The sequence below is a fragment of the Lithobates pipiens genome, unplaced genomic scaffold, assembly GCF_037356315.1.
Source record: "Lithobates pipiens isolate NorthernLeopardFrog02 unplaced genomic scaffold, aLitPip1_a1.2 Scaffold_19, whole genome shotgun sequence".
NCBI lineage: Eukaryota > Metazoa > Chordata > Amphibia > Anura > Ranidae > Lithobates > Lithobates pipiens.
Window position 1 is genome coordinate 23873384 of NW_027507764.1, and position 69467 is coordinate 23942850.

The 69467-nt window shown below is 46.1% G+C and overlaps 1 protein-coding gene across 1 annotated transcript; it reads right to left on the reverse strand.

The window, feature by feature from the left end:
* Positions 1–25966: 25966 nt before the first annotated feature.
* On the reverse strand, positions 25967–41108 carry LOC143997946 (POU domain, class 5, transcription factor 1.1-like). Its single transcript, XM_077493762.1, has 5 exons — positions 40515–41108; positions 39746–39857; positions 36274–36404; positions 35131–35256; positions 25967–26203 (listed from the first exon to the last, which is right to left on the reverse strand). The coding sequence occupies exons 1-5, from the start codon at positions 41100–41102 to the stop codon at positions 25967–25969; spliced, it is 1194 nt and encodes a 397-aa protein (XP_077349888.1). The 5' UTR covers positions 41103–41108.
* Positions 41109–69467: the final 28359 nt, after the last annotated feature.

Sequence of the window (69467 nt, forward strand, 5' to 3'; positions counted from 1 at the left end):
TGTGGCTCTCAGGGAATGCCACATGTGCATAAATTATCTCAGTACTGGAAGAGACACAAATGTTTATTAAACCCTTCCCAATCAATTGTCTTGTGGGGGGGGGTCAGTTCATTATAAAATATGTGCTTTTGGGGTGTAGGGTGTCTCAATGCACAATGAAATTCAGCTTTTATTAAACACTCATAATACAGTCACCACATTAGGAAGATGAGAAGGATTGGTATAATGAAATATATTACATTTGTGTTTTTGTGTTTAAAACTAAGAAAATCAAAAACCGGTCAGCTAGTTTTATGAACTCATACAAAGTGTGTATCTCTATAATATTAGAACTAGTAATTGTGTTATTAGATGGAAATAATAACATTAATTTGAACAAACTGAAGAAAGTTTTATAAAACACATCGTCGATGTACCGGCACAGGGAACCAGGAAGAGGAAGCCAGCCACCAGTGATGGCTTTCTTTTTTAAATGGCAGTGTGGGAGGAGATCCAAGGGCAGGACAGACCAGTGGCAGAGTATAAGACCATTAAAGCTTGTTATTATAAGAAAGTAAACAAATTTTAGTAAATACATTATATTAGTGTTGTGGTGTATTGGGGATCTGCTTTATATTCCCAGAGACCAACTCTAAAAAGGATATCCCCCACACAGCAAATGTTTCCCAGACACTTGTCCATCTGTGTTTTACTGCATTTGTTTCACAAGAGGATTCAGCATGTAATGCTGCAAGTGGGTGAATCTTTTTGGAATTTAAATTTGGGAGGTGAATCTTGTATGCTCATGAAATCTCTTTATTATGTTTTATGCTATTGCTGAGGACCAAATATTGATTGAAAATGATGGTGATTCACCCTACCCTATCACTTCTGTTCCCCCGTGTCTCCCTTATTTTTTTGGGTGTAGACTCAGACTATTTAGGGTACAGTGCTTTGAAAAAGTAATCATATCCCTTGAAATTTTCCACATTTTGTCATGTTACAACCAAAAATGTAAATGCCTTTTATTGGGATTTTATGTGATAGACCAAAACAAAGTGGCACATAATTGGGAAGTGGAAGTAAATATGTGAAAAGTGGGGCATGTATTCAGGGCCGGTGCAAGGATTTTTGTCTACAGAGGCAAAGGTGCATTTTGGTGCCCCCCCATCCTTCCTCCCAATCCAACCCCCATATGGCATACACTTTATGTGTGCTCTATTGCGCTATAGTGGTTCTAGTGCTTAGAGTGTTTGTTTAACTTACAGAAAAAATTAAAAGAAAAACACCAAATAACACCAATATTTGTATTTGGCACATGGGATTGTCAGAATGAGACTGCGGGCATGATGGCACATGGGATTGTCAGAGTGAGACTGCGGGCATGGTGGCACATGGGATTGTCAGAATGAGACTGTGGGCATGATGGCACATGGGATTGTCAGAATGAGACTGCAGGCATGGCACATGGGATTGTCAGAATGAGACTGCAGGCTAGGCACATAGGATTGTCAGAATGAGATTGTAGGCATGGCACATGGGATTGTCAAAATGAGACTGCAGGCATGGCACATGGCATTGTCAAAATGAGACTGCGGGCATGGCACATGGCATTGTCAAAATGAGACTGCGGGCATGGCACATGGCATTGTCAAAATGAGACTGCGGGCATGGCACATGGCATTGCCAAAATGAGACTGCAGGCTAGGCACATGGGATTGTCAGAATCAGACTGCAGGCTAGGCACATGGGATTGTCAGAATGAGACTGCAGGCATTACGGCACGCGGGATTGTCAGAATGAAACTGTGGGTATGGTACTGTTAAATACTGTTAAGTATAATAATATTCTCTTCATATTCTATAACTTATATTGACGAGAAGAGACCCAAGAAAGTCCTTTATCATTTCTTGTGTAACAACTCAAAAATGGATTTAATAATAAAATAGCAAAATATTACAAGAACAATATGAAAATGTAGAATGTAAAAAATAGCATCAATAATGTAGTTATATATATATATATATATATATATATATATATATATATATATATATACACACAATCTTCATTTCAAGAATATAATTAGATGTGTGTGTGTTTAAGTCTGTATAAGTCTGTAGCTAAAGCAGCTTCCTCCCAGTGTTTAAGTCTGCTCCAAATGTGCCTTTGTCCCTAGCTTTTACTCCACAAATCAACCCCATGAAAACAGCCCACACCCCATATATATATATATATATATATATATTTATTATATACACACACACCCATTATATTCATTGAAAATCCTTTGTTCTTATTAATATCTAAATCAACAAATATTATTGTATTAAGAACATATACTCTCATATATATATATATATCCAACAAGTGGGACACAATTGTGAAGTGGAACGAAATCTATTGGATTTTTGAAACTTTTTTAACTAATAAAAAAATGAAAAGTGGGGCGTGCAAAATTATTCGGCCCCCTTGCTTTAATACTTTGTAGAGCCACCTTTTGCTGCGATGACAGCTGCAAGTCGCTTGGGGTGTCTCTATAATTTTTGCACATCGAGAGACTGAAATTCTTGCCCATTCTTCCTTGCAAAACAGCTAGAGCTCAGTGAGGTTGGATGGAGAGCGTTTGTGAACAGCAGTTTTCAGCTCTTTCCACAGATTCTCGATTGGATTCAGGTCTGGACTTTGACTTGGCCATTCTAACACCTGGATACGTTTATTTGTGAGCCATTCCTTTGTAGATTTTGCTGTATGTTTGGGATCATTGTCTTGTTGGAAGATAAATCTCCATCCCAGTTTCAGGTCTTTTGCAGACTCCAACAGGTTTTCATCCAGAATGGTTCTGTATTTGGCTGCATCCATCTCCCCCTCAATTTTAATCATCTTCCCTGTCCCTGCTGAAGAAAAGCAGGCCCAAACCATGATGCTGCCACCACCATGTTTGACAGTGGGGATGGTGTGTTGAGGGTGATGAGCTGTGTTGCTTTTACGCCAAACATATCGTTTTGCATTGTGGGCAAAAAGTTTGATTTTGGTTTCATCTGACCAGAGAACCTTCTTCCACATTTGGTGTGTCTCCCAGGTGGCTTGTGGCAAACTTTAGACAAGACTTTTTATGGATATCTTTGAGAAATGGCTTTGTTCTTGCCACTCTTCCATAAAGGCCAGATTTGTGCCGTGTACGACTGATTGTTGTCCTATGGACAGACTCTCCCACCTCAGCTGTAGTTCTCTGCAGTTCATCCAGAGTGATCATGGGCCTCTTGGCTGCATCTCTGATCAGTCTTCTCCTTGTCTGAGCTAAAAGTGTAGAGGGACGGCCAGGTCTTGGTAGATTTGCAGTGGTCTGATACTCCTTCCATTTCAAAATGATCACTTTCACAGTGCTCCTTGAGATGTTTAAAGCTTGGGAAATCTTTTTGTATCCAAATCTGGCTTTAAACTTCTCCACAACAGTATTACGGACCTGCCTGGTGTGTTCCTTGGTCTTCATGATGCTCTCTACACTTTCAACAGAACCCTGAGACTATCACAGAGCAGGTGCATTTATACAGAGACTTGATTACACACAGGTGGATTCTATTCATCACCATCAGTCATTTAGGACAACATTGGATCATTCAGAGATCCTTGCTGAACTTCTGAGGTGAGTTTGCTGCACTGAAAGTAAAGGGGCCAAATATTATATATATATACATACATATACATATACATACACACACACACACACACACACACACACACCCCCCCCCATACACACACACACACACACACACATAATTCTATGTATCGTCAAGAAATGTCTAACCTTATCTCATTTGCGATGGGGGAGAGTGAAGGAAACCAGCTCAAGCCCAATTACTACCATATGTTAGCTCTCCAAAGAGAAGCACAGACTATTATAATAAAATTTATATTTTCACATAAGTATAAAAGTCTATATATTTCACTTTTCCGTATCTAGAAGACATAAATATACAGTGGTGTGAAAAAGTGTTTGCCCCCTTCCTCATTTCCTGTTCCTTTGCATGTTTGTCACACTTAAGTGTTTCGGAACATCAAACCAATTTAAACAATAGTCAAGGACAACACAAGTAAACACAAAATGCAATTTGTAAATGAAGGTGTTTATTATTAACCACTTAACAACCGCCCATTGCCGATTAACGGCATCAGGGCGGTTGTTTAACTCTAAGAGGCCGTTAATTAACGGCCTCCCAGAATTCTGCTCTCGCGCGCCCCCTGGGGCGCGCACACGAGAGCATCCGTGACCGCTGGGTCCAGTGGACCCGGCGCATCACGAATCACGGTAAACGGCCGCTCATCGCGGCCGTTTACCACGTGATCGCTCCGTCAAATGACGGAGTGATCACTTGTAAACAAGCCGGCGTCATGTTATGACGCCGGTTCCTCCCTCCCCCTCTCTGTACCGATCGGTACAGCGGAGGGGGAAGAGATCGGTGTCAGCAGCGATGTGGGCTGCATCTGCAGTGCCCACATCGCTGCTCACCGAAAATTAACCCCTCAAATCCCTGCAAATACTCTGCATTACTCTGCAATTCCCTGCAAATACTCTGCATTACTCTGCAATTCCCTGCAAATACTCTGCATTACTCTGCAATTCCCTGCAAATACTCTGCAATTCCCTGCAAATACTCTGCAATGCCCTGCAACACTCTGCAATGCCCTGCAACACTCTGCATTGCCCTGCAACACTCTGCATTGCCCTGCAACACTCTGCATTGCCCTGCAACACTCCGCAATGCCCTGCAACACTCTGCATTGCCCTGCAACACTCCGCAATGCCCTGCAACACTCCGCAATGCCCTGCAACACTCCGCAATGCCCTGCAACACTCTGCAATGCCCTGCAACACTCTGCAATGCCCTGCAACACTCCGCAATGCCCTGCAACACTCCGCAACGCTCTGCAATACCCTGCAACACTCTGCAACACCCGCCAATACCCTGCAACACTCTGCAATGCTCTGCAACCCCCGCCGATACCCTGCAACACTCTGCAATGCTCTGCAACCCCCGCCGATACCCTGCAACACTCTGCAATGCTCTGCAACCCCCGCCGATACCCTGCAACACTCTGCAATGCTCTGCAACACCCGCCAATACCCTGCAACACTCTGCAATGCTCTGCAACACCCGCCAATACCCTGCAATGCTCTGCAACGCAGTACTCTGCAACACCATGCTCTGAGATACCCAGCCATAGTCGGTGATACCCTGCAATACCCAGCCATAGACATCTCCCGCCGCCCTCCGCCCTCCGGTGCTTCTACCGAATCGCTAATACGATCAAAGCCAGAATCTTTTTTTTTTTCAGGCTTCCCAGCTTAGAGGTGAGATGTGGGGTCTTATTGACCCCACATCTCACTGTAAAGAGGACCTGTCATGCCATATTCCTATTACAAGGGATGTTTACATTCCTTGTAATAGGAATAAAAGTGATCAAAAAAATTATTTTTGGGGAAAAAAATGTCAAACTAAAATAAATAAAGTAAAATGAACAATAAAAAAAAATGTTTTTTTTAAAGCGCCCCTGTCCCCATGTGCTCGCATGCAGAAGCGAACGCATGCGTAAGTCCCGCCCACATATGAAAACGGTGTTCAAACCACACATGTGAGGTATCGCTGCGAACGTTAGAGCGAGAGAAATAATTCTAGCCCTAGACCTCCTCTGTAACTCAAAACATATAACCAGTAAAAAAAATGTAAATCGTCGCCTATGGGGATTTTTAAGTAGCGACGTTTGCCGCCATTCCACGAGCGTGTGCAATTTTGAAGAGTGACATATTAGGTATCTATTTACTCAGCGTAACTTCATCTTTCACATTATGCAAAAATTGGGCTAACTTTACTGTGTTTTTTTTTTTTTTAAGCACAAAACAGTTTTTTTTCCAAAAAAAAGCATTCGAAAAATTACTGCGCAAATACCGTGCGAGATAAAAAGTTGCAAAGACCACCATTGTATTCTCCAGGGTGTTTGCTAAAAAAACATATATAATGTTTTGGAGTTCTATGTAATTTTCTAGCAAATAAATTATGATTTTTACATGTAGGAGAGAAATGTCAGAATTGTCCTGGGTGCTCCAGAACACCTGATGGCGCTCCATGCATGTTGGGCCTCTGTATGTGGCCACGCTGTGTAAAAGTCTCACACATGTGGTATCACCATACTCGGGAGTAATAGAAGAATGTGTTTTGGGGTGTAATTTGTGGTATGCATATGCTGTGTGTGAGAAATAACCTGATAATATGACAATTTTGTGAAAAAAAAAAAAAAAAGTAAAAAGAATCTTGATTTTGCAAAGAATTGTGGGAAAAAATGACAACTTCAAAAAACTCATCATGCCTCTTACTAAATACCTTGGAATGTCTTCTTTCCAAAAAGGGGTCATTTGGGGGGTATTTGTACTTTTCTGGCATGTTAGGGTCTCAAGAATTGAAATAGGCCGTCAGTCCTTCAGGTGTGATCAATTTTCAGATATTGGCACCATAGCTTGTGGACTCTATAACTTTCACAAAGACCAAATAATATCCACCAATTTGTACTTATTTTTACCAAAGATATGTAGTAGTATAAATTTTGGCCAAAATTTATGAAGAAAAAATTACTAATCTGCTAAATTTTCTAACAGAAACAAAGAAAAATTCGTTTTTTTACAGAATTTTCGGTATTTTTTCTTTTATAGCACAAAAAAAAAAAAACCCAGCGGTGATTAAATACCACCAAAAGAAAGCTCTATTTGTGTGAAAAAAAGGACAAAAATTTCATATAGGTCCAGTGTTGCATGACTGAGTAATTGTCATTCAAAATGCGAGAGCACCGAAAGCTGAAAATTGGTCTGGTTATTAAGGGTGTTTAAGTGCCCAGTGGTCAAGTGGTTAAAGGTGAAAAAAAATCCAAACCATCATGGCCCTGTGTGAAAAAGTGATTGCCCCCTAAACCTAATAACTGGTTGGGCCACCCTTTAGCAGCAACAACTGCAACCAAGCGTTTGCGATAACGTGCAATGAGGCTTTTACAGCGTCCTGGAGGAATTTTGGCCCACTCATCTTTGCAGAATTGTCCTAATTCAGTTACATTAGAGGGTTTTCGAGCATGAACGGCCTTTTTAAGGTCATACCACAACATCTCAATAGGATTCAGGTCAGGACTTTGGCTAGGCCACTCCAAAGTCTTCATTTTGTTTTTCTTCAGCCATTCGGTGGTGGACTTGCTGGTGTGTTTAGGATCATTGTCCTGCTGCAGAACCCAAGTTCGTTTCAGCTTGAGTACACGAACAGATGGTCGGACATTCTCCTTCAGGATCTCTTGGTAGACAGCAGAATTCATAGTTCCTTTTATCACGGCAAGTCTTCCAGGTCCTGAAGCAGCAAAACAGCCCCAGACCATCACACTACCACCACCATATTTCACTGTTGGTATAATGTTCTTTTTATGAAATGCAGTGTTCCTTCTACGCCAGATATACTTGGACACACACCTTCCAAAGAGTTCCACTTTTGTCTCATCGGTCCACAGAATGTTGTCCCAAAAGTCTTGGGGATCATCAAGATGTGTTGTGGAGAAATTGAGACGAGCTTTGATGTTCTTTTTGCTCAGCAGTGGTTTTCTCCTTGGAACTCTGCCATGCAGGCCATTTTTGCCCAGTCTTTTCCTGATGGTGGAGGCATGAACGCTGACCTTAACTGAGGCAAGTGAGGCCTGCAGTTCCTTGGACGTTGTTGTGGGGTCTTTTGTGACCTCTTGGATGAGTCGTCGCTGCGCTCTTGGGGTAATTTTGGGCGGCCGGCCACTCCTGGGAAGGTTCACCACTGTTCCATGTCTTCGCCATTTGTGGATAATGGCTCTCACTGTGGTTCGCTGGATTCCCAAAGCTTTGGAAATGGCTTTATAACCCTTTCCAGACTGATAGATCTCAATTACTTTCTTTCTCAATTGTTCCTGAATTTCTTTGGGTCTCGGCATGATGTGTAGCTTTTAAGGATCTTCTGGTGGACCTTACTGTGTCAAGCAGCTCCTATTTAAGTGATGCCTTGATTGTGAACAGGTGTGGCAATAATCAGGCCTGGGTGTGGCTAGAGAAATTGAACTCAGGTGTGGACAACCACAGTTATAGTATGTTTTAACAAGGGGGGGCAATCACTTTTTCACACAGGGCCATGATGGTTTGGATTTTTTTTCACCTTTAATAATAAACACCTTCATTTACAAATTACATTTTGTGTTTACTTGTGTTGTCCTTGACTATTGTTTAAATTGGTTTGATGTTCCGAAACACTCAAGTGTGACAAACATGCAAAGGAACAGGAAATGAGGAAGGGGCAAACACTTTTTCACACCCCTGTATACAACTCAATAATACAATAAAGACCCAACCCATTCATACATATAAAATACAAAATCAGAAATACGCAGTACTCCTGAACCCAGCGCTCAATCAAAATAAGTAAGCTGCACCTTTGGTCTCTGTTATAAAATAAAAAACATGAAAATATATGCCTAATTGTTAACAACAAATCATTAACAGTGCTCTAAATGAATAGCATAATGTATTCATACATATGTTGACTCATATGCTGCAGTGGGAAAAACCTCTCATATATCATCAAAACATACCACTATTTCTATTTCTAGAAATGAACACATGCAGACAGGGAGACATCTAGTGGCCAAAGAAGAATTGTGTAATGGCATTTTGAAGGCTCATGATTTCAGGTGTTCGGTGAGTGCATCCCCAAAGGGGGATCGTCTTTGATCCACAAGTGGTGTACTATATGGTGGAAGCTGTACCTAAATCACAATAGGAACTGATAGATCAAGCACCATTTTCCGGACACTGAATATGACTAAGATCAACTCACTTTTGGGGAAAAGTGTGCATGCGCTGCTATATATGAAAAGTGGACTTTTTATTTAAGTTATAATTTTTTATATATGGTTATGTTTCTTTGGTTGTAAAAGCAGCAGCTTTAAAGTGTGTTTTTTATATAAGTGGGGCACCACTCATGTATTATATTTAAGTTTCCATATTTACATCCAAGAGCGCAGAGCAGTGTGCTATTAGGGCCGGCTTTTATAAATTTTTAGCATATCTTTTTAATAAAAAATAAAAATTATATATATATATATATATATATATATATATATATATATATATATAATATAATATAATATATTGCAATATATATGATGGATAAATTATTTCATCAGTAGTCAAAAATCAAAAGACAATTGTTTTTATAGGTTTCTCTCTTATTAGAGGTCTTGAGGTTCTTCTTTTTCTTTTTCCTGCACGCTGAAAAGTAGGAACAACTTTATTGAACATAAAAAGACAACAATAATTATGATGAATGAATGTCTTGTGTCAAATCTTCTCCCAGAATAGATATTCTTAAGCTTCAAGGGTTTCTTTTTAATCTGGAAGGTCTAGAAATATTCAATTTCCCTTCTATTGGTGACTTATAAGTCATGCCCTGAAACACGAATGCAGTATCATTATTTTGTATTTACTATTGCGTTGATTAAGATATACCTTAATTTACTTATTCATTTTACATATCACAATCCTAACATTTTATCATGACATGGAAGATATATTTTGATAACAACATTTCTAATTACCTTGCTTTGCTCTTTTTTTTCTTAAATTGGCCTAAACTCCTTATGCTAGTATTCTGTGTATTTTAAAATATAACAGGACACAATTTCTCCTTTTGGTCATGACTCAAAACCTTTTTTTCACAAACAAAGAAAGGTTTCAAATCAACCCAGAAGTCTGAAGTGGACTATGCCCATTCACTTTTCTTCTTTAAAGTTAGAGTCATACATGCTGTACTGTAAATGTTGGCATCTTCCAAATCAGCATTTTCTGTTGAATTTTTGCTGAATAGCATAACCATTCTTTAGATACCATATAGGAAGACCTGCTGAATGAATCTTGATAGTATTAATTACTGGCCCAAAGCCTCTCTCAGCACTTGTTCTAAAAATACCATTTACAGGTTTTCTGGGTACATTTGTACAAGCATTAGTTTGTGCAGTTTGCTGAGAATTTTCTGTTGCCAAATCTACCTGTATAGATTTAACTTGCAAAAAATTGTATCCATAATAAAAATCTCTCACAAAATTCTCTTGAACTAAATTTTCTCTAGAATAAGTTATAGTGATAGATCATGTGTCTGTAATATGATCCTAATAGATCTCACAATCTTTTCTGTTACTTTGACTGCAAAATAAACACTTAACAGTTGCTTAAAATGCATGTCAAAAGGTCTTTTCCATATTTGCCAAACCTCTTGAGAAGAAACATATTTTTGATCACCTTCTTTTATTTGAGACAAAGTCCCTGAGATCGAATTCTACATCAATATGCAATACAAAGGGAATTGACTGACCAATTTCAACAGTATTCAATGAAGGAGCATTCTGCAGATCCCAAAGCAAAGGCATCTGTCTGGGTTTGACCCCATTGATCAAACACAACATAATTTTGTCTCCAAAAAATCAAATAACGGTTTAACTTTAACATCATATTTTTTGAAAAAAACTCTTTGCAACAATTTACTTTGGTCAAAAATCTAGGAATGGACGGAAATTTAATTTATCGGCCGAAAATGGCCTTTTCGGGCAATTTGCCGAAAGAGAAAAATGGCCAATAATGGAGCCAAAATGGGATGGGCCTGGGTGGGGCTCTGCCCCCACCCCTGGTGCTGTCGATCATGGGAGTGTCCTATAGCGCAGGAGAGCCGCCTCTGCCGCCTGGTTGATTAGAGCTTTCCTTTCAATAGCTGTGTGTTCCTGGCCGCACACCGTCACATACAGCCCCTCCCCCTTGTCTGGGGAACTTTGATAGACAGAAAGATCACCCGTCCCAGGATTTGACGAGTAATCTGTCTATCAAAGTGCCCGGACAAGGGGGAAGGGCTGTATGTGACGGCGCACGGCCGGGAGCAGACAGCTATTGAAATGAAAGCTGTGATGTTCCCGGCACTCTAATCAACCAGGCAGCGGAGGTGACTGCAATAGGGGACACACTGGCTGCAATAGGGGACTCTCTGGCTGCAATCTCCTGTACCATCTGCTCTACCATGTCCCCAGTCTCTGACCATCTCCTGTACCATGTCTTCAGTCTCTGACCATCTCCTGTACCAAGTCTCCAGTCTCTGACCATCTCCTGTATGCAAATACATTTCAATATTGGTCATTTTCAGTATCAGTTTTCGGTCTAGTGTATTTTTCATTTTCCGTATCGGTTTCGGCACCAAAAAACACATTCAGTGCACCCCTACAAAAATCGATATATAATGCCCTGTAAAGCGTTGGAGTTGGAAAGCAGAAATGGTTCTAACTTTTGCCTGTGATAATTGTCTTTGTCCATGGCTAATTTGCATATGAAAGAATCCTACCTGGCTTTTCACCAACTGAGTTGTCTCTGTTTCGCTAAATACTCGTGCACTATACCATCACTAAATGTCCAATCCTGCTATTATTCTAGTGAATGCATAGGTTTCTTTATTAAAGCTGAGAGTAAGTTTATATTGACAGCTTTCAACTAATGGTACTGAAAAATGACTATGAACGATTTCCAGTACAGAAAATACTTTGGTCTTGGCATCCAGGTGTGACATAACATTTAAATCAGGAACCACAGCTTTGTTTTTTGTAATAAATTTTTATCAGTGATCTTAAATCAACTGATGAAGAATATGAATTATCAGCATTCTCGACAGGCCAAATACGATTATTTACCACTGATTGTGCCTTCTTTAATAGTCCTTGTTGTAAAAATTCTTGTACAATGTCAGAAACTGGACCTATTGATTCTTGTGGCAACTTATATTGAATTTGGGCTTTAGGATCTCTACCCTCAATATCTACTTCAATATCTTTAAACAAACCTGTATCGATTTTGGTCAGATTTTGGTCCGATTTTTATATGATCAAATCAACTGTTCCAATACGAGACTGATTCTTGTATGTGGCCAGCTATAATCTGAAGACATGTCAGTGATTGCTGTACAAATCCTTCCAACATTACTGTACATGGAAGGATCTATTAACAGATTTGGGCCTCGATCAATCTTTCTGTATATAGTAGAATTACTTAAATCAATAATCCAATTTAGTTTACAAATCACATCCATGCCAATAATATTCTCTGCATTTTGACAACACCAGATGTCAATGTTAGTTTTCAAAAGTCCTGGAATTTCAAAAGTCACATTAGAAACTTTAGGTGCAACTGTATTTTCTTTTCCACTGAAACCAATTAAATTACATTTTGGAGAATCAATATTGACAGGTAATTTGTGTTTATTTAAACTGAGTTCAATCCTGAAATCTATTAACCATTTCGTTTTCCTACTATTTAATAAACCTTGTATAAATGGTCTTCCACTTTCCTTTAATAAAATTGGAGCAACGTAATTTAATGTTGGAGGAGTCAAAACTTCTTTTAATCCTGATTTTGGCAATGGAAGTAATTCATCTCTTGACAGCATTGTTTGTCATATTAATTGAACTGTCATTAACAGTCAGTGTAGTGATCCGTTTGACTTCTGAGGCGAAAGGCAAATCAATCAACCTATTGTTTGGACAAGGATGAATACATTGCTCAGAAGTTCCCATTTTCTAATTCCAAAGTTTTTCTTTGTGAATTTAATTTATATTTTAAACATTCTTTCTGTAAATGGCCACATTTATTACTATAAAGACAACTAGCGTTTCCTGTCTGCTCTGAAACATTGGTTCTGCCTGTGACGTGTATCTCACTATATCTGGGTGTGTTCACTCTCTGATCGCCATCTTGCCTTTGTCTGTCTAAACTTTGTGTGCATTCTGCATCTTTATTCATTAAGTTTGTTTTAACTGCTTACGGACCAGCTGCAGCAGTTTTACTGCAGCAGGTTGGCTCCCCTGCGCGAAACCAGGTTACTGTAGGTGATCTTGCAGAGTTTGGATAGCAGATACGTGCCTCCTGCACAGCGGGGGTGCCGATACTCGTTGCTGTTGGTCGCGATAACCGCCAGCTACGAGCGTTTGTGACCAGGAGACAGAACAGGGACGTGTGTGTGTAAACACACTCTTCCATGTTCTATTTTGACAGGAGTGACAGATCATTTGTTCCTATTAGCTAGAAACCACGATCTGTCACTCCCTGTAGTTAGTTCCTCCCCCTTCAGTTAGACTCACCTCACCAGGTACACAGTTAACCCCTTCACTGCCAGTGACATTTTTACAGTAATCAATGCATTTTTAAATCGTACTGATCGCTGTATTAATGCCAATGGTTCCAAAAATGTGTCAAAATTGTCCGATGTGTCTGCCATAATGTCGCAGTCACAATAAAAATCACAGATCACAGCCATTACTATTTAAAAAAAAATCTTTCCCTTATTTTGTAGACGCTATAACTTTTGCGCAATCAATATACGCTTATTGCAATTTTTTTCACCAAAAATATGTAGAAGAATACATATCGGCCTAAGCTGAAGAAAAAAAATATATTTTTATATATTTTTTGGCAAAAAATAAAAAAAGCAAAAAATAATGTGTTTTTTTCAAAATTGTCGCTTTTTTTGTTTATTTCGCAAAAAATAAAAACCGCAGAGGCAATCAAATGCCAACAAAAGAAAGCTCTATTTGTGGGAAAAAAAGGATGTCAATTTTGTTTGGGTACAGCGTTGCACGACCGCGCAATTGTCAGTTAAAGAAACGCAGTGCCGAATCGCAAAAAGTGCTCTGGTCAGGAAGGGGATAAATTCTTCTGGGGCTGAAGTGGTTAAGCAAAACTGCATTTTCCTCGTCATCAATTTCTATAGACCACTTACCTGATACAAAAGACTTAAGAATAAAAGACAAAAGAATAATTAACCACTTGTTGCCCACCCACCGTCAAATGGTGGCTGGGCGGCGTGGCTCTCGTTCTGGGTGGACATCATATGATAGCCCTCCAGAACAACCGCTCTCGTATGCCCGTGGGGACGGGCCACGTGGCGATCGGTGGTGTGGTGTGTCAGTTTGACACACCGCTACACCGATTTCCTTAAAGAGCATCTGACGGAGGCTCTTTACCACATGATCAGCCATGTCCAATCATGGCTGATCACGATGTAAACAGGAAGAGCTGTTGATCGGCATTTCCTCACTCGTGCCTGACAGACGCCAGTACAGAAGAGCCGATTGGCTGCTCTCCTGATGGGGGGGGTCTGTGCACACTGTTTATCAGTGCAGCCCCCCCTCAGATTCCCACCCAGGACCACCAGGGATTGGCACCACACTGGACCACCAGGTATGCCACCCTAGACCACCAGTGAAATGCCAATCAGTACCCAGGCAGCTGCTAATCAGTGCCCATCCCCAATGCCTGCAATGCCATCAGTGATGCCTATCAATGGCACCTATCAGTGCTGCCCATCAGTGCCCCCCCAGTGCCACTCATCGGTGCCACCTATCAATGCCCAGTGCTGCATATCAGTGCTGCCTACCAGTGCCGCCTATAAGTGCCCATCAGTGCCACCTCATCGGTGCTGCCTTATCAGTGCCCGTCACTGCTGCATTATAAGTGCAAATCAGTGCAGGAGAAAACTCACTTATTTACAAAAGTTCCACAGAACTCTAGTGACAAATGTATTGATCAAACTTTCAGTCGTCCTCCTTTACCAAGGAATGTCTCTGCTTATGGAGGAGGGGAAATACAATGCCATCTCTATTCAAAGCATTCCAATAAGAATCCCTGGGGGTAATGTGCATGACTTTGTATACCATGTGTACAACCATTTACCTTACAATATAACTTACCTGGTGCCTCCATGGCAGCATACCAGTGGTTGGTGGCTCTGCCCTAGACCAACCTTCAGGACCACATAACTCTATAAAAAAAGAGTTACCCCCTTCAGGTCTTCTTTTTCCTGTCCTCATCCCTGCGGGATCACAGTCCAGCCCTTCCTCACCAACATATTGTGTGACCATTGCAGCCTCTTGCTCTCCTGCAGTATGGAGTCCCATTACTTGGGCTTCTAAATGTGCCATATAAGTATGGAAGCCCATTTTTCTGTGGATCTTTTTGGGGCCTGTGGAAAGATCCAGGAGCTTTCCCTTCTCCTCTGTGGCTTTTTATGGCTATCCCAAGCAAGGTACCTTTCTGGGGCCTCCAGTGGCGAAATTCCTGACACTGCTGTCAAGTACGCCAGCATGCCCCCCCCCCTCTTTCTGTAGATAACTTCCTGGAACCGCCAGCAGCCTGGCTCTGCTTCTGTTTATGCCAGCATAGCGCGCGTGTGTGTGTGTGTGTGTGTGTGTGTGTGTGTGTGTGTGTGTGTGTGTGTGTGTGTTAATAGTTTTATTGGCCATTTCTATGCCTATTTCATTATGAATTCTTCCATCCCTAGCTGCCTCTGATATTGACACACACACACACACTTACATACACACACATGCGCCTTCATACACTCCCTCATTCACTCTCTGTTACACACATACACTCATTTCATTTCTTCTCATGTGTTTGCAGGGTCAAACGATGGACACTCTATTAATGGATGAGCCCACCGTGCAGCCTTTTCATTACATCCTGGGTTTCCAGACCCTCCACCCCTTATCTCAGGCTGTGGTCGTTCACTCCCTTTCCCGGATGTATCACCCTGTGGCTTTCCACTCAGTCTGCCCGAATACAGGGGCAGGACAATGTGGATGCATACGTTTGTATGGGTTCTCCCGCCTCAACCCCGGATGAGACAAACTTTTTCAGGCCATGTGTGTTCTATCACAGTAGCCATAGGTCTATAACCATGAGATACCCCATAGGTAAAGTATTATCACCACACTATATCCTTGTTCTCTCAGTTGGAGAGCAATATGTACCAAATACACTAGATTTTGGTCCATCTACTTATCTATTTTTTATTTTATTTCATAGCATCCTACTCCTGATGATTGGCTTTAAATGCCATGAAATGCATAAAGTCCACACTCAAGGGGGCCAGGTTATAGCTTGTATCTTCATGAATTAATTTTATTATCCTTGTGTTTTTTTATTTTAATTATGCATTATATATTGTTGATTATGCCAATTATATTTTTTTTGCTACTATTGACCCATGTATCATTCATGTTCTCTTCATGTTTAAATAATAAATATGTGACTATTTGCATTGAATATATTTATATCATGCATTATATTGTACACAAGAATTTACCTACCTTTTTAGACAGGATCCGGTCCCTATACCAAACACATTTTTTAAGAAACTTTATAGTATTGTCATGTCCTTTGTCTGGAAGGGGACCACCCCTAGGACTGCCAAATTCCTTGCAATTACCACATACATTGGGCAGAATCTCTTTACCATGCTTCATTAAATATTACTTGGCGGCTATCCTAGTAACTCTTAGGTGGTGGCTCTCGGAGGAGCTGGGGTCCTGTCAAATACTGTCCCCCGTCGGATAGCATCCGCTGTGTACTGCGCCTGCTCAGTACACTTGACAAGCAGATTCTGAAAATATCCAAAGATGAACGGTGCCTGTGCCATGAGTCTAGGTTCAAGGCCCACCATCCAAGTGGACATAGAGTTAGAATAAAAAAAGAGTCGAGCAAAGCGAAGCCGTGCCCGCGAGGGGCCCTCCAACTATGTGCACTTGGATGGTGGGGCTTGCACCTGGACTCACGGCGCAGGCGCCGTTCATCTTTGGAGATTTGCAGAATCTCCTTGCGCTCCGTACTGCACCTGCGCAGTACGGGGCGGGCACTATCTGATAGGCGGACATTTTTGGACAGAACACCGGCTAATCCCGCTTCTACACTCGAGGCAGCGTTGTTTGGCTCGTACTCTGAACTGCGTAATTTTATATATCGAGGCACTCACATAAACTTGAATGTGACCCTACCTATGAAAACAACCCTTAAAATTTGGGATACCGTCCGTTCGAAGATTGAGAACTCAAATACTTGGTCTCCATATACGCCATTATGGGGCAACCCACGACTACCTCATTTCCGCTCTATCCCTGATCTGGTGCTGTGGGCTAGATACGGAAATACAATCCTGAGTGATATAGTCTACCAGGGACATTTGAACACTTATGATAATTTTAGGAGGCAGCATGACCTCTCGAGCCAATTTTTTTTTTTTTTTTTTTTTTTTTTTTTTTAGGTATCTTCAACCATGCCACACCTTCCAAGCTCAAATCTCATCCTCTATCTGTTTGGAGATATCTGGTATGGAAAGTATGCTTAGATCCCCCAACAGTGGAAAAACTCTCTCTACCCTATATAACATATTGGCCGCGCTAGATACATCCAAGGTCTCCCAATTAGTCTTCTCCTGGCAACAAGATATTCAGATGCTGGCAGATGACTGGGAGGAGGGTATTCAACAATAGCTTCCCCTAGTGGTCTCAGCACAGGATAGATTCACCAAACATAAGTTTCTCCACCAAGCCTACCATCCATGGTTGGCCAAGAGCTATCCTGACAGAACCGCAATTTGCCCTAAGTGTGGCTCAGATGATACAGACTTCTTTTATGTGGTATGGTCTTGTCCTTGATTGCAGGAGTACTGGAAGGCGGTGGAAGATATTATTTATTATTATTATTATTCAGGCTTTATATAGCGCCAACAGTTTGCGCAGCGCTTTAGAACATGAGATATTATTTAAAAAAAATGCGCGGGGGTCCCCCTAAAATCCATACCAGACCCTTCACGTCTGATATGGAAATTAAGGGGAACAATGCACCAAATCCCCCCCCAAATCCATACTAGACCCTTATCTGAGCATGGAACCTGGCAGGCTGCAGAAAAAGAGGGGGTCAAGAGAATGCCCCGCCCATTTCCTGAACCATACCAGGCCACATGTCGTCAACATGGGGAGGGTGCTTTGAGGTCCTACCCCAAAGCACCTTGTCTTCATGTTGATGGGGACAAGGGCCTCATCTCCACAACCCTTACCCGGTGGTTGTGGGAGTCTGCGGGCGGGGGACTTACCGGAATCAGATCCCCGGCCTCCCCCATGTCTTCATGTTGATGGGGACAAGGGCCTCATCCCCACAACCCTTACCCGGTGGTTGTGGGAGTCTGCGGGCGGGGGACTTACCGGAATCAGATCCCGGCCTCCCCCATGTGAATTGTTAATGGGGTACATTGTACCCCTACCATTTGTCAAAAAACATTTTTTTTTAAAATAAAGACAAGAGACAGTTTGGGACAAGTCCTTTATTAAAAAATGTCCCGCAATGTAAATTCACACGGCCGACGGACCGAAAAAGCCACAACCGTTCCGCCTCCATGGGAGGTTCCTGCCGACTGACGCTTCTTCTCTGAGACAATTCTTATATAGCAGAGGGTGGGGTTACCCCGTGATGTAAACGGGTGACCCCGCCCCCCTCTGACCCCATGAGGAAGACACATGCTCCCAAAAAAAAAAAAACAGCAGTTTACATAAAAAAAATAAATAAAAAAAACATGTCCCCTGGTGCAGGACCCAAGTCACCAAAAACTTTTGACAATAAATTGCATATAAGCCTTTAAAATGAGCACTTTCGAGTTTTCAAATTAGTATCCCATAGACTTTAACGGTGGGATACTTTGCAGCTTTCCAATTTGCCGCAAACACTGCATATTGTTCGCTGTTCGGTGAACACGAGCACTAAACTCTTTGGAGAAGATGCTTGACAGAGCATATGGATTTCAATGTTCAAATACCATACTGGTGACCCCCACAATAGGGACAACACTTTTCTGCGTAAGAGAATTTAACCACTTTAGACCCTGAAGATTTTAGCCTCTTTTTATAATTTGGCACTGCGTTGCTTTAATTGACAATTGCGTGGTCCTGCAGTGCAATAACCAAATTAAATTTGCATCCTTTACCCACAAAGAGCTTTCTTTTGGTGGTATTTGGTTTATTTTTTGCTCTTTAAAACAAAAATCGCAATAAGCATATATTGTTTGGTTTGCGCAAAAGTCATAGAATTTACAAACTATAGGAAAGATTTATGGCATTTTTTTTTTACTAGTAATGGCGGTGATCCACAATTTTTAGTAGTATTGCAACAGACAGATCGGACACATTTTTGGGACCATTGACAATTATTCAGCGATCAGTGCTATAAAAACGCACCGATTACTGTGTAAATGTCACTGTCAGAGAAGGAGCGATCAAGGGGGTTAAATGTGTGTTCCCTCAGTGTGTTCTAACTGGCTGGGAGTGAGAGGAGACATATCGCTGTTCCTACTTACTTGGAACAAACAGGTTAATTGCCACACAGCATATGCATACATCAAATTACAAAATACATTCTACTACTACTCCTGAGTATAGCAATACCACATGTGATAATTTTACCCACCATGGTCACATACAAAGGCCCAACATGCAAGAAGCACCTTCAGACATTCTAGGAGCATAAAATTACACATCTAATTTCTTGACTACCTCTTGCACTTTTAAAGGCCCTGGAGCACCAGGACAATAAACACCCCCAAAAAAGACCCAATTATGGAAACACACCCCAACATATAAATCGATGAGGCATATTGAGTCTTTTGAACATGTCATTTTTTTTTCCTACAAGTTTTTGTAAAAGGTGGAAAAATTAAAGTTTTTTTTTTTTTTTTAAACACACAAAGTGGTCTATGTATACAAAACATTACACCCCAAAACATTGTCTGCTACTCCTCCAGAGTGTGGTAGTACCGCATGTGTGAGACCTTTACACAGCCTGGCCACATAGAGGCCCAACATGCAGAAAGAACCGTCAGGCATTCTAGGGGCATACATTTCAAATCTAAATTTGACTACCTATTACACTTTGAGGCATTGTAGTGGCATGACCAAACATGGTTGAGCCATCACTGTGGATGGCTGGATATGGCCGAGTGGGTATGGATGGGATGGCTGGGTTGGGTTTTGCTGAGCATGGATGGATGGATGAGTATTGCTGCGATGGGCACAGATCAGCGCTATGGGAAATACACATCCAGCCCACAGTTCTTCTGCACCTGTTCTCTCCCTGTACTGATTGGTATGAGGAGGGGGGAAAGATAAACCAGATATGATGCCGGTTTGTTTACAAGCGATTGCCCTGTCATTTGAGCCGGCGGTCAGATATTCATAACTATTATATGAAAAAGTAAAAAGCAAAGAAGATTAGAGGAAAAGAGAGAAAGAATTTTTTTTAAATGCTTAAATTGAAACATTAAAAATGAAATATTCCTTTAACCACTTCGCATCCAGGCCAATTTGGACATTTCTCTCCTACATGTAAATTTCATAATTTTTTTGCTAGAAAATTACATAGAACCCCCAAACGTTATATATATTTTTTTTTTTTTTTTTTTTTTTTAGCAAAGACCCTAGAGAATACAATGGTGGTCGTTGCAACTTTTTTTTATCTCGCACGGTATTTGCACAGCAATTTTTCAAACACTTTTTTTCCCCAGGAAAAAAAAAAAAAAAAAAAAAAAAAAAAAAAAATCACACACCATACACCACAGTAAAGTTAGCCCAATTTTTTTGCATAATGTGAAAGAGGAAGATTACGCTGAGTAAATAGATACCCAACATGTCACGCTTCAAAATTGCACGCGCTCGTGGAATGGCGCCAAACGTTGGTATTTAAAAACCCCCATAGGCAACGCTTTAATTTTTTTTTACTGGTTACATGTTTTGGGTTACAGAGGCGGTCTAGGGCTAGAATTATTGCTCTTGCTCTAACGTTCGCGGCAATACCTCACATGTGTGGTTTGAACACTGTTTTCATATGTGGGTCGGGACTTACATATGTGTTTGCCTCTGCGTACGAGCTCACGGGGACAGGGGCACTTTAAATAATTTTTTTTAGTTTGACACAAAAAATAAAAACAATTGATTGATTGCGTCTATAGTATGCCTGTAAAGTGGCACATTTTTCCCCATGTTTAGAACATTACCACATCAAAATGACATTTCTAAAAGGAAAAATTGCCATATAAAACTGATTGCGGCTGTAATGAATTGCTGGGTCTCAGCAATATAGATGAAACAAAAACGCATGGGATCCACCCCAGTCCATTACCGGCCCTTTGGGTATGGTATGAATATTAAGGGGAACCATAAACTAAAGTTAAAAACCTGCGGGGGTCCCCCTAAAATCCATACCAGGCCCTTCGGGTCCGATATGGAAAGGGTAACCCTACGCAAAAAATAAAAAGGCATAGGGGTCCCCCAAAAATCCATACCAGACCCTTACCTAAGCATGCAACCACAGGAAAAGAGGGGAGGGGGAGGAAAGAGTACCCCCCTCCTGCATCGCACCAGGCCACATGCCCTCAACATGGGGAAGTGTGCTTTGGGGTAGCCCCCCCAAAGTACCTTGTCCCCATGTGGATGGGGACAAGGGCCTCATCCCCCACAATCCTTTGCCTGATGGTTGTGGGCTTATCAGAATCTGGAAGCCCCCTTTAACAAGGGGACCCCCACATCACGCCCCCCGTGTGAAAACGGCAACGGGTACAAATGTACCCCTACCATTTCACAAAAAAAAATACAAAAAAACACCACCAAGTCAAAATGTTAAAAAAAAAAAAGATAAAGACACAGCTTCGGGACAAGTCCTTTATTATTTTTTTTTTAATAAGTCCCAGGATGTCCATTCAGTTTATATCGCTCCGCCGATGGCCCAAAAAAGAAAAAAAATCTGCCACTGAACCTCCTCTATGGGAAGCTTCCGCCATGTAACGCTTCTTTGCTATTGACTGTTTTATACAAGGGTCACCCATTCACATAACCAGGTGGCTCTACCCCCCCCCGACACCACAGGGAAGCCATGGGAAAGTCCCTGTGGCGTCAGAGGGGGCGGGGTCACCCAGGTACATCACCAGATGGCCTCGCCCTCAGTTATATAAAAACTGTCATCAGCAAAGAAGCGTAGGAGGGTCAGTGGTGGATTTTCTTCTTTCGGTCCGTTGGCAGTGTGATACAAGAAGATGAATGGAGATTGTGGGACATTTTTTATTTTTTAATAAAGGACTTGTGCCCAAGCTGTGTCTTGTCGTTTTTAACATTTTGACTTTGTGAAATGGTCGGGTTACATTTTTACCCAGTTACCATTTCACACAGGGAAGGCTGGAATATGAGGGGGTCCCCTTGTTAAAGGGGGCTTCCAGATTTCAATAAGCCCCCCCACAACCACCAGGTAAGGGTTGTGAGGACAAGGTGCTTTGGGGGGCTGCCCCAAAGCACCCTCTTCATGTTGAAGGCATGTGGCACGGTACGATTCAGGAAGGGGGTGCTCTTGTCCCCCCCCCCCCCTCTTCCTGCGGCCTGCCAGGTTGCATGCTCAGATAAGGGTCCGATATGGATTTTAGGAGGACTCCTACACTTTTTACATTTTGGCGCAGGGTTCCCTTAAAAAAAAAAAAAAAAAAAAAATTACATTAAGTTTAGGTTCGGGGTTTACCTTAATATTAATACCAGACCCAAAAAGTTCTTGTAATGGACTGGGGGGGATCCCATGCTTTTTTTTTTCAATGAGTGATCTATATTGCTGAGACCTGACAATTCATTACAGCCACAGTTTTAAATGACAATGTTTCCTTTAGAAATGTCATTTTGCTGTGGTACTGTTCTAAACATGGGAAAAATGCATGACTTTACAGGCATACTATAGACACCCCCCAGGCATGATATTTAACCACTTTCAGACCGAACCATTTTGCTGGCTTAAGACCAGACCACTTTTTTGCGATTCAGCACTGCGTTGTTTTAACTGACAATTGCGTGGTCATGCGACGTGGCTCCCAAACAAAATTTGCGTCCTTTTTCCCCCCCACAAATAGAGCTTTTTGGTGGTATTTAAATCACCCCTGCGGTTTTTATTTTTTGCGCTATAAAACAAAACGACAATTTTGAAAAAAAAAAAAAAAAAAAAAAAGCATAATTTATTTTGTTATAATAAAAAAATATCCCCCTCAGTTTAGGCCAAAACGTATTCTACATATTTTTGGTATTAATCGCAATAAGCGATTGATTGGTTTGTGCAAAATTTATAGAGTTTACAAAATAGGGGAATAGTTTTACGGCACTTTTATTTTTCTCTTCTCCACTAGTAATGGCGGCGATCAGCGATTTTATTGTGACTGCGACATTGTGGCAGACAGACACATCGGACATTTGACACATTTTTGGGATAGTCATTTATACAGCAATCAATGCTATACAAATGCATTGATTCTTGTGTAAATGACACTGGCAGTGAAGGGGTTAACCAGGGGGTGGCAGTGTAGGGGTTAAGTGTTCCTAGGGAGGTGTTACTAACTGTTGGGGGCTGGGCTTTGTGTTAGTGAACACTGATCTCTGCTCCAATCACATGGAGCATAGATCAGCGTCACTTGTTCGGCAGAACGGGGAGATGCCGTTTACAACGGCAGCTGGCCCGTGAGACGATCACAGGTATCCCCACGGCGATCGAGTCCGCAGGACCCCGTGACCGGAATGACGGGGGTCCCAACCGACGCACGAGCGTGCCGCGCATGAGATGGCAGGGCGACATTTAAAAATGGACGTACCTGTACGCCAATATGCCTGCCCGTGCCATTCTGCATATGTGCATCGGCATGCGCTGGTTGGGAACTGGTTAAAGGAATTTTTTTTTTTTAAAAGCAGTTAATACTTTTTTTGCATTGATACATGTCCCCTGGGGCAGAACCCAGGTCCCCAAACACTTATGGCAATAACTTGCATATAAGCCTTTAAAATTAGCACTTTTGATTTTTCAAATTAGTATCCCATAGACTTTAACGGTGTCCCTGCGGCTTGCCGGGAACACTGCATATTGTTTGGTGTTCGCAGAACATCCGAACAACCAAAGTTCGGCCCAAACCGGTCGCCCATCACTAGTGGTTAATAAGACATTCACTAAAATTAGAAGAAACGCAGTTTAACCTCAAGTTGCGTAGTGGGTCCTTTACTGTAAGTGTGATACATGCACACTATTAGATAAGCACCTGAACGACCACAACATTCAGGGATATACAATGTAATGCTGACAAAAACACACACAAATTCCTAAATCAAGATTGTAAACCTATTTTTTTTTTAAATAAGAAAAAAAATAAAAATAAAGTCTATTTACCTGCTCTTAATTTTTTTTATTTTTTTTTAAAAAGGTGGGGGGGAGTGAGAAATACAAGCCAATGAAAAAGCTGAAATCCCTAACAAGTGATAGTTCTCTATAAAAAAAAAAAAAAAAATTAAAAGCCAAAAAAGTTAAAACGCTGTATTAAACAAAAAAAAAAAAGTGCAAGTCATGACAAAGTCAAGATATGCTTAAAAAAAAATAAAAAAAAAAATAAAAAAACTTTCCACTGATGTTATGTTACAACAGTATGGAGATCAAATTGCTCAGCTCAATCACAGATAATGCCCAGACAGAAAACCAGTGACCTACCACTGTGTGGAAAACAACTCTTCCCACCCCTGCTTCCCTCCTGTAGTGAGCAAAATCTCTGCAGGGCATGTTTTCAAATAATATTTGCCCAGATGTCTTCCCAACATTGAATGTGGAGTCACGTTTTAGGGTCAAGTATCCGATAGCGAGCGAGAGATAGCGAGCAAGATAGAATAAAAAAAAAAAAAAAAAAAAAAAGGCAACTTCGGCATCATAGCAGTACAATTCTCTTTAATCAAAGTGACTATATTTACATGTATACATATATGTACAAACATACATAGCAACCTGGGATAAGTCTGCAGAAAGGGAGGGGAAATTTGTGCTAAAAATAACAGATGTGACTGTGAGATGCAACTTAACCAGTTTTTAGCACAGATTTGTTTCGTGTACAATTCTAGTTGGGTGTAGGCATGCACAGTTATAAAGAAAAAAAATAAAAACCCCCACGCTACCATAACCTTCTGTCAACCTTTACCGGGTTAATTATTTTGACTGCAATAGTTTATTTTCCCTGTAAATGCCACCTTCTTGGTTATTCTACCCATCCCAAAAAAAAGAAAAAAAAAAAAAAAAAAAAAAGAAGAAAATAAAAAAAAGTTTCAGACCAGGTTCACATATGTGCAAACTGAATGAGGTTTTTACTGCATCCAATTCGCATGACATGCGAGCGTGACCTGCTCTCACTGGAGCCGGTTCACACCTTTCAGGGAGCTGCAGTTTCCAAAAAGGTTCCTGTGTGTTTTTGGGTGCGGTTCAAGAGCAGATTCAGGCAGAAATTTGGATCTGAACCAGTTAAAAACGCACCAGACCCCAGGGCTGGAAAACACCGCTGCGCTTAAGTCAACCTGGCCTCAAACTTGAGTCACCAACCCAAGAACAGGTAGGTAGTTAAAAGTTTTGGTTTTGCACAGAAATTCTGATTGGCACACTTGTTCTAGGCTAGTCCCACAAAGTAATGAAAGCAAGTATGCCAGCAAAATAGCCAGGGGGTTTGGCATTTGCAGACAGCAATGGAAATGTCTCAAAAAGGTTTCACTACAAAAGGCTTCCTACATTTCCCCCAGAAACAGATGGGCCATTTTGCCCATTGAGGGACAGCATACCAAGGATTGCTCAGTTCCCCTCTTAACACTCCAACTCAAAAAGGGCCAATCTTTATGGCTAGTCCCCCATAACCCTCAAGCTGGGAGTCATGTACCTGGTATCCAAACTTCAAGAGGTCCTTCCAATCCTAACCTTTGCTTGCAATGGTTATTAAAACTGGTTGACATAGAAGGCATTTTAAAACAAAGTAAACGCAGAATAAAACCCTCCCAACAAGCCACTTCATCCTCTCATTTGATAAAGAGACATCCACTTTGTAGATCCAAAAGGTTAGACAATGGCAAACAGGAGATTAAAAAGTCACTCAAGAGTCTTGCAAAGCATTAAAAAGTGTCTAAAATATAAAAAAGGTCTTCATACTGGAGGCCAGAACATAATCTGGATACAAGCAAGAAAGGCCAGTAGTTCCATTTCAAAGTAGTCTTAGACTCAAAGTTAGCAGATTTGGTTTCCAAGCTGCAATCCATGAGGCACATGCTGTTGGAACATGTTTTTGTCGTGAAAAGCAGGGTTGTACATTGGTGGTGACCCAGACATATATCCTAGAAATGGCATTTCCTGATGAGAAAATACTCCCACACGAGGGACAATGGGTTGTGGTTCATAAATTTTGAAACTGGGACCCATCGCAACCAGAGACTGAAGGCGATTACAGAACCACTTATAGACCACCTGAAGAACAAAGAATGTAAGCAAAATATGACGGTACAGAGAGCAGGGGGAAAAAAAACACAACACACACACTATACTTTGTAGATGCGCTATATTGCCAAAAGTACTGGGACATCTGCCTTTACACAGTCAGGTTATTCCACCCCAAACTCTCATCCATATATTTATTTATGGACCTTGCTTTGTGCACAGCCATGTTGTAACAAGGAAGAGGCCATCCCCACAAAGTTGGGAGCATGAAATTCTCCAAAATGTCTTAGTATTCTGACACCTTAAGAGTTTCTCTTTCACTGGAACCAAGGGGCCAAGCCCAACCCCTGAAAAACAATCCACCATAATCCTCCAAATGATTTGAAGGGGTAGCCCAATAATTTTGGCAATATGGTGTGGAGGAACTTGACTGGCCGGACAGAGTGCTGACCTCAAACCAATAGGATGCCTTTGGGATGAATTAAAGTGGCGACTGCAAGCCTGACCTTCTTGCCCAACATCAGTGCCCAACCTTACCAAGGTGTTTCTGGAAGAATGGTCAAACATTCCCATAGACAGTCTTCCAGAAGCACAATTGTAAGTTCAGGCACAACCACACACAAAAACCATTAACATGCAAAAAATAGGATTTTCAAAACAGCTTACCTGTAAAATCGTTTTCTTGGAGTACATCATAGGACACAGAGCCTCAAGTAATTACTTAATGGGTTATGGGCCTACCTTCAGGTGTTGACGCTGGTATAACCAATACAGGAAGTTGACTCCCCTATATAACCCCTCCTCTTTCCAGGAGTACCTCAGTTTTTGTAGGCAAGCAATACAAGTAATATACTCTCACCAAAAAAAAAAAAAAAAAAAAAAAAAAAAAAAAAAAAAAACACAGGGGCGGGAGCTCTGTATCCTATGATGTACTCCAAGAAAAGGATTTTACAGGTAATCCGTTTTAAAAATCCTATTTATCGTACATCATAGGACATAGAGCCTCAAGTAATTACTTGGTGGGATGTCCCATAGCAATGCTACTTGAGGGGAGGGAGACACATCCCGTAGGGTAACCCCCAGACCTGAGGACTTAAACTGCTTCCTGCAGCACACTGCGCCCGAAGGCGATATCCTCATTCCATCTCACATCCACTTAATAAAATTTTGCAAATGTATGTACTGAAGACCAAGTCGCGGCCATGCAGATTTGAGACATGGAGGTCTGGTGACACACTGTCCAAGAAGCACCAACCACTCTGGTAGAGTGCGCCTTAACTTGAAAAAGGGGGAATATTTCCCTTTAAATCATAAGTTTGAATTATAACCTGCCAAATCCACTTAGCGACAGTGGATTTCAACGCTGCCTGTCCTATCTTAGGACCCTCTGGCAGAATAAATAAGACGTCAGTCTTACGAATCTGAGCAGTTTTCTTCAAATAGATCTTCACCGCTCTCACAACAAGACAATGTAGTGATTTTTCTTCCCTGGAACATGGTCTTGGGAAAAACAAAGGCGGGACAATATCTTCAGATGAAAGCCCAAAACTACTTTTGGCAAAAAGCCTGGACGAGGGCGTAACACCACTCTGTCCTCATGAATAACCAAATATTGCCCTTTACAAGAGAGAAGCCAATTCTGACACCCTCCTTGCTGAGGATATAGCAACCAAAAATACCAGGTTCCTTGTCATAAGGAAATAAAAAGTTGTTTTTTGTAACACAGACAAAAACAAAGTCCGCAGTACTCCTTGCATAAAACCCTGGACTAAAGAATGCATAGCAAGCGGTCTTTGAAATAAAATTGATAAGGCTGAGACTTGGCCCTTAACAGTACTCAGGACCAACTTCATCTCTACGCCTAACTGTAGAAAGGCAAGAATTCTGCCCATGATATATCTGAGGGTGCCAATCCTTGGATTTACACCAGGAAACATAAGCTTTCCAGACTCTATAATATATAGCTCTAGAAGCTGGCTTCCTAGCATTAACCACTTCACATCCAGGCCAATTCTGACATTTCTCTCCTACATGTAAAATTCATAATTTTTTTGCTAGAAAATTACATAGAACCCCCGAACATTAAATATGTTTTTTTTAGCAAAGACTCTAGAGAAAACAATGGCGGTTGTTGCAACTTTATCTCGCACGGTATTTGCGCAGCAATTTTTCCAGAAAAAGTTTCATGCAAAAAAATAAAAAATAAAGTTAGCCCAATTTTGTTGCATAATGTGAAAGAGGAAGATACGCCGAGTAAATAGATATCCAACAAGTCACACTTCAAAGTTGCACGCGCTCGTGGAATGGCGCCAAACGTTGGTATTTAAAAATCCCCATACGCAACGCTTTAATTTTTTTTACTGGTTACATGTTTTGGGTTACAGAGGAGGTCTAGAGCTACAATTATTGCTCTCGCCCTAACGTTCACGGCAATACCTCACGTGTGGTTTGAACACCGTTTTCATATGTGGGCGGGACTTGCGTATGCGTTCGCTTCTGCGTACAAGCTCACAGGAACGCTTACATTTTTTTTTTTTTTTTTTATTGTTTATTCTTTATTTTTTTAGTTTGACACTTTAAAAAAATTGATTACTTTTATTCCTATTACAAGGAATGTAAACATCCTTGTAATAGGAATATGGCATGATCGGACCTATTTACAGTGAGATATGGGGTCAATAAGACCCCATATCGGTCAGCTCTAGGCTGGGAAGCCTAAAATAAAAAAGATCCTGGTTTCCCAGCCAAAACGGTGCCGTTAATTTGAATGCAGAGGCCGGGTGTGACGTCATAACATCGTGCCCGGCCTCCGAACAATCATAGAGACTCCGGGGACCATCTGGTCTGCCCGGAAATCTCTATGGTAACTTCCGGGGGCCGGTGGATCCTGTGACCGATGGAAGCCACTGACTGGTCCATTAACAATCGATCATCTAAGAAAGCCAAAACAGTTATGCCCTGTGCCCTTAACCTGGCTAGAGGTGGGGCTAGTACCTTTATGAATACCCGAGGTGCTGTAGCAAGCCCGAAGGGCAAGGCTACAAACTGAAAATGCGTATTTTCTACCTCGAAAACGCAGAAACCTCTGGTGAGGAGGGAATATAGGGACATGCAGATATGCATCTCTGATGTCGATGGATGCCAGAAGTTCGCCTCCATGTAGGATAGAAATGTCTGACTTGATTGACTCCATGCAAAAGGAGCTGATCCTCAGGAACTGATTTAGATTCCGTAGATCTAGAATTGGTCTGATATCTCCATTCGGTTTTGGCACCGTAAATAGGTTTGAGTAAAACCCCAAACCCTGGTCTTTGGGAATCTGCATGATCACCCCTTGAGCCAATAAATCGGTCCAATGCTTACAACAGGGATTGCCTTTTGGCTGGATCCCTGGGAACCAGGGCCGTTTTTTAAGGCAGGGCAAAAGGGGCAGCTGCCCTGGGCCCTGTCATTGTTGTGGGGCCCAAAGCAGCTGCCTCATACTTGCCAACTATCTCAGTTTAAATTCCATTGTTCCTTGAGGTTTTAGTCCTGTACTGTGTCCCAATATCTCAGTGTGAAGTGCTGCTACTAATGCTGCCCAGCTCTGCCCTATTGTGTACAGATGACTCACCTGCAGACCCTGTGTTTACATGTACATATTGACATGTAAATAGTGATGACAATAATCTGTAAATAGAGGCAGACCGGCAGGATTCATATGTAAATAGAGGCGGTATTCATATGTAGATCATGCCCCCCTGAGGTCATATCCACCAATACTGAATGCTGCCCACTGCGGGGTGAAGGGGCATGCTTGAAAGTCTGCACTGCACTGCCACTGAGCCAGAGAGTCCTAGGATCCCTGGGAGTTTAATGTCTATTAATGGGTGAGGAGATGATGTGCTGTAACCTCTAGCAACCAATCAGTAAGCAGCAATGATGGGCAGTAACCTATAGCAACCAATCAATGAGCAGTAATGATGTGCAGTAATCTCTAGCAACCAATCAACAAGCATAAATTATGTGCTGTAACCTCTAGCAACCAGTCAGTGAGTGGTAGTGATACACTGTAACCTCTGGCAACCAAACACATTCGCTGTCTAATCCGATTCAGTAAACTGATTTTGAGTCTTGCTACTTTTTATTATATTTTTCAAAGCAGGTGGAAAGAGAAACTGCATGGGGGGGGGACCCAAATTTTTTTTTTTTGCCCAGGGTCCAATCAATATTAAAGACGGCCCTGCTGGGAACGTTTGATCTTAGAAAACAGGCCGGTGGAAACGCTCAAAATTCTAGCTTGTATCCTAGGGATGCAGTGGAAAGAGTCCATCTGTCCTGAATTTCGAGGCCTTGGTATTCCGCTTTGCAGACTTGTGTCCCCAGGTCCTCCTTTGTGCCTGGGTTTAGGCAGGGGCGACTACCTTCGCCGTCAGAGGAAGATGCCCTTGGTGCTGGGGAAAAGGTCTGTTTAAATGAAGGACGTTTATATTTTCTTTTGACTGGCAAAAGAGTACTTTTCCCACTGGAAATAGTTTGCATGTATTTATCCAAACTATTGCCAAAAAGACGTTCTCCCTTAAAGGGGAAACCGGTTAGAAGATTTTTACAAGGCATTTCAGCTGACCAACCCTTTAACAAAAGGGTCCTTCGCATTTGTATAAGCACGAGCACCAGATGTGATGCCTGGTGAATAGAATCGCTTTATAGCATCTATGGCAAAGCATAATGCTTTAAGTAGCTCGGCCAACTACTGAGCTTGTTGTGCAGGGAGCTCTTTGAGGGCATCTGTGAACTGGTCCTTTAACCACTTGCTTACTGGGCACTTAAACCCCCCTCAGTCCCAGACCAATTTTCAGCTTTCAGCGCTGATGCACTTTGAATGACAATTGCGCGGTCATACAACACTGTACCCAAATGAAATTTTTATCATTTTTTTCCCACAAATAGAGCTTTCTTTTGGTGGTATTTAGTTACAGCTCGGAGTTTTATTTTTTGCTAAACAAACAAAAAAAGATGCAAAAAAAAAAAAAATCATGTTTTAATAGTTTGTTATAAAATTTTGCAAACGGGTCATTTTTCTCCTTCATTGAAGTGCGCTGATTAGGCGGCACTGATAGGCTGCATTGGTGGGCACTGATGGGCTGCATTGGTGGGCACTGATGGGCTGCATTGGTGGGCACTGATAGGCATAGTTAAGGCGGCACTAATAGGCACAGATAAGGCGGCACCGATGGGCACAGATAAGGCGGCACCGATGGGCACAGATGGGCACAGATAAGATGGCACGGATGGGCACTGATAGGTACCACAGATAGATGGGACTGATGGGCACTGATAGGTGGCACTGATAGGTGGCACTGCTGGGCACTGATGGGCGGCACTGCTGGGCACTGATGGGCGGCACTGGGGTGCAGCACCTTTGAGGCAGATTTTGGGTGGCACTGTGGGTGGCACTGCTGGGTGGCACTGTGGGTGGCACTGTGGGCACTATGGGCACTGCTGGGGGGCACTGACAGGGGGGCACTTACTTTATTTCAGGATGGCACTGCGGGTGGCAGGTGGGCACTGGCAGGGGGCAGGTGTCCGCTTAAATTGCTGGCCGTGATCGGGACTGATGTCCCGAACACGGCCGCCGGCGATCGGCTTTTTTTTTTTCTCCTCGCGCTGTCAGCGCGAGGAGGAATACTAGCCGATTACCGGCTCCGTTTTATCACATGATCAGCTGTCATTGGCTGACAGCTGATCACGTGATAAGGGGTCGGGATCGACCCCTTACACGGATCGGTGATCAGGCGAGTCTCACGGACTCGCCGATCACAGAGCGCGCCGCGCGCGCCCCTCAGGGGGCGCGCAGGCCGCTCGTATCCGGGACGACGTCAATAGACGTAGTCCCGGAAATGTGGGTCCGCGCTGTTGCCGTCATTTTGCAATAGCGCGGTACCCAAGTGGTTAAGGACTGACAGATACCTATGGCTGCGATTGCAGGCTGAGCAACAGTGCCTGCTAAGGAGGAGGGAGGGAAAAAAAATAAAAATAAAACAAAATAAAAGATTTTAATAGACCTTCCAACCTTTTATCTGTTTGATATGTGCATTGTCCAAGTTCAACTTTTATTCACATTAGAAATCACAGCGTCCACTGCTGGAACTTAACATCTTTTAGTAAATTTTTCCTCCATAGGATAGAGATTTGAGATTTCTCCCCTCCTAAATTAATTACTTAGGAGGGGAGAAATGCTTATCCGGATGATCAAATTCAGAATAAATGAGCTTTACAAGTAATGCGTGTACGGGAAATGCCTGTAAAAGGTTTCAGGGAACCCCGAGGAGGAGACCGGACCTTCAGCTAACTGTTAGGGGTAGCATGAAAGTAGAGCTGACCATCTCTGTAAGGCTCTGTACTTCAGTTTGTGAATGTGAAACTCCAAGTACTGTTTGCTCCGCAGAGGAATAACCGATTTGTTTTTCTTCCCGATCATCTGCAGGTAAAACCTCGTCTTATCCCCATAGTTCTTTAGACCCTTTACAGTCAGTGGAGGGTCCTAAGGTGAGAGAGGGGGGGATCTAGGATGTTTCCTATCCACTTGGATGAATGTTGTGATTAAAGTCGCCAATCTTCCTTTTAAGCCCTGCAGGGCAGAGGAAAGTGCTCCTTCAGTTAGATATACAGGGGCTGAAGTGTGTGAAGAAATTGCACCACTGCTAGCTTCCAATGACTCACCCTTGCCATGTCTGATCTCTCCAAAGAGGAAGACAGTATGGGGGCATGACTGGGGTTCCCAGCGCCTGGGAAGGGGGGGGGGGGGTGCGACACCTTAGGTACCTTTATGGTAGGTCTGGAAGACATGATGTCAAGCACAGAAGCAGAGGTACACACAATATTATCTGCTAAAAAATAGTTAAAGCCAAACAATGCATGCCAACAGTTATTTTCCTGTACTGGAAATGCCCGTTTTACACCCTTATGTGCCCCGCTCTAGATGTCTTCGTATAACGGACATCTCTCCTCAGTGGAAGGTTTGCCTTTGTAACAGAGTGCTTTAAATGTGTAAGCCTCAGGTGGACCCGATTGGTGTCCACAGTGCTTCCCCCTCAGAAATCAAATGCTGTGTGGATGGACATTGTGTCCCATACACAGCGTCATGTGACCCTACGGCCACACCCCTCTGCGTCCTCCGGCAACCTCCACCCTCAGTTTCAATGTGCCTAGCTCGTGCATGCGCGGCAGACCTGAAGGGAGAGTGAAGCTAGCCGCTTCGCAGACCAAAAACAAACTGCCGGTATGCCACTCAACAGCATGCTGGGATACATACTAAAAATGTAAGTAAAAGATGCTGAAACACCTCTATGGAGAGAGGAGGGGATAAAGGGGTTCTGTCAGCATGCTGCTAAACTCTGCAGAGAGTTCATGATTTGGGATAACTTCTCCCCTCAGCTGCCAAGCAGCTGATAACTTTTTCCTAAGGGAATTAGTAGGCTGGATGGTTAAGAACCCCCTCCTCTGGACAACATCTATTGAGACAGCACTGTTCTATGGCATTTAGATATACAAGGTTTTCTAAAAAAAAAAAAATAAAAAAAAAAAAATAAAAAAAATAAAAAAAATAAACACCCCACACACTTTTCCCCCCCCTTACCTTATCCTTTCTGCAGGATACTGCTGAAACAGCAGATCCAAACTTTACCCATCACAGCGGGCTGCGTTAACACACATTCAAAGACTGGGGTCCTTTTAATAGGGGTTCCCCTCCTTTGGGCCTTGTATAGCACCCCTCAGGATAGCTTTAGGAAATGTAGCAAGACCAAAAAGCGTCCTGGTTCCTAGGGTCCAGCTCTCAAAGAAAAGAGTTACAGGCAAAACCTCATTCTTGCATCGAAGTCCAGGTACCATCCTATGGCCTCAGTGGCAAGGATGGATCTGGTTGTGGAGGTTCTTTAAATCCATCATGGATCCCTCTAGGAGCTCCTCAGAGCACATCTTCACTCGTGACCAACACCTTAGACACTGGCGCAAAAACTGAGGTACTCCTGGAAGGAGGAGGGGTTATATCGGGGAGTCAACTTCCTGTATTGGTTATACCAGTGTCAACACCTGAAGGTAAGCCCATAACGCACCAAGTAATTACTTGAGGCTCTGTGTCCCATGATGTATGATAAAGAAATAATGACCGGTGTTCTGGTGTTGGCCAGCACCTGCCACTGTAGCCAGCAAGTCCCTGCAACCCCCTTGTCCTTACTAGAACACTATCCCTCCTGCTGAAGCCAAATCTTGCACCCTATTGAACCCCACTCCATCCAAAAGGAAGAAGTGTCCCATGTTGAGGTTACTGCACTTTACTAATGGAAGTCAAAAACATCATAAGTCATAACCGTCCCATCGGCATACAGTACATTCTGGAGTCTGTCAACAGTCCTATTTAGTGGACGGTTCACAAAAATCAAATGTGAGCCATATGCAGCCCTTTAAGCTGCCATCTCCTTTCTTCCCAGGGGCTTTATACTCACAGGACTGGGTTCTCTGCACTCAACTCTTCCACAGGTACACTTATCCTGGGACCCTCCAGAAAAACAACCCCACTCAAGGAACTCCTGGCCTCGTCAAAAAGGCCTTTTGCAACCCGCCCTAACCCCACCTCCACAAGGGTCAGGAAGTCTTCAGTTGGCTGTTCTGGGTGCAGGTCTACTACTCCCAGCCCTGTCTAGAGGCTCCATGTGCTGGTGTGGGGTGTTTGGCTTCCATGTGCCATGGCTCCTCCCAAACTGGCTAATAACAGGGCATTGACTTACCCATGACATCACTGCAGGACTCTTAACTAAAAGGGGCCCAGCACATGGTTGACTGTCTGCTGTAACCAGACATTTTTCTGACAGTCACCTAAGGGCAGACTAGCGAACTGCACCTGCCTATGCATGAACCCACACTATAATAAAAAGGCATATTACAAGGTTAACAAATACCATTATTAAAATACGTACTTTCTTCTCTATATGCAGGTAATTAGCAATCCGTTCCAAATACTGGGGATCTGGTTTGGGGTTGTTTATAAAAAAAATCTCCAAGCTGTCTTTCTTGATTTTGCCAAGTTCTGGCCGTCTGAGCTTCTAAGGTCCAAAAAAAAAAAAATATATATATATATATAGTCAAGCATGGTTTCAGAGACAATCAAGAAAGCATATATACAATGGACTGACAGACAAGAATTATGCCAAGAATTTTATCAAAAAGAACAAAATAAGTGAAGTGTTCTCATTAGAGAAAATCAAATCCCAATTTTTTTTTTCCTCATCTAGTTCCTTAGCAAGCTTTCAAGAACCCCCCCCACCCCCTGCCCAGGGCAATTTTCAGTGGTCACTTTGAGTAAAAGCTGCACTGTCATCCAACACTCCAATATCTGGTGGTATTTAAATAACCACTGGGTTTTTTGTTAGCAAAAATAAACGCACCACCATTCATAGTTTGTTATAAAATCTTAGAAACAAGTAATTTTTCTCCTTCACTGATGTGCGTTGAGGCAGGCACTGGTAATCAGTGCACATGTCCCTTTTAGACAAGCCAGGTATTGGCCCTCTTCTCAGGCTGTTAGCATGAAGAAAGCAATGCCAATTAACAGCTTCTGTTTACATCTGTGATTGGACACAGGTGATCAGCTGCTGATTGGCTCTTCACCTCAATCTGTGATCAGCAGTGTCCTCCAGACACTGATTACAGGGTGGGTGCAATCACGGGAGGCATGCATATGACAGGTTCCCAGAACTAGTGGTCTGCACAGTAGCGATCATTTGGCAAGTGGTTAGCACCAAGGCGGTACCCATTGTTCCTATGTTTTGGCTTTACTTTATGGCCCAAAGGGTGTAAACTGGAGTATTCCGTTTTAAACTCACATTTTGATTTAAAGGGACCCTTATGAAAATACCACTCAAACCACCATTTGGGACTTAAACCCAGACCAGACTTGCAGGTAGTGAAGTCAACCAATTAAGCCACTGGATCAGCATGGGGAGCCAGCCTCTATAGTCACTCACCGAACACTTCAGAAGCAAAAAAAAAAAAAAAAAAAAAAAAACCCCCACACACCCCCCACACCAATTTCTGGAACCAACTTTAGAAATTCAGCTTACCTTTTGAAGGCGTTCATTCTTTTCAGTGTCTTCCAGCCAACGTTCTAGAAAGGGTTTAATCCGACACATATTCCTGTAGCTTAGCTGGACTGACTCAAACCTACAGATCGTTGCTTGGCTAAACGTCTTTCCTGTAGAAGAAAAAAAAAAAAGTGGTCACCAATTTCTACTGACGGGGTAAATACGTCTCCATTTGGTGGTGTCAAACTAAAAAACTACAGGGGCAAAACCAACCCTTACGAATTAGAACTTCATAAGTGTTCATTGTTATACATGTCCAACTGTCCATCTTGGGACATTCCATCCTCAAAACAAAGTGAGAATCTCCCCCAAGGGCTGATAAATCTTAGGGGTCTTCATGAAACAGAGAGGCCAAGGTCCTGATGACCACTGCTGATCTCAGGTGTGCCAGTTTATGAAGCAGAGATGAGGAGCGAACAACATGTTCATACCCTTCTCGTCACAGGACGCACCCTTCCGTCCTTGAGATTGCCGGTTTATGAAGGTCTGAAGATCACTGGCCATCTCTGTAAAATAACTGTCCCAAATTCTCCAGCCCAGAAGTTTAGAATCTGGGTGAGAAGTTCCTGTGATGTGAGGAAGACTAATATCAGCAACAGCAAGCTTAAAATAAGGCCCCCGTCACACAAGCACCTCCATTGGATGGATTCTGCTTGCTCAGACGGGGGTCGCTTCACTGATCCCCACTGAGTGGACAGCAGGCATATACTGGCCATTGGGACTACCGGGAGTTTTCCGGTGGGCCGATGGCTCAGTGGGACTCTGAAGCAAGGGGGGTGCTGATGGGACACACTGAAGCAAGGGGGGGGGGGTGCTGATGGGACACACTGAAGCAGGGGGGGGTGCGCTGATGGGACACACTGAAGCAAGGGGGGGGGGGGTGCGCTGATGGGACACACTGAAGCAAGGGGGGGGGGGGTGCGCTGATGGGACACACTGAAGCAAGGGGGGGGGGGTGCGCTGATGGGACACACTGAAGCAAGGGGGGGGGGTGCTGATGGGACACACTGAAGCAAGGGGGGGGGGGTGCTGATGGGACACACTGAAGCAAGGGGGGGGGGGTGCTGATGGGACACACTGAAGCAAGGGGGGGGGGGGTGCTGATGGGACACACTGAAGCAAGGGGGGGGGGGGTGCTGATGGGACACACTGAAGCAAGGGGGGGGGGGGGTGCTGATGGGACACACTGAAGCAAGGGGGGGGGGTGCTGATGGGACACACTGAAGCAAGGGGGGGGGGTGCTGATGGGACACACTGAAGCAAGGGGGGGGGGGGTGCTGATGGGACACACTGAAGCAAGGGAGGGGGGTGCTGATGGGACACACTGAAGCAAGGGAGGGGGGTGCTGATGGGACACACTGAAGCAAGGGGGGGGGGTGCTGATGGGACACACTGAAGCAGGGGGGGGGTGCGCTGATGGGACACACTGAAGCAAGGGGGGGGGGTGCGCTGATGGGACACACTGAAGCAAGGGGGGGGGGTGCTGATGGGACACACTGAAGCAAGGGGGGGGGGTGCTGATGGGACACACTGAAGCAAGGGGGGGGGGTGCTGATGGGACACACTGAAGCAAGGGGGGGGGGTGCTGATGGGACACACTGAAGCAAGGGGGGGGGGTGCTGATGGGACACACTGAAGCAAGGGGGGGGGTGCTGATGGGACACACTGAAGCAAGGGGGGGGGGGTGCTGATGGGACACACTGAAGCAAGGGGGGGGGGGTGCTGATGGGACACACTGAAGCAAGGGGGGGGGGGTGCTGATGGGACACACTGAAGCAAGGGGGGGGGGTGCTGATGGGACACACTGAAGCAAGGGGGGGGGGGGTGCTGATGGGACACACTGAAGCAAGGGGGGGGGGTGCTGATGGGACACACTGAAGCAAGGGGGGGGGGTGCTGATGGGACACACTGAAGCAAGGGGGGGGGGTGCTGATGGGACACACTGAAGCAAGGGGGGGGGTGCTGATGGGACACACTGAAGCAAGGGGGGGGGGGTGCTGATGGGACACACTGAAGCAAGGGGGGGGGTGCTGATGGGACACACTGAAGCAAGGGGGGGGGGGCTGATGGGACACACTGAAGCAAGGGGGGGGGGGCTGATGGGACACACTGAAGCAAGGGGGGGGGGGGTGCGCTGATGGGACACACTGAAGCAAGGGGGGGGGGTGCTGATGGGACACACTGAAGCAAGGGGGGGGGGTGCTGATGGGACACACTGAAGCAAGGGGGGGGGGGGTGCTGATGGGACACACTGAAGCAAGGGGGGGGGGTGCTGATGGGACACACTGAAGCAAGGGGGGGGGGGTGCTGATGGGACACACTGAAGCAAGGGGGGGGGGTGCTGATGGGACACACTGAAGCAAGGGGGGGGGTGCTGATGGGACACACTGAAGCAAGGGGGGGGGGTGCTGATGGGACACACTGAAGCAAGGGGGGGGGGGGTGCTGATGGGACACACTGAAGCAAGGGGGGGGGTGCTGATGGGACACACTGAAGCAAGGGGGGGGGGGGTGCTGATGGGACACACTGAAGCAAGGGGGGGGGTGCTGATGGGACACACTGAAGCAAGGGGGGGGGGGGGCTGATGGGACACACTGAAGCAAGGGGGGGGGGGGGGCTGATGGGACACACTGAAGCAAGGGGGGTGCTGATGGGACACACTGAAGCAAGGGGGGGTGCTGATGGGACACACTGAAGCAAGGGGGGTGCTGATGGGACACACTGAAGCAAGGGGGGTGCTGATGGGACACACTGAAGCAAGGGGGGTGCTGATGGGACACACTGAAGCAAGGGGGGTGCTGATGGGACACACTGAAGCAAGGGGGGTGCTGATGGGACACACTGAAGCAAGGGGGGTGCTGATGGGACACACTGAAGCAAGGGGGGTGCTGATGGGACACACTGAAGCAAGGGGGGTGCTGATGGGACACACTGAAGCAAGGGGGGTGCTGATGGGACACTCAAAATGTAAGTTGGCCCGTCTGGATGAAGTCCAGGGCCAAAATTTCTGTCCCAGTCCAGCCCTGGTGGACAGATCTGTCTCTGCTCACTGTGCAGAGTGGAGGCGGACCCAATCTCGCGCGCCTCTATGGCAATTTCGCGTGGAGGGGGGGGGAGGGAAAAACAAAAAATCACAAGTCCCGTTTACATCAGCCAGTCCTTCCGATTCAGGTGCACCTGTCAGTTTTTCATGTGGACTTGATCAGAATGCCCATGAGAAAGGGCCCAAAGGTTGCTTTTGTAACTAGACTTCATGAGCCTCAATACCCAAACTGAGAAAACAAAAATGTAGGGGCACTTCTCATCACAAGGATAATGTGGGCATTACAACGGGAAATTTAGGACATTCAAGGAGATGCAAAAACCTAAACAATTTACAAAGAAGAGAAAAGAAAGAAAAAAAAAAAAAAAAAAAGAAGAGGGGGGGGGGGGGGGGGTGTAGAGTGCTTACCATACAAAGTTTTCAACGCATAACTAACGTCTGCTTGTGTAAAGTTCATCTCAAACCGCTTCTGCCTCAGCTCCATAGCAAACTGCTCCAGTTCCATCTCACTGAGCATTTCCTAAAAAGAGAAAGCATTGTAATCATTTCCCCGTTCCCCTCCCCCCCCATTTTAGGCTTTTACTGCTGCTCACATCTGGGGATATCCTAACTCCCCCCCCCCCCCCATGGGTGCATTTGAGCCTACAAACCACAATCAGTGGCATTATGTGTAAAAGCTCTGGCTTCTGCAGATGCCTCCTATAGCCGAAGGTGCATCATGACAGGGTGCTGCAGGAAGAACCACCCCTGCAAGCTGTAAGGGGGCTACAAATGAAGCATGCATGGGTGTAACAAAACATGGTCAAAAAAAAATAAAAATAAAATAAATCAAAACTAAAATCTATCTAGTTGCCTGGCTGTCATGTTGATCCATTTTTCAGTGTTTGAGATCTCTGCCAGGTAACTAGTATGCAGAAAAAGGATTTCTGACTTTCCTCATATAAAAGGACTTGATCGAAGGCAGCAATATAAAAGTATTGAATCTATAGACTAAAGATGGCAGGCTTTTATTTAATTTTTTGCATGCACCTGGATAGTTACAGCACCAGGTGGGGATAGAAGAAATGAATATGGATTAGGAAGACCTTCAAGGCCAGCAAAAAAGAAAAATCTAGAGACTTTGGCTATCTAGTTGAGCACAAGCCAAGGCTAGAAGCCGCACACATGGAGGACTCACCAGCGCGTCCTCCAAGACTTCAGACAAAGTCTCCTCCTGGGTCTCCATGCTGGTCACAGTCTGGCTGGCGAGCAAGTCGTTCTCTTTGGTCACCTCTTGGGTGGGGGCGCTGCTGCAGCGGCTACTCTCCAGGTTAGCTGCCACAGTCTCCACTGGCATGTTGGGACTCTGGTTAGGAGGTGTCAGATATACTTTTGAGCCTGGAATGTTGACATTTTCCTGGGTTTGGCTGGAAAAATTGGGGTTTCCTGGCCAGAAGTCTGGAGACCAATCATGGGGGTAATACTGAAGAACTGGGTGACTCTTAACCGATCCAGAGTCCTCAATCTTCCTGCTCTCCACCATGCAGGGGGTCTCCATGTTTAGTTGATGACTTGGAGGTTCACAGAGATTAAGGTGACCAGGGGGCCCCGGCTGAGGAGCATGGTACCAAGCCATGACCTGAGCCTGGTGCTCCCCCAGATCCCCACCATCTGTCCTCACAGCTGGGGAGAAAAGGGCCTGGAAGGGGTGGTAGTAACCCTCACACTCCTCCTGAATGATACCATCGTTCAGGGTAAATGAAGGGTAAGCCTGTTGGCTGCACATGACCCCCAAGCACAGAAAAGATCTGTGGTCTAAAGGTTAAGTAAAAGGTTCAAACCCTACTTCAAGTGCCTGATAAAGCACTGGAGAGGCTAAGCCTAATTTAAAAAAAAAAAAAAAAAAACACTTCTTGTACAAAAGAAGCCCTTCAAGAGCTGAAAAAGCTTGGATGAGACCTCAACACCACCTCCTCACACCTCAACTGTTCCTTCCAGTGTGTCCATTAAGCTGACTCCTCCAACCTGAAAGGCCATTAAATTAAATTGGCCTATTTACTCTAGAGGTGGAGATCCCAGACCCACCCCTCAATTGATCCTATCATTTATTGGTTCCTCTTCAGAAAATAACCCCCACCATCCTTCCACCAGGATGAATTAACTAGCTTATTTCCAAATTAATTCACTGCATGAAAAGAAGTCATCAAGGTAGAAATAAGTGTGGTTGTGGGGGCATCATGGCTGCTAATCTCACAGGTGATGCATATATGCAAAAATATAACGGATTGCTGAAGGTTAGCAGGAATCTCCATATTAAATGCTCAGCAGGCATTTCTTTTGTCAATTTTAAAAATACTGTGCAATTACATGAAAATAATAAGCACTTGCATTTTTTTTAACTCGGTTTTTTTTTTTTTTACACACATTTTGGCACATTCTTTAACTAGTTAAGGACCACGCCTATTTTTCAGACTCGGTGTTTACAAGTTAAGGTCATTTTTTTTGTTAGAAAATTATTAGAACCCCCAAACATTATGTATATATATATATATATATTTAGAAACCCTAAAGAATAAAATGGCGGTCTTTGCAAATACTTTATATCACACCGTATTTGCGCAACAGTCTTACAAGCGCACTTTTTTGGGGAAAATAAAATAAAAAAACACCTTTTTTAAATGAAAAAAATAAAGAAAATAGTATAGTTAGCAGATTTTTTTTATATTGTGAAAGATAATGTTACGCCAAGTAAATTGATATCCAACATGTCACGTGTTAAAATTGCGCCCGCTCGTGGAATGGCGACAACGTTTGACCCTTACAAAATCTCCATAGGCGACGTTTAAAATTTTCTACAGGTTGCATGGTTTGAGTTACAGAGAAGGTCTAGTGCTAAAATTATTTCTCTCGCTCTACCGATCGCGGCGATACCTCACATGTGTAGTTTGAATACTGTTTTCATATGCTGAAGCGACCTACGTATGCGTTTGCTTCTGGGTGTGAGCTCGGCGGTACAGGACACTTTACTTTTTTTTGTTTTCTTATTTATTTTACTTTTTATTTTTTTAAAAGGACAAAAAGTGGGTAATTTTTATTCCTATCACAAGGAATGTAAACATCCCTTGTAATAGGAAAAAAGCATGACAGGACCTCTTTAAAGTGGTTGTAAACCCTTACAAACCACTCTGACCTACAGGTAAGCCTAGATTAAGGCTTACCTGTAGGTCCAAGAAATATCTCCCAAACCTATACAGTTTAGGAGATATTTACCCGAAGACAGCTATGCATACTAGCTCATTATGCCTTTGCCTTACAGGGTGTGTTTTTTTATTTTATACTTTACTTCCTCTTTAATATGAGATATGGGGTCAAAAAGACCTCACATCTAGTGATGGACGAACGTTTCGCCCGGCGGTCGTTTCGCGGCGAATTTCCGACATTCGCGGTCCGCACGTTCGAACGCCTTTTTCCGTCGTTCGCCGCGGCGGACTTACGTGTTTAATGTATACAAGAACTTTAACCTTTGGTGACACGTTTATCATGTGATACAGGACAGCCAATTGAGACATGACAGCACATGGACACTTGTACATTCCCCCTAACCTATAAATACACCCGATCCGGTGGCCATTTTACATTCTTTCTTCTGTTACGATAGGGACAGGTTCCTGTGTGGAGTAGGGAGAGATAAACCACTAGCTATTTGGTACACAAAAGTTCTTTTCAGGACTGGTATAGGTGTTAGGTGTTGATAGGTTTGCTGTGCTGCTGATTCTTGCAGCAGCCTGAGTGTCTTTTGTTAGTTTAGAGAAAGGGAAAGGACGGTGTATGCTACAGGGACAGCCAGATTAGTCTTTCATCATCATCATCATCATCATCATCATTAGCTGTTACTATCAAGGTCCACAAAAGAGCTGTTCCAGTAACCACTAATCGTTCTCTTTTTTTGCCAATTTGTATAGGGACAGGAAGGAAGCAGTGTTGTCAGGCAGTGAGGGTAATTTTAAAGACTTGCTGTTACTATTAGTTCCACAAAGGTTCTTTTCAGGACTGGTATCAGTGGTACAGTAATAGGCTTGTACATGTATAATATTCTTTCTTCCAAATATAGAAAGGATATTATACTTGACTGCTGCCCTTCTGCTGCAGTCTGCTAAACATTCACAACTCACTTGTTCCACAAAAGTTCTTATAAGGACTGGTAACTTGGTATAGGGTGCTACGGTACATAGGCTTGAGTGCGGTACAGTCTGCTGTTCTGTAAGGACCGCTATCGGTCCACAATAGATAGGGTTGACGTGCACCACTGCTGACCGCTGCCCTATACTGCAGCAGTCCTTCAGCGGTATAGGGACTGACGTACAGTCTGCTAATCACTAACACACAACCTGCTTGTTCCACAAAAGTTCTTATAAGGACTGGTAACTTGGTATAGGGTGCTACGGTACATAGGCTTGAGTGCGGTACAGTCTGCTGTTCTGTAAGGACCGCTATCGGTCCACAATAGATAGGGTTGACGTGCACCACTGCTGACCGCTGCCCTATACTGCAGCAGTCCTTCAGCGGTATAGGGACTGACGTACAGTCTGCTAAACACTAATACACAACCTGCTTGGTCCACAAAAGTTCTTATAAGGACTGGTAACTTGGTATAGGGTGCTACGGTACATAGGCTTGAGTGCGGTACAGTCTGCTGTTCTGTAAGGACCGCTATAGGTCCACAATAGATAGGGTTGACGTGCACCACTGCTGACCGCTCACCTATACTGCAGCAGTCCTTCAGCGGTATAGGGACTGACGTACAGTCTGCTAATCACTAACACACAACCTGCTTGTTCCACAAAAGTTCTTATAAGGACTGGTAACTTGGTATAGGGTGCTACGGTACATAGGCTTGAGTGCGGTACAGTCTGCTGTTCTGTAAGGACCGCTATCGGTCCACAATAGATAGGGTTGACGTGCACCACTGCTGACCGCTGCCCTATACTGCAGCAGTCCTTCAGCGGTATAGGGACTGACGTACAGTCTGCTAAACACTAATACACAACCTGCTTGGTCCACAAAAGTTCTTATAAGGACTGGTAACTTGGTATAGGGTGCTACGGTACATAGGCTTGAGTGCGGTACAGTCTGCTGTTCTGTAAGGACCGCTATCGGTCCACAATAGATAGGGTTGACGTGCACCACTGCTGACCGCTGCCCTATACTGCAGCAGTCCTTCAGCGGTATAGGGACTAAGAGTTTTGTCACAGGGTCATTTAAAAAATGACAGGCAGAGGAAGAGGCAGGCCCTTCCGCAGGGGTGGTAGGGGTAGGGCAGGAGCAACAGGCTTGAGCCAAAGTGGGAAGTTGCAGAAGGTGCGTTCAATTACTTTAAAGGATGCACCAGACTTGGTTGAGTGGCTCGCTCAGCCTTACTCTTCTGCACCCTCCTCATCCTCTCGATCTGCACCCTCTTCTTCACTCTCTGCTATGTGCACCCCCAAAGACACTACCACCAACAACACGACCACCACCACCACCACCACATACCTTCCGCTTGAGTCACTGGAATTATTTTCCGATCCATATCAAGAGGACATTTCTGATGCGCAGCCACTCTTGGTATTGGATCAGGAAGAGGAGGTAGCAACAAGCGCTACTCAGCAGTCTGACGCCAGTACCCAGATCAGCCCAAGGAGGAGGTTGGTCCCCGGTGTTGCTGCCTACTCCGAGATCTCTACTTATAGCGGTGGGGAAGGTGACGTTGATGATGACGTGTCTAGTGATGTCACGTGGGTGCCCACAAGAGAGGAAGAGGAGGGGAGTTCAGAGGGAGATATGGACCAGCAGATAGGGAGGAGAAGCAGCAATGACTTACATTGCACAGCAGGGACAAAGCAGACTGCAAATGTATCAGGAGCGAGTCATCGACCATGTACGGTCACATCTGGCGCTCCCAGGACACCGGCACATGGCTCCGCAGTGTGGGCTTTTTTTAACGTGTCCGCTGCTGACAATAGCGTTGCCATCTGCAATCTTTGCAGTCAACGCGTTAGTCGCGGTAAGCCCAATACTCACCTAGGGACGACCGCCTTAAGAAGGCACATGAGCAGCCATCACCGAGCCCAGTGGGAGCAACGGAACACACAAAGCCACACTGCAGGCTCTCACCGTCCAGCCTCGTCTTCTACTTCTCCTTCTCCTCTCTCCTCACAATTGTCCTCCACTCCACCTTCCATCACGCCAAGCTCACATTTTTCTGCAAAAAGGCAGGCTTCCGTGGGCCTAATGTTTGAGCGTAAAAAAATGATGACGCCGGATAACCCTCTTGCCCAACGGTTGGCGGCTGGCTTGTCAGAACTCATAGCCCGCCAACTACTGCCATATAAACTGGTGGACTCGGAGGCCTTTCGCAAATTTGTGGCCATTGGAACACCACAATGGAAGGTCCCAGGAAGGAAGTATTTCTCAGAGAAGGGCATCCCAGAGCTATATGGCCATGTTCAGCGGCAAGTGAATGTATCTCTGGCACACAGTGTCGGTGCCAAGATACATCTGACCACAGACACGTGGTCTAGCAAACACGGGCAGGGAAGGTATATCAGTTTTACTGCCCACTGGGTGAACCTTCTGACGGCCGTCAAGCATGTAACCCGTGGCACCCGTGTAGATTTGGTTTTACCGCCACGGATTGCATGCAGGCCTGACTCTTCTTCTCCTCCTCCTACTCCATCCTCCTCCCTCTCCTCCTCAGCTGCCTCCTCCTTTTCCGCTGCTAGCGTCTCTTCCACTGCACCGCCCAAGCTCCCCAGAACCTATTCCACATGCCAGGTGAGACGTTGCCATGCCGTGCTGCGTCTGTTGTGCCTGGAAGCAAAGAGCCACACTGGCCCGGCACTCCTTTCAGCTTTGCGTTCACAGGCAGATGAGTGGCTAACACCGCTCAATTTGACAGTTGGTAAAGTGGTGTGTGACAACGGTGCCAATCTGCTTAGCGCATTGAAACAGGGCAAAATCACGCACGTGCCGTGCATGGCACACGTCTTAAACTTGGTCGTGCAGCGATTCCTTGTCAAATACCCTGGGGTCCAGGACATCTTGCGGCAGGCAAGGAAAATCTCGGCCCATTTCAGAAGATCTTACACGGCCATGGCTCGCCTTGCTGACATTCAGCGGCGACACCATCTGCCGGTCAGACGTCTTATTTGTGATTGCCCGACGCGATGGAACTCAACCTTCTATATGCTTGATAGGCTGCTCCAGCAGAAACGTGCAGTTAACGTCTACCTGTATGAACTCTGCGAAAGAAACGGTTCTGGGGAGCTGGGTTTTTTTTCACCGCGCCAGTGGCTGCTCATGCGCGACACATGCAGACTTCTGCGGCCATTTGAGGAGATCACCAAACTGGTCAGTCGCAGCCATGGCGCCATCAGTGACATGGTACCTTATGCCTTCTTTCTGGAGCGTGCATTGCGTCGTGTCATTGATCAGGCTGTGGAGGAGCAGGAGCGGGAAGATGAGGAAGTCGCAATGCTGGATGAATTCCCAGGGGGGGCTACTCTATCTGAGACAAGTCAACAACAGGAGTCTGATGAGGAGTCAGAGGAGGATGGTGCCGGGGCGGATGAGCAGGAGCAAGAAGAGCATGCTTTAAACCTTTCTGGGATCCCTGTTGTGCGAGGATGGGGAGAGGAGAATGAAGAGGACGACATTATCCTGGATGATGAGCAGGAGCCAGGCCACCACACCGCTTCCACTTTAGTGCAAATGGGGGCCTTCATGCTCCAGTGTTTTAATAGGGACCCCCGTATAAAAAGCATGAGGGTCAAGGACCAGTACTGGGTGGCAACGTACTTAGACCCCCGGTACAAACACAAAATGGCGGAAATGTTACCGCCGTCGCAGAGGGCTGTCAGAATGCAGCACTTCCAGGCCTTGCTTCGAGAAATGCTGCATTCTGCTTTTGCGTGCGCTGGCAGAGGAGCAATTCCCACTCCCAGAGAAGGATTTGCGGGTACCAATCCAACAGCGCCTGCAAGAAGAGGCCGGTTTGAAGATGTGTTGGTGACTTCGGATATGAGGTCATTCTTTCAGCCGACCCATCGACAGGTGTCATCCGGATCCAGCATCAGGGAACGCCTAGACCGTCAGGTGTCCGACTACATTGGGTTAACGGCCGATGTGGACGCTCTGAGGAGTGATGAACCCCTAGACTACTGGGTGGGCAGGCTTGACCTCTGGCCAGAGCTTGCCCAATTTGCAATCGAACTGTTGGCTTGCCCCTCATCCAGTGTCCTGTCCGAAAGGACGTTCAGCGCAGCAGGGGGGATTGTGACCGATAAGCGTACTCGCCTAGCTCACCACAGTGTTAACTACCTCACATTTCTAAAAATGAATGAGGCATGGATCTCGGAGGAATTCAACACATGTGACCAGTAGACCATGTATATGTCTATAAACTATTTTTTTAATCAAGCACACAGACCTTCTTAATTCATTTGGCTCACTTCCTTGACCCAAAAAAGCACACCGTACTATATGCCCCTACCCTCCTCTTTGAAGAGGTTGAGCGGTGTCATATTTCTACTGGGGCTGCTTATGATATCCCTGTGCTGTGCTGACTTCCTCCTGGGGGTTCTTATTATGAAGGGATCACACTATCCCTGTGCTGTGCTGACTTCCTCCTGGGGGTTCTTATTATGAGGGGATCACACCATCCCTGTGCTGTGCTGACTTCCTCCTGGGGCTGCTTACGGTGCTGCTGTCAGTGCTGTATGTCACGGTGCTGCTGTCAGCGCTGTATGTCACGGTGCTGCTGTCAGCGCTGTATGTCACGGTGCTGCTGTCAGCGCTGTATGTCACGGTGCTGCTGTCAGCGCTGTATGTCACGGTGCTGCTGTCAGCGCTGTATGTCACGGTGCTGCTGTCAGCGCTGTATGTCACGGTGCTGCTGTCAGCGCTGTATGTCACGGTGCTGCTGTCAGCGCTGTATGTCACGGTGCTGCTGTCAGCGCTGTATGTCACGGTGCTGCTGTCAGCGCTGTATGTCACGGTGCTGCTGTCAGCGCTGTATGTCACGGTGCTGCTGTCAGTGCTCTGTATTACGGTGCTGCTGTCAGATGCCTCTATCACGGTGCATGTGTCATTCCGGTATGTCACGCTGCTGGTGATCATCTCCTGCACCCTCTTCTTTGCCTACCCTGGTCCCTGACCTTCCCTCTCCTCCATTGCCTTCATTAGCTCCATAGTCCTGAATTGTTAGAACAATTTCCCAAATAAAATAAAAATGCTTGTAGTTATCGATCCCAAATTCACCTCATACATGTATTATGTCATTGTCCAGATGGTGGGACTACGTTTTACCCCCTAATAATTACCACGTGGCCGCAAATTCGACATGAAGGTTTGCAAAGTTCGCCTCCCATTGAAGTCAATGGGGCCCGCGGCGAACGTTCGGTTTCGCGAACGTTTGGGTCCGTTCGCATTTCGCGTTCGCGAAACGTCCCGTCGGAAGTTCGTCCATCACTACTCACATCTCACATTTACACTAAAATGCATCAAAAAAATTCATAAATAAATATATATATTTTTTTTTTTACAAAAAAATTCCCCCTTTAAGACCATTGGGCGGAAGTGACATTTGACGTAACTTCCGCCATCCAATGGTATGGAGCCGAGTGGGGGCCATCTTTTGCCATCATGCCTCACTTGGCATCCAGCCTGTGATGGGAGAGGACCCGATCGTCTCCGCCGCTACCGATGGCTCCGGAGCACAGAGATGACCTGAGCATGGCGGAGGGGGGGGGGGGGGGGAGACAATTCTCGCCCCCGATAAAAGTGATCTCGCAGTGAATCTGCTGCAGAGACCACTTTTATCTGGAAGGTGACCGCCCGCTGTTGAAGAGGATACCAGGGTTATGGTAGCTAGCTGCTGCCATAAACATGGTATTCCACTTCAAACAGCGACAACACGATGATGGGGGGGTGGTCCGCAGGTGGTTAAATGTGTATTTTGGCCCTAATGATCCAAAATACATGTTAAACGGTTCCCGACCAGCTCACGCAGATTTACTGCGGCACAATAGCTCTCCTGGGCGAAATCACCTATATATACAATTTTCTCTTTAAGAGCCACCGGTGTTCATGGCAAGGGACCCGATGCACGTGCATGAGCACCAGCATGGGGATTTGTGTGTGTGAGAAACACAACAAATCCTTTGCTGTCTGAGGAGAGGAGACATGTCGTGTGTTCCTACTAAGTAGAACACCGATCAGTCTCCTCCTCTAGTCAGTCCCCTCCCTCCACAGTTAGGCCGCGTACACACGCGCGGACTGTTCGCCCAACCTTGTTCGGCAAACAGTTTGTCAAACAGTCCGCTCAAAATTTGCATGAGCGGACTTGCCCACACACGAGCGGACTGTTTGACGAACAAGGTTGGGCAAACAGTTCGCTCAACTTTTGAAATGAACGGACTCGCCCACGTAAGGAGGAGGCAAATCCGCCCATTTCGAGCGCGTGTACAGGTAGGCGGGGCCCGCGAAGGAGACGTCGCGGGCTCCGCCGCCTGGAATGGGCTTAAAGGGGAACCCCAACGCCGAAAAAAATCGGCGTGGGGGTTCCCCCCAAGTCCACACCAGACCCTTGTCCGAGCACGCTACCCGGCCGGCCAGGAAAGGGGGGCGAGCGAGCGCGCCCCCCCCTCCTGAGCCGTACCAGGCCGCGTGCCCTCAACATGGGGGGGGTGCCTTGGGGAAGGGGGGGGCCGCGCGGCCCCCCCACCCCAAAGCACCTTGTCCCCATGTTGATGAGGACAAGGGCCTCTTCCCGACAACCCTGGCCGTTGGTTGTCGGGGTCTGCGGGCGGGGGGCTTATCGGAATCCGGGAGCCCCCTTTAAGAAGGGGGCCCCCGGATACCGGCCCCCCACCCTATGTGAATGAGTATGGAGTACAATGTACCCCTACCCATTCACCTGTGAAATAAAGTACAAATAAAAACACAACACAGGGGGAAAAAATATTTTATTGCACAGCCGGGGGTCTTCCGTCTTCGGGGGTCTTCTCGCCGGACTCCTCCGCTATGTGTGTGTAGCTCTTTTGCCAGCGGAGGAGTCCGGCTTTCTTCCTCCCCGCCGCCGGCCTCTTCTCCCGACTTCGGGGGTCTTGTCCCCCTCTTCGGTTCTTCTGCCGGGCCACCGCGCCTGGTCCGGTGGCCCGGTCTTCTGTCGCCGTCTTCCGTTCTTCTGTCGCCGCCTTCGGTTCTTCTGCCGGGCCACCGCGCCTTCTTGTAGCTCTTTTACAGGCGGTGGCCCGGTCTTCTGTCGCCGTCGCCGCCTTCCGTTCGTGTTCTTCTTCTTGTTCTTCTTGTTCTTCTCCAGGCGATGTTGACACGTCGCTCCCTCCGGCCGGAATGCCAGAGCCGCCCTGCGCTGTGACTTATATAGTGACAATGGGGCGGGGTCACATGGTATATGTCACATGGGTTGATGTCACATGGTGACCCCGCCCCCTTACGATGTCATAGTCCCCATGTGACATCAACCCATGTGACCAACCCATGTGACATATACCATGTGACCCCGCCCCATTGTCACTATATAAGTGACCGCACAGCGCGTCCCCGGCATTCCGGCCGGAGAGCTCGTCGAGTCAACATCGCCTGGAGAAGAACAAGAAGAAGAACACGAACGGAAGGCGGCGACGGCGACAGAAGACCGGGCCACCGCCTGTAAAAGAGCTACAAGAAGGCGCGGTGGCCCGGCAGAAGAACCGAAGGCGGCGACAGAAGAACGGAAGACGGCGACAGAAGACCGGGCCACCGGACCAGGCGCGGTGGCCCGGCAGAAGAACCGAAGAGGGGGACAAGACCCCCGAAGTCGGGAGAAGAGGCCGGCGGCGGGGAGGAAGAAAGCCGGACTCCTCCGCTGGCAAAAGAGCTACACACACATAGCGGAGGAGTCCGGCGAGAAGACCCCCGAAGACGGAAGACCCCCGGCTGTGCAATAAAATATTTTTTCCCCCTGTGTTGTGTTTTTATTTGTACTTTATTTCACAGGTGAATGGGTAGGGGTACATTGTACCCCATACTCATTCACATAGGGTGGGGGGCCGGTATCCGGGGGCCCCCTTCTTAAAGGGGGCTCCCGGATTCCGATAAGCCCCCCGCCCGCAGACCCCGACAACCAACGGCCAGGGTTGTCGGGAAGAGGCCCTTGTCCTCATCAACATGGGGACAAGGTGCTTTGGGGTGGGGGGGCCGCGCGGCCCCCCCCTTCCCCAAGGCACCCCCCCATGTTGAGGGCACGCGGCCTGGTACGGCTCAGGAGGGGGGGCGCGCTCGCTCGCCCCCCTTTCCTGGCCGGCCGGGTAGCGTGCTCGGACAAGGGTCTGGTGTGGACTTGGGGGGAACCCCCACGCCGATTTTTTTCGGCGTTGGGGTTCCCCTTTAAGCCCATTCCAGGCGGCGGAGCCCGCGACGTCTCCTTCGCGGGCCCCGCCTACCTGTACACGCGCTCGAAATGGGCGGACTTTCCGAGCGGGAACAGTCCGCTCATTTCGAAAGTACAGCGGACAGGCCCACACACGGGCGGACTGTTCGCTCAAACACAGTTTCAGCGGACAGTTTTTCGGAATTTCCGAAAGACTTTGTCCGTCCAACTGTCCGCTGAAACTGTCCGCTGAAAGCCCACACACGAGCGGACTGTCCGCCCAAACACTGTTCAGCGGACAAGGTTGGGCGAACAGTCCGCCCGTGTGTACGCGGCCTTAGAACACACATAGGGAACACAGTTAATCCCTTGATCGCCCCCTAGTGTTAACCTCTTCCCTGCTAGTGACATTTATACAATAATCAGTGCATTTGTATAGCACTAATTGCTGTATAATTGTCAGTGGTCCCAAAAATGTGTCAAAAGTATCTGATCTGTCCGTCGCAGTACTGATAAAAATCGCAGAGCACCGCCATTACTAGCAAAAATAAATAAATACAATTGCCATAAATCTATCCGCTATTTTGTAGACGCTATAACTTTTGCGCAAACCAATCAATATACGCATATTGCGTTTTTTTTTATTTTTTTTTTATTTATTTTTTACCAAAAATATGTAGAAGAATATATATTGGACTAAACTGATGAAGAAATGTGGGAATGCCCAGCTATTCAGACCTTCTGGAAGGAGGTGGTGGGGGTGCTGAATTCGGTGGGGGGCCTCTCGGTGGGGCTGGACCCTGTGGTCTTGCTGTTGGGGGTATGTGACAAAGTGGTGGTGGGTACACATAGACAACTGTTTGTATTCTATGCGGCATTTTATGCCAGGAAGACTATTCTCCTTAACTGGAAGAAGGCGGACCCCCCTGGGATTTCACAATGGAAAGGGCTGATTGACTCCGCCCTTCCACTATATAAGCTGACATACATGAGTCGTAAGTGCCCGTCCAAATTTGATAAGATTTGGGGATCCTGGGTGGGAGTGTAGATGGGCAATAGCGGGATGGGTGGTTGCGGGTTTCAGGATGTTCGGATGTTCTCCTGTATTAACTTGCTCATTGCTCAATGGTGTGGGTTAAAAGCGGTATTGATGTGCACTGTTTGTCACTATAAGCTATGTCTGGAGATGTGATTATTGCTCGCTTTCCCCCCTTCCCCCCCCCCCCCCCCCTTTTTTTTCCTCTTCCCCTTCTTTCTCCCTTTTGCCTTGTTTCCTTCCCTATACCTTTTGACCATCATCAGCTAAATTATAAGTCTGTTTAACTGATTATACACTGAACACTCTGTTATGTTGAGATGTGCGATGCGCTGTTGTATCGCACCATTGTTTGTTTCATGTATTTAATGGTGATAAATAAAAACTTACCTGTTAAAAAAAAAAAAACTGATGAAGAAATTTGTTTTTTAAAAAACATTTTTGGGGGATATTTATTATAGTAAAAAGTAAAAAAAAAATATATTTTTTTTTTTTCAAAAAGGTTGCTTTTTTTTGTTTATAGTGTAAAAAATAAAAACCGCAGAGGTGATCAAATACCACCAAAAGAAAACTCTATTTGTGGGGAAAAAAAGGACGCAAATTTTGTTTGGGTATAGCGTCGCACGACTGCACAATTGTCAGTTAAAGCGACGCAGTGTTGAATTGTGAAAAGTGCTCTAGTCAGGAAGGAGGCAAAATCTTCCGGGGCTGAAGTGTTTTAAAAAAAAAGCACCAAAATGCACATAAAAATGTGCTAAACTGTGTTTTAGAAACAAGACAAAATGTGTGTTGAAAAAAGCATCAAAAAGTACATTCAAAAAAGTACCAAAATGCACACAAAAGAGCCCCAAAAAGCCACATTGAACTTGCAGCAAAATGCATGTCTGCTAACTGCATTTGGGCTGCCATTAACAACAAATGGCACCCAAAAGTGCACTGCGTATTTTCACACAATTTTACAGCGATTTGGAATCGCAGCAAGAATTGCCCAGTACTGCCAACAATTCTGCATTGCTCAGATGTGAATGGGTCCTAAAACAAAATGCATTCTAACTATACTCTGTGTGTTTTTATACTGTGTGTATATATATATATATATATATATATATATATATATATATATATACACACACACACACACACACACAAACACACAAACTGGAACCTTGGATTACAAGCATAATCCATTCCAGAAGAATGCTTGTAATCCAAAGCACTCGCATATCAAAGCGACTTTCCCCATAGAATTCAATGGAAACAAAGATAATTCATTCTGCATTGACTTCTATTGCATGCAATACTGTATGTGGCCAAAGGTGGGGAGGGGGGCACCGAAGAGCCTCAAATACTCAGAGACAGCTCGGCTGAACTTGGAAACACTCGGAAAAGCACAGAAACACTCGGGAACGGAGTATTTTCGAGTGTTTCCGAGTAGTTCTGAGTGATTCCGAACGGCTCAGAACCGCTCTGGGTGTCACCGGCGCCCCCGCACCTCTGGCCAAATGCGGTACTGCACACCCCATTAGGTTGAATTCTGCTCATTTTGCAAGGCAACACTTGTAAACCGAGTCAGGATAAAAAAAAAAAAGTTGCTCGTCTTTCAAAAAGCTTGTTAACCGCATTACTCGTTAACCAAGGTTCCACTGTGTGTATATATATATATATATATATATATATATATATATATATATATACACATACATACACACACACACACTGTAAAAATATATACTGTATATATAAAACACATATATACACATAAACATATATAGTTATTATTTATATCAATCTTTAACTACTTGCTGTCCACGCTATAGCTGAAAGACGGCTACAGCGCAGACTTAATTTACCGGGAGGGCGTCCCTGGATGTCCACCCATGCTTGACCGGCCTGCACACCCCCTGCAGGGGGTGCTCTGTGATCAGCGAGTCTATGAGATCCCGACCCCTTACCACGTGATCACCTGACAGCCAATGACAGCTGATCATGTGATGTAAATAGAGTGGGTAATTGGCTATTTTTCAGCGCGAGGAGGGGAAAAAAAAGCCGATCACTGGCAGCTGAGAGAGGGACATCGGTCCCGTTCGTGAAAAGTCACCAGCGCCGCCTATAAATCACCAATAAATCACCATTACCAGTGCTGCCCATCAGTGCCCATTGGTGTTGCCTTATCAGTGCCTATCAGTGCAGCTTCATCAGCGAATATCAATGAAGGAGAAAAATTACCTATTTGCAAAATTTTATAACAAACTATGAAACTTTTTTTTTTTTTTTTTTTTCAAAAAATGTCCATCTTTTTTTGTTTGTTTAGCAAAAAATAAAAACTCCAGCTGTGATTAAATGCCACCAAAAGAAAGCTCGATTTTTGTGAAAAATAGTTAAAAAAAAAATAATTTAAGTACAGTGTAGCATGAAAAGCTCAAGAAAAATGCTTCCCTTTAAAGTCAATGAATGCTTTCACGGCGGGGCGGTGAACAAAAAAAAAAAAATCCTGCGTGCAGCATCTTCAGGGAGCTAAAAAAAAACACAAAAAATAAATAAAACACACACACCAAACCTTTCGTTTAACATTGTTGGGAAGTGCCTCAAAAATGCCCCACGGCGTTATTGGTGCCTGAAGAGGCAGACCAAGGAAATCTCTACCCTAATCATCGGGGGCGATAGTGGAGTGGTGGTAGCTGGTGTGTCGGCCAAAATGCATGCCAAGTTGCAGGCCAGAGGCAGTGGCAAATAGGCAGAGACTTAAGGCCCGTACACACGGTCGGACTTTTTGACAACAAACATGCAAATTAGCTGTTTTGGAGCAACATCCGACCGTGTGTACGCTCCATCGGACAAACTTTTTAGGTTTTCATCTGACTTTTGTTGGCTGTGTGAACGGACAAACTTTTTGACAACAAAAGTCCGATGGAGCAAAGTCCGATCGCGTGTACGCAAAACCATCGGACTTTTGTACAAGGTACAAACACGCATGCTCAGAACCAATGCAAAAGATCAGACTACAATACAGAAGTTGACCAAAAGGTGGCGCTGGAGTCATTGAACATCCTCTTTTGAAGTATCGTCAGTACGTTGTGACGTCACTATGTTCGTGTTTGTTGTCAAAAAGTCTGATCGTGTGTATGCAATACAAACTTGTGGACCACGCCCTTTGTACAAAAGTCCACGGAAAAGTTTGTACAAAGTCCGACCGTGTGTAGGAGGCTTTAGCTTGCTTCTAGGAAGTTGCTATGACAAGTTGGTATATCAGAAGCAAAAAGTGAATGTTTTAACTTTGTCCAAACTGACTGTGTAAAAAAAAAACTCTACTCAATGATGCTCAGGTAGTAAGCTAATCAAACAACTAAGTCGTTTAAAGGGTACCTCTGCCTCAAAAGCAGCCAGCCAAACAGGCTTCACCAGATTAGCCAGGGGTGCCATTCTGCCAGCAGAAAAGTCAACGGGGGCTTAAGGTGAAACAGTTGAGAACCTCCATGTACACACGACCGGACTTTCCCGTCAGAATAAACTCCGACGGTCTTTCTGACGGCGTTCCGACCGAACGGACTTGCCTACGCGCGATCACACCGAAGTCCGTTTGTTTCGAACGTGATGATGTACGACGGGACTAGAAAAGGAAGTTCAATAGCCAGTAGCCAATAGCCTATGGCGATGTTTAAAGGGGTTGTAAAGGTTTGTTTTTTATTTTCTACATAGGTTCCTCTTAAGCCGCGTACACACGTAGCCGTCTGTCCAACGTACTTAGTCTGGCGGACTTCTCGTCAGACTGTCCGTTGGACTTTCCGAACGGGCTACTTGCCCACACACGGCACTTTTTCAGCGGACTTAAGCCTCATACACACGATAGGACTTTGTACAAACTTTCCCTTGGATTTTTGTACAAAGGGCGTCGGCCGTGAACTTGTATTGCATACACACAGCAGGACTTTTTCAGCCAACTTTCACCAAATCACGTGGTTTTTCTGCTCTTTACCACCACCTTTGGTCAACTTCTCTATTGTTGTCTGATCTTTTGCATTGGTTCTGAGCATGCCTGTTTGTACTTTTGTACAAAAGTCCGATGGTTTTCTGTACACACGATCAGACTTTGCTCCATCGGACTTTTGTTGCCAGAAAGTTTGTCCGTTCGCACAGCCAACAAAAGTCCGATGAAAACCAAAAAAGTTTGTCTGATGGAGCGTACACACGGTCGGATGTTGCTCCAAAACAGCTAATTTGCATGTTTGTTGTCAAAAAGTCTGATCGTGTGTATGGGCCTTAATACGGTGTACTAAGTCCGCCGTACTATCCGCCCTACTTTTGAAATGAACGGATTTGCCCACACACGCGGAGGAAAGTCCGCTCATTTCAAAAGTACGGCCGACTGGCACACACACGGCCGGATTGTCCGCCGAAATGCGAGTCCGGCGGGAAGATTGGAGTGTAAAACTACTTTCTAAGTCCGCCGTACTTTCGGGTCAAAAAAGTATGCCGGAGGCTACACACGGGGGGATTGTTTGGCGGACTTCAGTTTGCCGGACTTTTCCACCCGCTTGTTTGATCGTGTGTACGCGGCATAAGCTAGTGCATTGTTGGTTCACTTAACTTTTCCTTCGATTTCCCTTCTAAATGTTTTTTTTCTTTGTCTGAATATCTCACTTCCTGTTTCTCCTCAGTAAACTTCTCACCATCATCCGAGTGGTGGTTAGTCAGCCAGAACAGCTTACTGAGGAGGAACAGGAAGTGAGAAATTCAGACAAAGAAAACAAAGAAAAAAAACATTTATAAGGGGAATCAAAGGAAAAGGTAAGTGAACCAACAATGCACTAGCCTATAGGAACCTATTTAGAAAATAAAAAACAAACCTTTACAACCCCTTTAAGAGTAAGAGTCGGTTGCAATTCCACGAGTGGGCACAATTTTGAAACGTGACATGTTGGGTATCAATTTACTCGGCGTAACATTATCTTTCACAACGTAAAAAAAAAGGGCTAATTTTACTGTTGTCCTATTTTTTAGGTCAAAAAGTGTATTTTTTTTCCCCCCAAAAAAGTGTGCTTGTGAGACCACTGCTCATATGCGGTGTGACAAAGTATTACAATGCCCACCATTTTATTCTCTAGGGTGTCTGAAAAAAATAAAAATAAAAAAATAGTAATAATTATATATATATATATATATATATATATATATATATATAGCACCCAGACCCCATATCCCTTTTTAAAGGTCAATTACTTGCATATAAGCCTTCAAAAATGGGCACTTTTGATTTCTTGGGTTAGAACTTTTTCCCTGTTCTGCCGCGAACCGAAAAAGGACAATCTCCAATCGTTAGTACACAGCTTTCGAGAACCGATCACAACAGTTTATTTAATGGAAGAAGCACAAAAATGTTTCTTGTACTATTTCTGTTTAATCAGAACAGTTGTTGTTCAAAAATCCAATAAAAAACAAATAAAAAAAAAACACTACAACACGACATCATTTCCCAATTGTTATTCTGTCGTACGAGAATTTTCGTAACTTTAGTAAACTATTCAGTTTGAACATGCGACTAGCAAGCCAAAAAAGTTGGGAGGATCTGTTGTCTGGTTTTTGGATGGTGTCACTTTGTACGGGGGAACAACACTACCTGCCGATTAGGGAAAGGCAGGAGGCTCCGACTTCCATTAGAAGTCCGCTAATGAGATCAGGTGTGACATCTACAGGGTGGCCTTCCTATAGTGCGGGAAAAAGTCTAATAGGCAAAATCCAGAAAAAAATCTGTGGTAATTGGGGAAAACTTTTACCTACAGGATATTTTAGTGTTATGTTAATATCTAAATTTTAATTTGGTCCTATAAGTATGTTTCCTCCGGGTACTCTGGTTTCCTCCCACACTCCAAAGACATGCTGGTAGGTTAATTGGCTTCTGTCTAAATTGGCCCTAGTATATGAATGCGAGATAGAGATCTTAGATTGTAAGCTCCTTGTATATGTAAAGGGCTTCGTAAATTGACGGCACTACATAATTACCTTAACCACTTCAATACCGGGGGGCACTTAAACACCTTCCTGCCCAGACCAATTTTGAGCTTTCAGCGCTGTCACACTTTGAATGACAATTGCGCCGTCATGCTACGCTGTACCCAAATAAAATTTTTATCATTTTTTTTCCCCACAAATAGAGCTTTCTTTTGGTGGTATTTAATCACCTCTGCGGTTTTTATTTTTTGCTAAATAAATAAATACCGAAAATTTTGAAAACAAACTTGTTTTTTTTTTGTTTTAGTTTTAAAACTTTGTAAATAAGTAAGTTTTCTCCTTCACTGATGGGCACTGATGGGGTTACACTGATGGGCAATGATAAGGCGGCACTGATGGGCACCGATGAGGTGGCACCAATGAAGTGGCACTGATGAGGTGGCATTGATGGACACTGATATGTGGCACTGATAGGCGGCACTGATGGGCACTGATAGGCGGCACCGATGGGTGGCACTGATAGGTGGCACAAATTAGCACTGATAGCTGGCATGGATGGGCATGGGTAGGCGGCACAGGTGGGCATGGATGGGCACTGATAGGTGGCACAGATGGGAACTGCTAGGCGGCATTGTATTATAATATACTGTACTAATGGATGCCAATCAGTGCCAAACAATAATGCATGCCAATCAGTGATGCCCATTGTGGGCATTGATTGGCATCCATTATGGGCACTGATTGGCATCCATTGTGGCACTGACTGTAATCCTTGTTGGTCTAGGGTGGCATACCTTGTCCTGGGCATCCCTGGTGGTCCAGTGTGGGCATCCTTGGGGGGGCTGTGCTGATAATCGATCAGCACAGACCCCCCCCCTGTCAGAGGACAAGCCGATCACCGGCTCTTCCTATTTACACTGTGATCAGCCGTGATTGGACACGGCTAATCACGTGGTAGAGTCTCCGTCGGAGACTCTTTACCAAGATCGTAGTTGCGGAGTGTCAGACTGACACCCCGCAACAACGATCGCCGCAATGCGCGCCCCCGGGGGCGCGCAGCGGCTCATAATCCTGATCACGTCATATGACGTTCGATCAGGATTATAAAAAACACTTTGCCACCGTCATTTTGTTATAGAGCGGGCGGCAAGTGGTTAAATAATAATGTAACTGAAGTTATGAAATCCCCTGTAATGTGTGTACATGAAAGGTCTTTTGAGCGAATGACTTACAGATGTTGACATTTGAGTTCTCAATTTCAAGTGTCAAGACATTTTGATTGATATTTCTGGTTATATTTTCTTAAGACCCCTTTCACAATGGAGCGTTTTTCAGGCACTTTAGCGTTTATAAAAAAAAAAAGCGCCTGTAAAGCGCTTGAAAGAAGCCTCATCTGCAATCCCAATGTGAAAGCCCAAGTGCTTTAAGAGTCCTTTCACACTGCCGGCGCCCGAAAAACGCTGGTAAAGCGCCTCTTAAACTAGCAACGTTTTACGGCCCCTTTCACACTGAGGCATTTTTCTATTTCATTTTTAAAAATAGCGCATGTATAGCGCCTGAAAAAATTGTCTCCTTTCACTCTAGTGTGAAAGCCGGAGCAGTGCACTAGCAGGATGGTGAAAAAAGTCCTGCTAGCAGCATCTTTGGAGCGGGGAATACACCGATCCTACCCATTGAAATCAATGGGGCAGCGCGGCTATACCGCCGGCAAAGCGTCGCTGCAGCAGCACTTTGCGGGCGTTTTGAACCCTTTTTTGCCCGCTAGCGACCGAATACCGCTACTAAAACGACGGTAAAGTGCCGCTAAAAATAGCGCCATTTTACAGCCGATGCTCGCACTGCCCCAGTGTGAAAGGGGCCTACCAGCGTTTTTCAAGCACTAGTGGGGCGCTTTTAACCCCCCCGCTAGTGGCCAAATAAAGGGTTAAAAGCGCTTACAAAGCGCTGCTGCCAAAAGCGCTTTGCAGGCGCTTCCCATTGATTTCAATAGGAAGGGGCGCTTTAGAAGCGCTGTATTCACCGCTCCAAAAGCGCTGCAAAGAAGCTGCTTGCAGGACCTTTTTTGTTTGACATCCTGCCAGCTCAGCGCCACAGTGTGAGAGCACTCGGGCTTTTACATTGGGATTGCAGAGGAGGCTTCTTTCAGGTGCATTTTTTAAACGCTATATCGTCTGAAAAATGCCCCAATGTGAAAGGGGTCTAAAGGGAATTCATATGTTACTGATATTCTGTTTGAGAAATGATGTGTATATTCGTTCTGTGGCAGGCCAATTAACACCAGACACAGGAAGTGGGGATGATGAGACATGCTGGCCAAATGGAATTCTTAGCCCTTGTACACACGGTCGGAGATTCCGACAGAAAATGTCCGATCTGACCGTGTTGTCGCATAATTCGACCGTGTGTGGCCTCCATTAGATTTTTTCCGTCGGAATGTCCGACCAACAAAGTTTGAGAGCTGGATATAAAATTTTCCAACAAGATGATCCGATGATTTGTAGAGAATTCCGATCGGACAAAGTGCCACGCATGCTCTGATCAAATTGCGAGACCAAAGCTATTGGCTACTAGCCTGAACGTAGTCCCGTCGTAATGAACGAATGTCATCACGTTCCGAACGATCGGATTTTCCAACAACTTTGTCCGACCGTGTGTGTGCAACACCAGTTTTGGACAAAATCCGTCGAAAAAAAATCAGAAGGATTTTGTTGTCGGAATGTCCAACCGTGTGTACAAGGGCTTACTCCTAGCCCCCATGGGAGGGGTTCGTTTGGTGCAAAATTTAACAAAGGGATCGGGTTTATTTAAGTCAAGAGCTGCATGCCGGAAGTCTCTTTTCTACATCTTCTCTTCACTTCTAATGCCGCGTACACACGATCAAACAATTGGGTGGAAAAGTCCGGCAAACTCAAGTCCGCTGGACAATCCCCCGTGTGTAGCCTCCGGCGTACTTTTTTGACCCGAAAGTACGGCGGACTAAGAAAGTAGTTTTGCACTCCAATCTTCCCGCCAGACTTGCATTTCGGCGGACAATCCGGCCGTGCGTATGCCAGTCCGCCGTACTTTTGAAATGAGCGGACTTTTCCCGCCCTGAGAAAAGTCCGCTCATTTCGAGCGGGTCTCCAGGTAGGTGGGGTCCACGAAGGAGACATCGCTGGCCCCGCCACCTGGTATGGACTTAAAGGGGAACCCCAACGACGAAAAAAATTGGCATGGGGGTCCCCCCAGGACCACATCAGACCCATGTCCGAGCACGCTACCCGGCCGGCCAGGAAAGGGGGGGACGAGTGAGCGCCCCCCCCCCCTCCTGAGCCGTACCAGGCAGCGTGCCCTCAACATGGGGGGTGCCTTGGGGAAAGGGGGGTCGCGCGGCCCCCCCCACCCCAAAGCACCTTGTCCCCATGTTGATGAGGACAAGGGCCTCTTCCCAACAACCCTGGCCGTTAGTTGTCGGGGTCTGCGGGCGGGGGGCTTATCGGAATCCAGGAGACCCCTTTAATAAGGGGGCCCCTGGATACAGGCCCCCCACCCTATGTGAATGAGTATGGGGTAGAATGTACCCCTACCCATTCACCTGTGAAAAAAAAGTACAAAAAAAAAACACAACACAGGGTAAAAATAGTTTATTGCACAGCTCCGGGGGTCTTCCGCCTTCGGGGGTCTTCTCGCCGGACTCCACTATCTTCTTGTAGCTCTTTTACTAGCGGAGGAGCCCGGCTTTCTTCCTCGCCGCAGCCCTCTTCTTCCGCCTTCGGGGGTCTTGTCCCCCTCTTCGGTTCTTCTGCCGCGCCTTCTTCTAGCTCTTTTACAGGCGGTGGCCTGGTCTTCTGTCGCCGCTGTCGTCGCCGCCTTCTGTTCTTCTTCTTCAGATGTTGCCTCGTTGTGTTACCCTGTGTTGTGTTTTTTTTGTACTTTTTTTCCACAGGTGAATGGGTAGGGGTACATTGTACCCCATACTCATTCACATAGGGTGGGGGGGCCGGTATCCAGGGCCCCCCTTATTAAAGGGGTCTCCCGGATTCCGATAAGCCCCCCGCCCGCAGACCCCGACAACCAACGGCCAGGGTTGTCGGGAAGAGGCCCTTGTCCTCATCAACACGGGGACAAGGTGCTTTGGGGTGGGGGGGGCACGCGTCCCCCCCTTCCACAAGGTACCTCCCATGTTGAGGGCATGCGGCCTGGTACGGCTCAGGGGGGGTGCTCGCTCGTCCCCCCTTTCCTGGCCGGCCGGGTAGCGTGCTCGGACAAGGGCCTGATGTGGACCTGGGGGGAACCCCCACGCCGATTTTTTTCGGCGTTGGGGTTCCCCTTTAAGTCCATACCAGGTGGCGGGGCCAGCGACGTCTCCTTCGCGGGCCCCGCCTACCTGGAGACCCGCTCGAAATGAGCGGACTTTCCTCCGCGTGTGTGGGCGAGTCCGTTCATTTCAAAAGTACAGCGGATAGTACAGCGGACTTAGTACGCCGTGTGTGGGCAAGTAGCCCGTTCGTAAAGTCCAACGGACAGTCCGGCGGGAAGTCCGCCGCATAGTCGGCTACGTGTGTACACGGCATAACATACCTACAGAAACCCAAACCCATTTTTACAGTTGCTCTCAGGACAAAAGGAAATTGCAGCCATTTTAACCGTACGTCTTGAACTTATTTATTTTTTTGAAAAACAACTTCTTTATCTCATAGCTTTGATCTTATTTGAATCTATATTTATTTTGTATTTGAATGTACAACTTTTATAAGTATTTTTGTAACTTTTGTATGGAAATAAATCACACGATTTGATTCAAGCTGACTCAGTCATACAACTAAGAAAATTTGTCTCACGATCATCTAGAAAAGGCAGAAGAGTCTTTTCACAGCTATATTGACTTCACAACACCTGAGTGCTCATTTTTTTTTTTTGTAAAATATAGATCAACCTAGATGGCTCCTACAACTATAGGAGATCTGAATCTTGTTTTCATATCCATCTGCAACTCTTGGTCTGTTCTGCATGCCTAATGCCAGTCTGTGTTAGCCCTCCACCTGTCTAGAACCTTAATCCTTTCCCACCCGGCCCACAGACAAAATGCCGGCAGGGCGGTGATTTTGTTTCAAAGTTTCATAGTTAGTAAGGTTGAATAAAGACACCAGTCCATCCAGTTCAACCTGAGTGAGTGTCTACCCCTATCCCTGTACATTGCACCCTCACATTGGTTCCTACCCTCAAGGAGCCCACAATCCAAGGTCCTCATTCATATACTAGGGCCAATTTTGGACAGAAGCCAATTAACCTACCTGCATGTCTTTGGAGTGTGGGAGGAAACCGGAGTACACGGAGGAAACCCACGCAGACACAGGGAGAACATGCAAACTCCAGGCAGGTAGTGTCATGGTTGGGATTCAATCCAGCAACCCTTCTTACTGCTAGGTGAGAGTGCTAACCACTACACCACTGTGCCGCCCTTAAACTTGTTGAGTGGACTTCATATACAGTAACGTCTTTCTCAGTAAACACCAATCGTGGGGCCATTCAACAGTGTGATCTGTCACCGGCCGTGTCCACAGGACACATCCCATGGCTGATCAGTGTCCCCGCACCATGTGACCTCCATGATGGATCACAGGAGGTCACATGACAGTTGTACACAATGGATGGCTTCCTTTCATGCAATCCATTGTGTACACTTGTGTTGCTAGCTGTGATTTGTCAATGTGATCACATAAAACAGAAAAGGCCATTCAGAGCTAGGGTTGCCAACTTTTCTTCAAGCCAAACCCGAACATTTTAGTGGTGCACCGCCCTGCGCTTGCTTAACTCAACCCATTCTCCTGAATGGGGCTGCGCTATAACTGTGTGCAATGCACATGGCTACAGCACAATGGCAGGGGGTTTTTAGGGGTTTTTAGGGATTTAAAACAGGTGATGAGGAGGCAACATAACTCTTCTTCACCACCTGTCAAATACCTTCAAAACACGATCCGCTATGGATCACTCTTCAGAGTGCTTTATGACTCCGTTTACACTTGTGGTTGGGGGTAAAATTTTGAGGTTGAGCTGTTTTAACTGCTCCCAACCATTCCCCTTAAGCTGAAAAGGCAGCAGAGGGGGATGTATACCCGCCGGCTGCCACAGCCAAAATGTTTTGCATCAAAGTGCGGCAGAACATGTCTGCACTGTTGGGATCAGTGAGCAGTATTGCCTGCCAAATGAGGACCATTCAAGTGAATTGGTGACTTCTCGCTTCCATGTGCAATGCATTCAATTGCGGGGCGATGCTGTGGGGTTTAAACAGGTGGCGAGGAGGTGATATAATGCCTCCTTCCTGCCTGCCAAATGCCATCTGAAGAACAATACAAATGTGGACTGCTCTTCAGAGGGCACCACATATGCAAATGAGCCATAAGGCTGTTCAGCTATTCCAGTATATTCTGTGGAATCAGCTGGCGGCCAGGGGAAGGAACAGGACTGTTTAACCCCTGGGCTTAAGCACTTACCTTCTATTTCTCTGCACTGTTCCATGTTTATCAGGCGCCAGTGGTCTAATGCTTGTGAAGCGGTTCAGACACCCCAAATCAAAGCCAACACACATGGGTGTATGATTTTATATATATATATATATATATATATATATATATATATATATATATAGCTAGCAGAGTGACAGGGTGGAGGGCGGCAGGCAGAGTGACATGGAGAGGGGCAGGCAGAGTGACATGGAGAGGGGCAGGCAGAGTGACGTGGAGGGGGGCAGGCAGAGTGACGTGGAGGGGAACAGGCAGAGTGACGTGGAGGGGGACAGGCAGAGTGACGTGGAGGGGGGCAGGCAGAGTGACGTGGAGGGGGACAGGCAGAGTGACGTGGAGGGGGACAGGCAGAGTGACGTGGAGGGGGACAGGCAGAGTGACGTGGAGGGGAACAGGCAGAGTGACGTGGAGGGGGACAGGCAGAGTGACGTGGAGGGGGACAGGCAGAGTGACGTGGAGGGGGACAGGCAGAGTGACGTGGAGGGGGACAGGCAGAGTGACGTGGAGGCGGGCAGGCAGAGTGACGTGGAGGCGGGCAGGCAGAGTGACGTGGAGGCGGGCAGGCAGAGTGACGTGGAGGGGGGCAGGCAGAGTGACATGGAGAGGGGCAGGCAGAGTGACGTGGAGAGGGGCAGGCAGAGTGACGTGGAGGGGGGCAGGCAGAGTGACGTGGAGGGGGACAGGCAGAGTGACGTGGAGGGGGACAGGCAGAGTGACGTGGAGGGGGACAGGCAGAGTGACGTGGAGGGGGGCAGGCAGAGTGACGTGGAGGGGGGCAGGCAGAGTGACGTGGAGGGGGACAGGCAGAGTGACGTGGAGGGGGACAGGCAGAGTGACGTGGAGGGGGACAGGCAGAGTGACGTGGAGGGGAACAGGCAGAGTGACGTGGAGGGGAACAGGCAGAGTGACGTGGAGGGGGACAGGCAGAGTGACGTGGAGGGGGACAGGCAGAGTGACGTGGAGGGGGACAGGCAGAGTGACGTGGAGGGGGGCAGGCAGAGTGACGTGGAGGCGGGCAGGCAGAGTGACGTGGAGGCGGGCAGGCAGAGTGACGTGGAGGGGGGCAGGCAGAGTGACGTGGAGGGGGGCAGGCAGAGTGACGTGGAGGGGGGCAGGCAGAGTGACATGGAGGTGGCAGGTAGAGTGACAGGGAGGGGGACAGGCAGAGTGACATGGAGGGGGACAGGCAGAGTGACATGGAGGTGGCAGGTAGAGTGACAGGGAGGGGGACATGAAGAGGGCAGGTAGAGTGACATGGAGAGGGACAGGTAGAGTGACATGGAGAGGGACAGGTAGAGTGACATGGAGAGGGACAGGTAGAGTGACATGGAGGGGGCAGGTAGAGTGACATGGAGGGGGCAGGTAGAGTGACATGGAGGGGGCAGGTAGAGTGACATGGAGAGGGCAGGTAGAGGGACAAGCAGAGTGAAAGGGAGGGGGACATGGAGAGGGGCAGGTAGAGTGACATGGAGAGGGCAGGTAGAGCGACATGGAGGGGGGCAGGTAGAGTGACATGGAGGGGGCAGGTAGAGTGACATGGAGGGGGCAGGTAGAGTGACATGGAGGGGGCAGGTAGAGTGACATGGAGGGTGACAGGCAGAGTGACAGGGAGGGTGACAGGCAGAGTGACAGTGAGGGGGACATGGAGAGGACAGGTAGAGTGACATGGAGAGGGACATGGAGAGGGACAGGTAGAGTGACAGGGAGGGGGACATGGAGAGGACAAGCAGAGTGACATGGAGAGGGACAGGCAGAGTGACATGGAGAGGGACAGGCAGAGTGACATGGAGAGGGACAGGCAGAGTGACACGAAGAGGGACAAGCAGAGTGACAGGGAGGGGGACAGGGAGAGGGGCAGGTAGAGTGACAGAGTGACATGGAGAGGGGCAGGTAGAGTGACATGGAGGGGGGCAGGTAGAGTGACATGGAGGGGGGCAGGCAGAGTGACATGGAGGGGGACAGGCAAAGTGACATGGAGGGGGACAGGCAGAGTGACATGGAGGGGGACAGGCAGAGTGACATGGAGGGGGACAGGCAGAGTGACATGGAGGGGGACAGGCAGAGTGACATGGAGGGGGACAGGCAGAGTGACAGGGAGGGGGACATGGAGAGGGACAGGTAGAGTGACATGGAGAGGGACAGGTAGAGTGACATGGAGAGGGACAGGTAGAGTGACATGGAGAGGGACAGGTAGAGTGACAGGGAGGGGGGACAGGTAGAGTGACAGGGAGGGGGGACAGGTAGAGTGACAGGGAGGGGGACAGGTAGAGTGACAGGGAGGGGGACAGGTAGAGTGACAGGGAGCGGGACAGGTAGAGTGACAGGGAGGGGGACCGGCAGAGTGACATGGAGGGGGACAGGCAGAGTGACATGGAGGGGGACAGGCAGAGGGACAGGTAGAGTGACATGGAGAGGGACAGGTAGAGTGACATGGAGAGGGACAGGTAGAGTGACATGGAGAGGGACAGGTAGAGTGACATGGAGAGGGACAGGTAGAGTGACATGGAGAGGGACAGGTAGAGTGACAGGGAAGGGGACAGGTAGAGTGACAGGGAGGGGGACAGGTAGAGTGACAGGGAGGGGGACAGGTAGAGTGACAGGTAGAGTGACAGGGAGCGGGACAGGCAGAGTGACAGGGAGCGAGACAGGCAGAGTGACAGGGAGGGGGACAGGCAGAGTGACAGGGAGGGGGACAGGCAGATTTACAGGGAGGGGGACAGGCAGAGTGACAGGGAGGGGGACAGGCAGAGTGACAGGAAGGGGGACATGGAGAGAGACAGGGAGAGGGACAGGGAGAGGGACAGGGAGGGGGACAGGGAGGGGGACCGGTAAAGTGTCCCCATAGTGTTTGAGGGCACAGAGGGCAAAGATTTTGAGCCACTGAGCATTACAGACCTTCCCCGGGTGACGCCCCCACCCTGTTAGCTCTAAAATCCTATCATACAGTGCTCACCTCCCCCATCCACAGAGCAAGAACCCCCCCCCCCCCTGTAAAGATGTAAATGCAAAGTGGGGGCGGAGTCTATCACCATGCTCTCTCTCTCATCGCATCCCAGGTTGCTAGGAGACCAGACAGTTCCATGCACTGTCTATGGCTGGCATCGGCGCTGGCCGGTGGGGTAGAGAGCGCAGGCGCAGAGTCACAGACAGTGCAGTGTGTGACCTGGGCGGCTGTTGCAGGACATTGGCCACTGGAGCGGGGAAGAAGGGGAGCCGTGCTGCTGGCTGTAGAAGACGAGAGAGAGAGAGAGAGAGAGAGGAGTTCTGCAGCTGCCCGAAATATACACTGCGGGGGATATCATCTTCTTCTTCTGGAGAGGGGGGGGGGGGAGTCTGCTGGCGGGAGAGGAAATCTGTTCATACACTGACAGTCTGATATGACACACGGGGGCGGTGATCTCACTGGAGCCTGGGACTGGTCTACAGAGCGGAGCTACTGCATTTCTAATGTGTCCGGATGTCGGGAGAGCACTAACCCGGGCACAGCTGTCAAAACCCGGACTGTCCGGGTCATTCCCGTACAGGTGGCAACCCTATTCAGAGCCCATCTGTACCTAAATATAATGTAAAATCTCCATATCTAAACTTCAACTATACCTCCTCTGAAGAGCAAACCCTCTGCTTCCATCAGGACTCTGGAGAGGAGTACTGAGGTTGGGTGCTGAGAGGTTTTCGGGAAGTAGATATACAGCACCTTGTTGGCTCCTAGGTTAAAGCGGTTGTATACCCGCACATAAAAAACAAAACAAAAAAAACACCCTGCAAGGGAAAGGCATATGCAGCGCATACTGGTTCATTATGAAATACTTACCTCAGAATGAAGCCCCCGTATCAGAGCCCGGTCCATGCTGAGGGAGCTGACATCTTGCCCTCGGGCGTGTCTTCCAGGTTCGCGGTGCTGTGAGTGGCCAGAGCCGTGATGACGCCCCGTATGCGTGCGGGAGTTTTCTTCCAGGCAAGGTCCGGCAGCGTCTGACGGGCATTCAGAGCGCATGCGCCTGCTGACGTCAGCGGCCGCATACAAAGGGAATTTCTCCTAAACCGTACAGGTTTAGGAGATATTAATTTTACCTACAGGTAAGCCTTATTATAGACTTACCTGTAGGTAAAAATGTCAAATTTGGGTATACAAACGCTTTAACAAAGGTTTAGACATGGACTGAACAATTCCAATGTAAAATGGGGGCTGTACTTTTTTTTCTTTTTTTTTTTTTTTACTGCCATGATTATGCAATAAAGCTATCAGCATATAAATAT

What these genes read in the sequence shown, in the direction of transcription:
- LOC143997946 (XM_077493762.1), bottom strand. Translation starts at nt 41,102, where the DNA reads ATGTGCAGCCAACAGGCTTACCCTTCATTTACCCTGAACGATGGTATC. An exon ending in AGAATGAACGCCTTCAAAAG is followed by an intron (nt 35,257 to 36,273) that starts GTAAGCTGAATT and finishes TTTGGACCTTAG; the next exon opens with AAGCTCAGACGGCCAGAACT. An exon ending in ACCTGCATATAGAGAAGAAA is followed by an intron (nt 26,204 to 35,130) that starts GTACGTATTTTA and finishes TTTGTTCTTCAG; the next exon opens with GTGGTCTATAAGTGGTTCTG.